General features: G+C 39.2%; 5 protein-coding genes across 6 annotated transcripts; 1 reads left to right on the top strand and 4 right to left on the bottom strand.

Moving 5' to 3' along the window:
- Positions 1-1,039: 1,039 nt before the first annotated feature.
- Positions 1,040-12,284, bottom strand: LOC146514356 (TBC1 domain family member 10A-like). Its single transcript, XM_085167291.1, has 9 exons — positions 11,674-12,284; positions 9,042-9,141; positions 8,838-8,945; positions 7,815-7,921; positions 7,599-7,713; positions 7,320-7,385; positions 6,054-6,243; positions 3,897-4,051; positions 1,040-3,718 (listed from the first exon to the last, which is right to left on the bottom strand). The coding sequence occupies exons 1-9, from the start codon at positions 11,853-11,855 to the stop codon at positions 3,314-3,316; spliced, it is 1,428 nt and encodes a 475-aa protein (XP_085023417.1). The 5' UTR covers positions 11,856-12,284; the 3' UTR covers positions 1,040-3,313.
- A 2,220-nt stretch (positions 12,285-14,504) lies between these two features.
- LOC146514355 (protein phosphatase PTC7 homolog) lies at positions 14,505-23,838 on the bottom strand. Its single transcript, XM_085167292.1, has 6 exons — positions 23,285-23,838; positions 20,950-21,129; positions 19,791-19,989; positions 18,549-18,672; positions 18,330-18,459; positions 14,505-17,141 (listed from the first exon to the last, which is right to left on the bottom strand). Exons 1-6 carry the CDS (start codon positions 23,484-23,486, stop codon positions 17,083-17,085), a joined length of 894 nt encoding a protein of 297 aa, XP_085023418.1. The 5' UTR covers positions 23,487-23,838; the 3' UTR covers positions 14,505-17,082.
- Positions 23,839-25,642: 1,804 nt separating this feature from the next.
- On the top strand, positions 25,643-27,903 carry LOC146514354 (uncharacterized). Its single transcript, XM_085167348.1, has 2 exons — positions 25,643-25,899; positions 26,407-27,903. The coding sequence occupies exon 2, from the start codon at positions 26,411-26,413 to the stop codon at positions 27,779-27,781; it is 1,371 nt and encodes a 456-aa protein (XP_085023474.1). The 5' UTR covers positions 25,643-25,899; positions 26,407-26,410; the 3' UTR covers positions 27,782-27,903.
- A 159-nt stretch (positions 27,904-28,062) lies between these two features.
- sprn2 (shadow of prion protein 2) lies at positions 28,063-32,128 on the bottom strand. Its single transcript, XM_085167351.1, has 2 exons — positions 31,976-32,128; positions 28,063-31,459 (listed from the first exon to the last, which is right to left on the bottom strand). The coding sequence occupies exon 2, from the start codon at positions 31,447-31,449 to the stop codon at positions 30,997-30,999; it is 453 nt and encodes a 150-aa protein (XP_085023477.1). The 5' UTR covers positions 31,450-31,459; positions 31,976-32,128; the 3' UTR covers positions 28,063-30,996.
- Positions 32,129-33,622: 1,494 nt separating this feature from the next.
- LOC146514352 (calsenilin-like) lies at positions 33,623-50,465 on the bottom strand. 2 transcript variants are annotated; one of them, XM_085167350.1, is made up of 9 exons: positions 50,074-50,465; positions 46,071-46,245; positions 38,343-38,467; positions 35,449-35,518; positions 35,124-35,194; positions 34,933-35,040; positions 34,724-34,828; positions 34,234-34,296; positions 33,623-34,140 (listed from the first exon to the last, which is right to left on the bottom strand). In XM_085167350.1, the coding sequence occupies exons 1-9, from the start codon at positions 50,077-50,079 to the stop codon at positions 34,093-34,095; spliced, it is 771 nt and encodes a 256-aa protein (XP_085023476.1). In that variant the 5' UTR covers positions 50,080-50,465; the 3' UTR covers positions 33,623-34,092. The 2 variants fall into 2 exon arrangements, with proteins under 2 accessions (XP_085023476.1, XP_085023475.1); XM_085167349.1 differs by having other exon boundaries at positions 46,071-46,269; positions 50,074-50,461.
- Between the last annotated feature and the right edge of the window lie 3,216 nt (positions 50,466-53,681).

Below are 53,681 nucleotides of genomic sequence, written 5' to 3'. Positions count from 1 at the left end.
TGAAACATTTTAAAAGCTAAACAAAGTACAGTGATGTTCTTGTATGCAACCGAGGCCCAGCAACAGGCGATTACACTGCTAAAGCTCAAAATTCTCCTGCGCTCCTTACAGAGCGTGGTTATGGGATCACGTCTGGGTCACATCTCCTCCTCCTCCTCTGCAGATTAGCCATAAACACAAAGTCTCCCATTACACCCTCTCTGGTCTACGATCAGGTCTAACCAGTGTCACTGAGCACTAGCAGAGGAGAAGGTCCACAGGTGGACGGCTGGGGGGCAGGGTGGGGTTAGATTGAGGTGAAGGCAGGGTGTCGCTGGACTGGAAATAGGCAGTTCAGCCTGCATTGTTACAGCTTGTGGAGACATACACAAAAATGCTCTAATGACAGGCATCCCCTTGACAAAAACACGCACAAAATCCTTCACATAAATAGAAGCCACTGTGAAGGCTTCCTGTGCAGAATGTGACATGAGGAAGCTGGGCGTGCCAAATTAAATCCTAGTATCTCCTCTAATTCAAGAAGTGTACTATCAAATGACAGAAAATAAGAAAAACTGAGACCATACAACCATCTTTTACTTTTTAATGCAGTTTTGGCTTCTCACCAGTTTAGTAAATTAAAATGTAGCAGGAGAGATTCTTGGCTGTCATGTTCTTGGACTGCAGCTGAATCTTACTGAGGGAACGAGAAGAAGAAAAAGAAGGCCTGTGTGCACGCAGAAGACTCCATTCAGAGACCAAAGGCAAATGGCTGTGTGAGGCACTTTGGATGGTGGTGTGGGAATTCGCCCTATTTGACATGCAAATTCCTCCAAGAGCTGAAAGAGCCGGAGAAACAGGTGTCCAAGGAAGTGTGCTGCTGCGTGGGTGAGGGCGGGAGGGCGGACGGGTGGGTGTGAGGGCGCTGAACGATAACACAGGAGGCATTCAAATACTGCTCGTAACTTTGGTCCCGTCTGTGTGGCACTTTATCCCCTTGTGTTTGACAGTAAATGCAGACGTAAGAGGAGCTTTATCATAAAACAAAAAACCCAGGAAATACATGTTCAGGTTTTATTGATTTAAATGGAATTTGGTGGAAAAAAAATACACATTTTAAATCAAATGAGGCAAAATATCAGAAATCTACATGCCCCTATCAAAATAAATGCTCTGTTGTTTCAAAATATAACTGTTGCAACGATTAATAATAAGCAGCATCTTATCAACTTAGTGGAGTGTGCATTTTCCAGTGGCTGGACAGCAAACTAAATGTTCTTATTCTTTAAAATGACCAGTTAACTTATTCAAATTCCTTCCCTGGACCAAAATCAGCTCTTCAGGACAGCTTTTTGCAGAAACTGTTGAAGTATCGGTTAAAAAACAAAACAAAAAACCTGCCAAATCAAAGTTTTAAAATCTCCAATGTGACTTTAAAAAGCTCCACAGGGCATCACAAGTAAACAGTGCTTCAGAACAAATTTTTTTAAATGAACCCGTAGCATATGTTTTACATTTGACAGTGTTTAAAAGTCAACACATACCCACAACCATTTTCCATTATAAAAATCATCGACTGAAAATAATCTCCAAAGGTATGGTGGTAACTCCAAATAAAGCCACATCTTTTGCTGGTAAAGTTAAACGTTGCCTGTTTTTCAGTTCATTTCGAATTTTTCTTCACTTGCAGCATCTCTGTTTTATACAAGTATTTACACGTCACCGTCAAAGGTTTACAGCTCCATCGGCTTTAGCCGCAGAGAACAACCCTCTAGTGCGCTCCTTTTCTTTTATTGTAATAATTATACAAATTTAAAGCAGATGAAACCTTTAAAGTGTAATTGTACAAAAACTGCTTATACTTCTACTGTTTCATTTATGACATAAATAAAAACTCCACGCACTCCCAAACTGACAATACTGTCAGACACAACTGAATTACTTCCACGAATACATCTTAAAAAATAAACTTTACAAATCTTTGGCTTAGTGGCACAAAATGTCCCTGAACTATCGTCCTTCATTTGAGTGTCAAACAGCTTGCGTCGGTTTTTTCCTCTCCTTTTTTCCCTGTAAGACAAAGGCTGCTGCTCACTGATGGAGGCTGACAGATAATCTTAGGACGCCCTCTAGTGTTCAGTGACAGCAGAGACCGACTCACTGAGGCAGCACCACAGACTCTGCAGAGTGCACGCGTAAAAACTGTGCGTCTGCAATTTAGTGTGAATAACTGAGACTAACGATACAAATCTATGCGATGGCAATGTAGTGACTGTAGGCAAAAAGGAAGTCTGGGGAAAAAAGCAAAGAGCTCCTGGCAAAAAACTCAATAATTAAGACTCAATGTTTTAAAAGATGGGAGATAATCAGAGTGCTTTTAAGAGGTAAGTAGCAGGAGGTGTTAACAGTTAGCTACAAGCTTTTTTTCTCCCAAAGGGAGAGATCAGCAGCCTTTGCCATCAAGAGATCTGCTCTGAAGCAATTCTGTATGCAAATGTATGGAGCAACAAAACCTATTTGAGCTTTATAATTTTCTACTTATGGAACTTCCCAACTCTATGATAAATAAGAGAACATATACTTTATATATATAGACTACGTTCTTCTCTTTTCAAGAAGGCGCACAGCGTAATAAGCATTAGTGACCCTGTCAACATTACCGACAGGTGTCATTAAAATCTTTTGCCACGTGTGACTATTCTCCAGTGGGCTATTTCTAATTATTTAGTACTTTAATGTTGCATTGTGATTACAATCACAGAACCCCAGTAGTGGCTCAAGCATACTGGTAAGACGGTGGCATTAGAGGTGAAAGCAGGCGAATTTGATCATGCACTCACTAATTCTTTTTTCTTCTTCATTGTTTATCTTTTAGAGTTTGAATTAAACTTGGGGGAATCAGGACTAGACATTTATGTGTTTACATGAGTGATTATGAGGTTCATCTTTTTTTGTTGTTAAAGCCCAATGGAGGATAGGCAAAATAGCCCCAAGTTCAAATGCCTGCCTGCAGGAATAAAACCTAATTTATCAGCGTCACACATTGTTGTCATCTGCTGCTGATCTCTGGAAATGACACCTCTGAGTTCCACTTTACAAATGTGGCTGTAGGATGTAGTTAAAAAGCATAGCAACCTGTGTGAGTGAAATGACTTCAGCAGCTGCTTAGCCTAGCTGCTTAGCTGGCGTTCAGTTTTACAAACTTACGTAAAAATTCACAAACATCTCAGTTTTATTTTTGCCCCAGACACACTGAAAGGTGTCGTCATGTCACTGCTTGGTTAGGCCTGTATGGACTTACTGCTGTTTGTAAACTGTGATAAATCTTCTTCTGCTACAGGTAGGTGTCTTGCTCTACACTGCTCAGACTCTCTTTGGACCCTTTTAGGGTTATATGTTCGAAGAGAGGTGAGGGGTCAGAGGAAGGAGCGTAAGGATTAATCAGCTCCTGTGAAGGGAATGCTGTCTTCATCTCATCTTCATCCTTAGTCTTTCTACTTCTTGTGGCTGCATTTTCTTCATTCACATCCGTCTTGGGTGCCAAGGGAGACTCCACGGTGATGGCAGGTCTTTGTTTCAGGTGTTGTTTGCTATGTGGCTCAGAGGTCATGATGGCTTTAGCCCCGTGCATCCTGGGAGGGGATTTACAGTGCAGATCTCCATGACTCTCCTTCCAGCGCCGGAGCTGAGCATTGTGCTCCTTCTCAATCTTTGTCTCGGATATCGTTAACTCGATAATCTGAAACACACATAAATACAGGAGTGTGAGCCACATGTGATTTAATGTCTGAGTTTTTAGTTAAAGCATTTCCATTATTGGTGTTTTCACAATCTCAGCAGGGAAAAGTCTCAGAAGGGTTTGCAGGGTCAAAATAAGAAAATGGATTGCAAAGACTTAATGGTCTGTGTAGGTGTACCTCATGCACCAGGAAAGTTTCTTGCATGTACTCTGGATTCATTGCTCGGAGCAGCTCCATTGTCTCATAGAGACCTTGGCAGTCCTTCAGTTTCTGCTGGGATCCCAACGTGCATTTGAGGAGGACCAGGCCCACTTTGAAGAGGATCTTCACTCCTGAGAACATACAAGTCACACAAGACAACATGAGGCCAGATCAACTAACTTTCACATTTTATATTAGTAATTCATTTCTCCATAATAACCATGAGAAGTACTTTGAGTTGGGTTGGGTGACACATTTTTATTATTTCAAAATAAAACAACAGGGAGGCTTCATGTTTTTAGTCTGTGGGTTGTTACTTGGATATTCTGATCACAGCTCATTGATCACTCTTTATCTCTGTTTTACCCCGATTAGTACCAGAGAAACCCTACATCAGCGCATATACACTTGCCAGCCACTTCATTAGACACATCTGTTAAACTGTTCGTTAACACAAACACATAAACAACCAATTACATAAATGGAATTAGGCCTGTAGACATGGCCAAGATGACATGCTTTAGGTTAAACTCAGAAGAAAAGGTGACTTCAGTGACTTTGAATGTGGCAGATGGGCTGATGTGAGTATTTCACAAATAGGTGCGATTTTTCTGAACAATCATCTCAAAGGTTGACAGAAAATGGTCAGGTATGCAAGGTATGCAGAAAAGCATCTCTGAATGCACAACACAATAAACCTTAAAGCAGAGTGGCAGAAAACCACAGCAGGAGCCGTTCCTGTCAGCTAAGAACAGGAAACTGAGGCTACAATTTATAAGGCCTCACAACAAGTAGACATCTAAAGATTTGAAAAATGTTGCTTAATCTGGTTAGTCTTGACTTCTGCTGCAGATTCTCACTCTCTCGCTCTCCCTCACACACAGCAAAATTTTATTTTTGTTTGTGTACCTCCCTTTCTTTTGTCTTTCAGGTGATAATAATATAAATAAGATAAACAACAAAATAAAAAGATTAACAAGAGGAGCCTACAGAGTCCATAGTGCTGCTCTTGGAAAACAAGTTGTGTTTGGCACAACAAAGCAGTGTGCCCCTTTGTGCCAACTGACCATCATTTAAATACCACTCTCTACCTGAGTATTATTACTGACCAACCCTTTATAACCACAACGTCACAAAGCTAGAATCATCTCAATCATGAGATGACATGACAATGAGTTCACTGTGCTCAAAACACAGTCACCAGATCTCAAGAGCACCTTTGGTATGTTGTGGAACGGGAGGTTGCCATCATGGATGTGCATGAGTCTGTGATGCTATCATGTTATCAGCACCCTGTTGACTTTGTGCAACCAAGATTTAAGACAGCCAGTCATTAAAAAAAGAGAGTTCCTAGCAAAGTGTCCTGTGCATGTAAATGTATTTATATAGTTATTTTCTAGTTTTATCAACCCACTTAGATTCACACACACAACAATAAAGGAAAGTCTGGGGGTTCAGCATCTTGCCCAAGAGCACTGATGTGCAGACTGGAAGAAGCCTGAATCGAACCACCAACCTTTCAATGGCTGAAAAACCGCCTCACCCTCTGGAACCATCAGACCCAGCTCTTCAGGTTTTGTACTTTCTACTTGGTTTTGTTACAGTTATCTACCTTAAACTGTTACTGATTCCTGACATTAAAGTAAAATCAAAGAGGAGGATGATGGTCATATGATGGGTATTGGCGGACCGTTAAATGCTACCATTTTGTATTCATTTAATTGTTGTCTAGAGACTGATAATTTAAGCGATGGAGGGATGCGTTTAAATGAAAAACCAAAAAGCACACAACTTTCAGCCAGGCCACTAATACTTCATCTTGTCTATCTCAACACTTCTCTTATTTGTCTGCACCAACTAACTCAATGCAAAGACAGGAAGTTCTTAGGTGTGCCCCCAAACTCAAGTGTGGCATTTTCCACTACTGCACTGTGAACTCTCCACTCAGTCAAACAAAAATCAACCACAAGCCACATCAAACAAATCTTCCATCTGTGAGCTTAAAGTAAAACACTTCTGTTTAACAGCATTTGAATACACTATCGTATCTATCCCATCATCTCTGTAAGAGCAGCAATTCAATGCAATGCAATTATAAAAAAGAAGAAAATCTATCAGTGTGGGGCACTTCACCTTCACACAGGAACATGTCCCAGACGCGCAGCACCGAGGCCCACGGCAGAGTGCGAGAGAAGATGCACATGAACCACTCGGTCATGCACAGGGTGGGCTCCAGCTTCTGCTTCTTTAAGTGACGGTAGGCCACAGAGGAAACCTGCTGCAGCAGAGCGTACAGAATCTCCCCGTCAAGCTGGATCGCCTCCTGTGGACACAACACGCAAAAACAGTCAGCAGAGAAAGGACAGACTGCTTCGTCTTTGCTTAATCTGATTGTCTGATTATCTTATCCTTCTAGCCTGGTCACCACCTCAGGTAATTAGGCTGTCAGCATATCAGCATGAGTGACAGAGACAACGGCCTAAAGAGCTGTAACACTAGAGCAGCCACACGTACCATCGAGCTGAAAAAGCGAGGTTCTGACTTTAGAAAATTAGGCCAACAGACAAGCTGTAAATATCAAACTAAACTTTGAATGACTTCAAATCTTGAAGCTGAATTTGTTTTAGCTATGGGTAAAAGTCACCTTAATTCCTGGGAAAAATATCCATAAATATCAAAACTGTAAAACAAAATGATTTTTGCCCATTATGGGGTGTGTTTGGAGTCCTTAAATGACTCATTTATTTACTTGTTGGTACAAAACACATGTTCATTTTGTGTACATAGATATACACTCACCAACCACTTCATTTAGTATTAACTTGTTACAACTTTCACTTACACCTTGTTATTACCAGGTTGGTCCCCTTTTGTCTCAGCCCATATTAAATCTTTTCATCACAAAATCAAAAAGGTGGTGGAAACATTCCTCAGAGATTTTGGTGTATATTAAAATGACACCATTGCACAGTTTTTACAGGTTTGTCGGCTTCACATCCATGATGTGAACCTCCGGTACAGCCACATTCCAAGGGTGCTTATTAGATTGTGATCTGCTGAGTGTGGAAGCTATTTGAGTACAGTGAACTCAAATAACACAAAAACCCCAGTGTAAGATGACATGGGCTTTATGACATGGCACTTTCTTCTGCTGGAAGCAGCCACCAAACATGGGTACACAGACATAGACAGCAACAATGTTCTGACATGCTGTGGCATTTAAACATGCCCAGTTTGTCTAAGGGACAAATTATGCCAAGAAAATATACACCTAAGAAATTTCCTGTTCTTAGGTGACAGGAACAGCGTGTGATTAGATATTTAACAAAGTGGCTGGTGAGTGTACAGATTACAGGTAGATAAGTAACAGGCGGAACAGTGACACTGACAGCAACATACCAGCCCTGCACTGTAGTATCCAGGAAGGTATTTTTCACAAATCTGAACAAGAACCCAGAAAGCATCCTAGCACCAAAGAAAGAGGGAGAGAGAATTAGAGGAAGCACAAATTAAAGTAATAAAAAAAGTATTACATAAAGTAAAACGATGATGCCGTTGATAGAAAAATATACATTTGAAAAACAAACTTAGAAATTAACATTTTCGATTAGAACAGATGGCATCCAGTATTTTAGATTAGAAAAAGTACAGGGATGGGTTAAATGATTAAATATTCACCTCAGCTGGCATATGCATCAGAAGTACAGCAGCGACGGGAGCCTGAGCCTGGCAGTAACCCTCATCAGGCCGATACAGAGTGTAAGCCTTCAGCACACGAAACAGGTCCTGCTGCCTAAACATCAAAACAGCTGGTTTAGAAACAACGTTTGGCCTCATTAGGCGAAAAGTGGGACACATAAAAGGATTCTGGAAGCGAGGAATGAAAACGCATACCCGTGACCTCCTCTCGCTGCAAACATTTCATGGAAAGGGAACTGTCGATGAAGGTCCCGCTCAATGATATCAACCCATTTGGGATCTCCTTGCTCCTCATCCAGTTTCTAAATAACACAATTTGGTTGGCATTTTTAACATTATGTTACTTTGTAAAACATTCTAAGTATAGCTACAAGCCTTCTACTTCAAATAGCAACATCTGTTTGCAATTTAGTCTTTGCTAAACTATAGCAGCGTAGTTTTGGTTTCTGATCTTAATATTGCTTTTCAATGCAAAGTGCAACAGCACAGATAGAAATATTGTAACTAAAACTTTAAGTGTGTACCGTGTTTGGATGTTTACTGGCGTGCTATTGTTAAAACTGAGACAATAGACAATATCCTGGCATGCTGTCAGTAATGTGTACGTATCAGGACTCTTCCTGCACAGTTCCACCCAAAGATATTTTAGCCAGAGCTAAAACTAAAACTGTTCCTTTAACTACATTCTTGCTTTAAGGATTTATTTAGTCGATCATTAACGACAGTTTCACATCTAAAATTGTCACAAATATGGTAAAAAATGTACAGCGGAAAACTTTTCTGTCAAATACAGGAAGACAGACTCCCTGATTTATTTTACAAATGATTTTGCATCATATATTTTGTCCCAGGCCTGAAAAGAGTGCACTTTTTTTTCCAAATAGATAACTATATAATTACTCTAGGAAAACAATTCAGGGTGAATTTAAAGAAAAATTGATCCAAAGTGGAAAAACCCATCTCCATTCTTATGTTACAGAGCTTATGTTCTTCTCATCATACCCAGCATATACTCTGAACACATGCTAAGACTGCCTACCATGATTGGTACGTGCAACACATCTCATCACCTTCTTTTTGTAATATTTCTGTTTGTCTCTTCCTATGTTTATGTGTAATTGTCTTATAGTAATACGTCGTCTAATATTGTCATATTATGTTTTATTTATTTGAGAATTTTAAAAAAGTCCACTTTTTAAACAACTTTCTATGACTGACCTGGAACTTGCCCTGGTTTAGCTCCCTTTTCACTTTGCCTCCAGAAAGGTAGAGCCAAGCTCGGCCTCTCAGGGATGGAGGGATCCCCTTCTGACAGCGCTCTTTCACCTGTTATACAACACATGGACAGTTCAAGAAGAAGCTGTATATAACATCTGGACATAATTAATACATCTGATGTCATTTACAGCTTATAAAGCGGACCTTCTTGTGTCTTTTGGCCATCCACTTGTCCCAGCTGTTGAGCATCTCCAACCATTTTGCCTCGCGCTGTCTCAACACCTCAGTTGGGACCTCTTCAGCACTGTGGAGGAGGAAACAATTAAACTGATAGAGGCAAACAAATTATTCTCAGCCCTGACTGACAATGGTTGCACTCTTCTGTGCCATGTCCAGTAATCCTGTCATCATAGAGGGCAGGAATCTCTTCCTTGTACGTGTAGGAAACCTAACCTCAGGCTAAGCAGTTAAACACTGGCAATCAGCAAAGAAGTGGATGGAAAACAGGAAGCTGTGGGAGAACTTTCCCTTTGTTCAGCTTACTACAGCCTCCTACTCAAAACATTTACTAATCTCTCACCTCACTGCAGAGCTGCTGAAGACCTGAGCTCTCACATTTGACACACACAAAAACAACCAAAGAAACCTGGTCTACGGTGTGCAGACCCAGAAGTGAAAGATAGCTTTTGAGGAGGGCTTTATTAAAGGGGACTTACTGCATTATACACAAACATGTACAGTAACAAAGGTAGATATTTGTATGTCAGCTAACAAGGTCAGCATATGTGCAAGCAATCCTTGTGATCCAAAATGTCAGGATTTATTTATTGCACCAAACACACTTTTTCAGACACTTTTTTTACTCTTAGGTCTGTATGATGACCACACATAGGTGAGTGTGCCAAAGGAAAAAAACAAAAAAGCTACCTCCTATTCCTACCTTCTGTTTGCAAGGGTCAACCAATCAGAAGAAACTTGTCTTAAAAGAAGTGTGTCCTTAAAAAGAGAGGAGCTACCATGACTTCTTTTGAGTTTGAATTGAGGGGCTGCACCAAGTCCCAGTATAAGAGAAATATTACGATTTTGAACTGTGGATGATGGAAATGTGGCTCCTTTGGCTCCACAGGGATGGATGGTGAAGGTATAGAAAGCAAATTTAGCAGTGGAAGAAACTTTTCTCCCACTCCCACTTGTTATTACCAAACAATTCACAATTGAAATTCCTGTCTGATGTAATTTCTTTTGGAATATCTCAAATATTGTTCACTAGAATACATTTGTTTCCCCATTTTCAAGCCTTAATATTTTTAATACCATTCGTGTCATTTGGGTAAATTGATGGTATAGAGCACACCTCATATATGGGAATCTGTGTAACAAATTTCAACCCCCTCTTTCTCGTTCTGTCTCGTTCCCCTCGTTCTGTCTACAGGGTTTCTAAAACACTAGTGCAGGCTGTACTATCAGATTTTCAAGCAAATGCAAGAATTTGATGTTGAACTTTTTTTTTTTGAATTTTTGAAATTCCACATTCATTAAATAATAGTAGCAGATATTTGGCCTAAAAATGTGATTGATATAATTTAAGCAGCTCCCTAGGTATACCTGTTTAAAAATGGCTCCACAGAAAACTATCTTCATCACAATATGTTAGTTTACTTATTGAAAAACAACAGTGATCTGGCAGTTCTTCTACTAAGAAGTATAGATATCATCACCCAAGATCCCGCTGCTCCCCCATGGAAAGGTGGTTAGGCTGAAGGAACTTGGTCCGTTCATATGAAATGACCCTTATCTAATTCAATGTCCCAGAGCCATAATGGGATGAAATGTGGGGTACACCTATGGCCAATTAACCTAACAGGCATGTCTTTTGACTCTGGGAGGAAGCCAGAGTAGAGTGAACCCACCCAGCTGCAGACAGAACATGGAAACTTTGAACCAAGAAATTTCTTCCTGTGAAGTGACAGTGCCAAGTTATTGAATATTAATGCCAGTGAGAAAAATACAACAAAGAAGGAATCCGGTCTCTCTCATTTTGGTGCCAGAGAGCTGTTGAGCAAGAAAAGTAGGAACACAGAATACAGACTAACACAAATAGCTTGGGATGAATGGGGAGCCAGTTCCATCAGAAACAAACTGACCAATCCACTGAATCGTAACCCTCCAAGCAAATCCTTTTTAACAATGCGGCCATTTTTTTCCTGACAGTGATGCATTACAAAACAGTGACGTCAAACTCAGGGCAGTGTACACTATTGCACATACGGGCTTTATTTCAGTTGTTTCTACGCTGTGGTGTGAAATAGAGATGATACAGCAGCTGTGCTGATGCTGAAGAGCATGTAACGATGCACTGAAACCAAATCCAGTCTTATCACGGTGCATCTCAAAGATTACAATGGTATAATATCCTTTTGCAACAAATAATTTAATACACTTTTTTACTGAAAAACTTTCATCCTTATGCAAAACTCATAAGGTCAAGGGATCATCAGCGCACTCTGGTTCATTTTGAGGCAAACAACAGTAACAATAAAAAGCAGTGAACCATTAAACCAGGCGGGGTTGGGTTAAACTGTAATGTGTGTTTACCGTGTACAGTTTGAAGCCATCCAACCTTAACTTTTCTTCTTTTGACTATAAACAAACCCATTAATGATAAATATTACAGCGTCAGTGGGGGAAAGAAGCCATCTGAGCCGCAGAGAAGACTGAGTTTTATTCGCGTTTATCCATCTCAGTCAAAGAAGAAAAGGGACAAGGAAACCTTTATGAATTACTCCATTGATTTCGAGGGCTAAACAAAATATCAGCGATGTTAAACGACACTTACGAGTCTCCAGCGTATTGCTGGGCTCCTCCTGTGAATCCGTACTTGTCCACCTGGGTCTCTCCGGGGACGACATTGCCGTTTACCTCTGGGTCTAATCCGTGCGAGGAGCCCGTCCCATTTTCTGTCAGCTTCTCCGGGTTGTCTCGCAAATTAAGTCCATTGCTCAGCTCCGTTCTGGCCATTGAGCCAACATTTATCTTAGCGTAAGCCGCCTACAGGGTCTTCAGAAGAAAAGCTGACACTTTAACGCCGTCCATGGGAGCCGCCTGCTAGCTACGGTTGCTACTGAGATAGCTGCTAGCTCGCTAACGCTACAACAGCCACTTGAGTTTTTTTTTTTTTTATGTACATCCCCCTCTCCCCCACATAATTAACGCTCCACTCACACTCTAAATCGCACCTCGATGACCGCTTAATTAGCAGCTCAGCATCTGTTTGCTATTCCCCCAAAGTTACTATGCTAGCATCACACAACTGTCAGCTGACACACACCTAGTTTCTGTGTTGTCAGCAGGAACGTGAGTTAGCTGCTGGCTACAAGGAAGAGAAAAGCTGTCTTGCCCCGAAGAGCGTAGTAAACAAAACATCCATGGCATCTTGTGACTCCCTGTTGCCACCTAATGCTGGAAATCACACGTGCAGTTACGGTTAGCAATTTCCCCTCACTGACAATTACCACAGGAAGTTATTTTTCTGCAACCAGCATAAGAGTGCTCCATTAAATCGCTATATCTGATCTTAATTACAAGTGAGGTGACACTGTCTTTCAAATAGTTCAGACAGAACTTGTATTGTAATAACTGCATTGCACTGAAGCAGCAAAATCTTAGTTGATGCAGAATACGTAGTAAAATATCAGACATGCAAAAACGCCCTGCATTCACATCTTTAATTTCAAGAATAAAAGAGTTAGGTGTCTATTTTATGTTTGCACATAGAAGGGAATTTAACTCAAGGGATGAACAGGATAAGACAATATAAAAATAATTTAAAATTGTATACTTATCTACTTTGTTATCAGGAAAATGTAATTTGTTCCAATTTCTAGAGATGAATCTATGAAAAATGAAAGAAATAACACAGTGTGACAGGCATAAAACAGTATTTTGGGATCGACAAGGTGATTCCTGAAGCGATAGTTGAAAACATGGCATAAATCAGCATGGTGCTTAAAGTGTTCTTAAACAATAGGGGCAAAAACGAAGATGTGTCAGGCCTAAAAACTATCTACAGCAGATGAACAGTATCTGAAATTCATATCCTTAAAAAACAGGAAAGAAATCCAGCAAAGACCTGACATAGGACCTGAGAAATGCATCTGAGCCCTTAGTTGAGCCATCTGCTGTTCACTGAAGCCTCTTCGGAAATGGTCTCAGTGGAAGGATGACTGTCAAGAAGCCAATTCTTAAGAAGAGAAACAGGAAGAGAAGAGGGAGGTATGCCATATTACACAAGAACTGGATTGAATCTGTAGCAACAGGTCACTGTCAGTGTGTATGTGGGAGGTGACTGTCTATAGGTTTGGGACTGAATTTCAGTCAGTCAGAATCGATGGAATTAATAACCATCAGATTTTTATCCACCAGGCTGTACCATAGTGGATCAGTCACACCACCAATGCAGTAAAAATCTACCTGGCTAGAAAAACACACAGGAGACCTATAAGTCACAAACAGATAAGCTGTGGCATTCAAATGACGCTCAGTTGGTACTAAGGAGCCCAAAGTGTGTCACTAAAATACCCCTCTGCACAATGTGTTATACATTCATATGTGTTCTCATACATAATACACTTGTTGACATGCAGTATCTTTTTTTTTTTTTTTTGCAGAACTGTATTTTATGTGTATTTATGCTACATTTAAAGTAAATTAAACCTCCTTCCTTTCCCATTCTGGTGCTCAGTATGAACGTCTTGACCATGTCTACTTCCATTAACTTGCTGCCACGTGACTGGCCGATCAGGTATTTGGGTTTCAGGTTAAGTTATATTAGATTAGATGAAACTTTATTTATCCCTCAGGTGGGTTCCTCTGGGAAATTCGGTTTCCATTAACACAGCACCAACAGAAGTTGCAGAATGTGAGCAGAAATGTACCGTATACACACATATAAATACAGAGACACATAAATACAGAGTATACAACAGGGATAAATAAGAATAAATAGGAATAAGAATGCCAGGGAATTGCACATTTCAACTATTGCAAGTCTATTACACCGTTGGATATATATATATAAAAAAGGAAATATTGCACAGTGAAAAAGGCACTAATGATTAGTTGTTCCCGCCCTCCTTTGTCCCCATGTTTCCCCTCCCTCCCCCTCCAGCAAGGAGTTAGGGCGTGTGGGACAAAAGCATTTTTAAGTCTGTTGGTCCTTGACTTTAGAAGAAGCAACCTGTCACTGAATAGACTCCTCTGGCTGTTTATGGCCGTGTGCAGAAGATGCCCAGCATTGTCCATAATGTCCAACAGTTTCTTTAACGTCTCTGTGAAGGTTCTCAGTCATCCAGGTCATCCTAGTCTAAGGAGCTTGGAAAGAAAAGCGTCTGGACTTCTTTAAGTTGCTTGAAGACATTTCACCTCTCATCCAAGAAGCTTCTTCAGTTCTAGGATCAAAAGGTGGAGAGTCCCAGATTTAAACCCTGTGGGAGTATCCCCCCCTTTTGTCCCTCTTGGGGGGACACTCCCACAGAGGTTTAAACTCCCACAGGGTTTTTGTCCCTCTTGGGGACATAGGTGGGTTATTGTAATTGACTTATCCTGTTCATCCCTTGAATTAAGTTACTACTTCAAACATGATATGCATAAAGAAGACACCTAAACAAGTTTAGTATAAATACTAGGTTCTTTATTTAAATATTGTACATATTTTAAAACATATTTACATAAATTAGACCTGCATTGTTTCACTGTAGACACAAGTTTATCTTTCATACGCTTGCTGGGAACAGGACAATCATACCATACAGACTGCAGAAGCACCTTTGAGAACGACTTTATAAGAGAAAAAGACATGTCCACATTTCATTTACATCAAACACCGGGCAACACGGCAGGGACGACACAAGCTTGCAATGACAGAAAAGGCCTCTTTATTACAGGTCAAGCTATTGGTTAAGGCTGAAACTGTGCTCACCCTCATACTGCAAGTTCACACCCCCTCCTGCATAAGGGTTACGTCTCCCTGTCAAATATAGGTCTATATTTGAGAAACAGACATTTCCCCTTTTTTTTTTCTTACACAAACACCTCAAAGACAAGAAGAGCCTAAAACAGTGAGAAATTACATTTTGGTGGGGAAAAAAGTACCAGTAACTAAAATAGAAACTACACAAAAAACAAAAACAATGATGACAGCAGGACAGATATGCAGATCATTACCCCCATTATGTTTATGAGGAAGAAATACCTGCCCAATTTGATGTGAAATGCAATCATTGTAGCACAAACTGCTGCCAAATTGCACATATGAACTGCTCTCTAGTAATAAAATGCATGATGGATCAGTGGATTCAAGTATGGCAGCAACAGTACAACTTCTACCGTGATTGTTAGATAAGTCCCACAGTGACTGTTACCATTACAGTGGTGCTTCCAGAGCAGTGCCCTAATTGTGAACTATGGCTTCCCTTCTTTGGTTTTTCTTTTAAAAACCTGTCTTTATAGTTACTTACAGATAACCAGTCACATATAACTTAAAACCAGGAATATGATACAACTTTAGGAATAGAAAATACACTTTAATGTAATTCTGAACATTTCCACACAGACCTCTGGCCATCACACACACATAGAACAAGAAAATTTGAGTATTTAGAGTATTGCTGTATGATGTTTGTGTCAAAAAAAAAAAAAAAAAAAAGAGCATAATGAGATACACAAAAAAATGTGTCTTTGGTGCACATGCGTTTAAATTGTAAAGAGTTTATCCACAACACTTAGGTGAAGTGTTAGACCCTCATAAGCAGAACGGTATCATCAGTGTCTTTGATTCGTGTAGTTTGGTGAAATCCAGCGCGCACGTTTACGCACTCGTCGCAATCACGGTCACAGCGTTTATGCAAACCAAGTCATACGTGAATAACAAAAGCAGCAGCAAACAAATGAAACAGGAAAATGAGGGACAGAGAAACAAAACATTCGAAGCAGACTCACACAATGCACATTTCTTCTTCTTTTTTTTAAGATACCTGGATCTTTTAGTCATCCACGGGACCTTTGTCACATCTGCATATGCTTCAGTCTGTAGCTTTTAAAACAAAATAAGGTTTAAAAAAAAATACATCTTTCTCCTTTAAATTTGTTCCTGACCTATCACTGCAATTGTAAGCATTCCCAGATGCTAACTTGAGCTTTATAACAAATATAAACATTACGTACAACAGCTTCTCAAATATGCCACACAAACCAGTCATGTTTTAGCGGCCTTTCTGCAACACGACTGCTTCAGAGATTAATCTCAGGAAGCAACTTTCAACTTTCAAACGGAAGTGTGGTATTGATGAAAATCACCTGAAGATTAGTATCTGTACAAGTAAGTATACGAGAGCATGTGTAGATCTTCCATAAAGTAACGAAACAACTCTTCGCTTTAACAACCAATTCAAAGACAACAGAAAGGCCAGAACAAGTTTCTCAAAAAACAAAAATATTTACAACTCATCAGGAGGTGCGGTTCCCTCGGCCAAGCGACAAAACCTGATTAACCTTCATGTGAAAGCTTTAATAAGTGTTACAGTTTCTCATTACAGAGTTTTGATCTGAGCAAAGACACTTAATCCCAACTCGTACATTTCATACTCAAACAACATCCCAGCAGCAGCTTCCTCAGTCTAGTCTACATGCTTTGTTCAAACACATTTACCACATGGAACAGATTAACAACAGAGACCAATAGCCAGGTTTCACCTGCTAACTCACTACGCTCTAAAGAATCCAAACCCATGGCTTACTCCTTATCACATTTTTATTTCAGATTTTAAAGCCTACAGGCCGTCCATCTGTCCTGGGCTGTCACATCATTGAAAAAGATGTTGATGCTACAGGATGAGACGTGGAAGAATGAAAGGCATCTTCCCACCCGTCTCTCTCTCTCTCTGCTCCTCCTGCATCACGATCAACATGAAAGAAAAAAAAACAAAACAAAAAAAACGTTCTAGCTGCCTGCCTTCCCTCAGCCGCTCAAGCACCAAAACAAAACCAGCGGAAGAAAACTAAATGTTAACACGGGCCGTGCTGTAAGGAGTGTGTGCCGTGGTGTTGGCGGGCCTCCCCTGTCAGCCCCACAGGACGCAGTGCATTTCGGGAGGGCCGCAGGTGGAAGACTCAGGCAGGCAGCGAAGAAGGAACAACCCCAGAGAAGCGCACTCAAACACACACGCACACACACACACACACACACATTTTAGTCTGTGTATTCAGCCACGATAGAGAGCAGCACCGTGATGTCATCTGGCTTCCCTCCTGCAGGACAAGAAAACAAAGATAAAGTGAGGAAATGTAAGAACTAGTTCATGCAAAGTACTCTTTTTAATTATAAGACCTCCTGAATATATAGGAGAAGACTTTTCTATTTCATAATAGTGTTAAAGCCGCATATAACAATAATTGTAGTGATTTGTTTTGCTGTAAAGCGGTGGTCAGCCATCATCCCCCCCCCCCCCAAAACAAACAAAAAAATCCAGAAGGAAAAAAAAATCAAGGTTAAACTTGCAAAAACTAAATGCTTGGGATTCCTACATAGAAGAAAAACTGGTTGTGCCAGCAGGAGTTTCATCTCATGTGTGTTATCATGACCATGCCAAGGACACAGCGGAGGAACTGCAGACGTCAGAGCCTCAATAGGTCTAGATAAACTGACTGAAAAAATGCTTTAACCAAGCTTATTGCTTATTACAACCGTGTCATGTAATGTGGCTTCAAATATAAAGTATAACTGCTGAAATCTTATTGTGTAAAGCAACTTTTAGTCAACGCAAGGAGAATCACACTTAAAAGTCTGAGTGGTTTAAGGCCTGATTTGGACTTCTGTGAGCAATCTTTGTAGAGCCTATACATATACATACACCCCTTATGATAGTTTCAGCAATCACCCTCCAAAGATTTGTTATTTCTTAGATTAGGGGGATGAGTGTTAAAAACGCAGCTGGAAATGCACAGGAGGTATCGACTGTAGTGAACCGGCAACAGTTGTGCCGTGTGTAGTTAGACCAGATGTGTAGTTATGTTTCTATGGAGATTCACATCAGGTTGCGACGTAGAGTTTCAGAGGGGTTTGCGGTTACGACATAGTTACAGTGTAGATTTACCGCTGAAGTATGAAGCCCCAGCGAGACATCCTCAACTTGTGTCTTTTGTGGCCAACTACTAATATTAACAGTGTACAGTTTTATTAAGGACGTCAAAAGTACTTTGGAGTATGTATGCTTGTATGCTCCTTATTATGCATCTAATAACACGCAAATTATGTTTATTTCAATGTTAATTAATTAATTATTCAAAACATGATAAATAATAGTGCCATCTCCAAAATTTGTAAAACCAAAACTTATTATTATTATTAATATTAATCAGGAAAAGGGGCGTGCTGTAAAAACATTATACTGCAGTTATGCGTGTGGTGCTTTTAAAGGGAGCTAACAGTAACCTTACCTCTTACATTCAGGCCATTGTCACAGGCAAACTGTGCAAAAGGGGACATATAATTAGGGTCGTAGGCAAGATCATGAGCTTGCTTTGCAATGCTCTGTGCAGTCTGCAGGATGCTGTCATAGTTGGTAGTCTGAAACGAGATGCAATAATAAAAAAAGCATTAAAATTTGAATTTGTTTCCAACACATATAAGCATAAGCTGACATGTTGAAGTGATACCTTGAGTTTTTTGAGCTCCTGAAGAATCATGTAGTCTGGCATGTTGTCAAAGAGACCGTCTGTTGCGGTTAAGATGATGTCACCAAGCTGCACGTCGAAAGAGGAGCTGTCAGCCGCTTCAGGACTACAGGAAACAAGGAGGCACGGGAAGATCATGAAGTGAAACTAGAGCGCGAAGCACCTGAGCTGCTGGCAACAGTTTTAAGTGTGGAATTAAGCAGGTCAGAAGCCACTCTGCTAAATTTTGAAGATGGAGTGTGAGCGTTTAATGTGACAGCTGACGTAAAACCTGACTTCTCCGTTTACTTCTCCGTCCGTGCCGAATGCCAGCATAGCCTGTCACTTCCTACCACCATACACAAGTCTCAGACTGGGGTTTTATTACCTGGGAGCCTTATATTTCTGCCTGGTCTTAATTTATGATGACATTTAAACAGGTCTATAAATGTACTTTAATGGGAACGTTAACCCACTAAACCTGCCAAACCAGTGAGAAAAGTCAAACAAAACATCTAGACTGCTCCAAATGGATTACAGAGTTTCCCTCTTGTTTATCAGTTGCCATTGCTTGCTAGTACTGAAAGCCTGTATCCATGGAGGAACGGGCAATTTGAAAGTAACATTCCTGATGTCTGCAGAGAGCTAAAAACACTAAGGAAAACTTCTAAAGAAGGACACTTTTTGTTGTTGCTACCAACTCTAGCCAAATCCAGGTAATCGCTGACATCATCTGGCAATTCAGACATAAAAACAGATCATGTTACAAAAGCTTTATTAGAGTTGATGCCAGTCATAACAGATGTAAACTGGTTTGGCCAGCAAACCTGTGCACACCTGCACACACTTTAGTGTGTGAGGTGAAAAGCAGGTTCTGTTTACATGGCAAACAACAACATAAAGGCCTTTATGCTATGATATTTGCTTCCCACATGAGAGATGAGTCATGTTTTTGATAAGTTGGGCTAATTAAGTTGTTCACAAATTAGCTTGGCAGTGAAAATTACAGAGATCATGACCTGCACTTCTATTTTAAATCCTGCTTTGCATTACAAAGTGGCACGCAAACCCAATGACTGCAAGTAGGGATGCTCAGAATGAAATGATATGCCTTTACCATTTTATCCGAGCCTGCTGTAAGCAGGACATGTACAGTGCTGTACAACTACCAGCCCAGCCTGTGGTATCTATCTAATATAGAGTTTTATTTATTTACAAAGATATATCTAACACTGAGCAACTGACCTGTCACTGAGCACGACTCCCTCGGCTCCCGGAGGAGCGATGGACAGCTGGAAAGGTGTATTAAAATAGTGCTGTTGCTCGTCCGAGCGATGAACCACCTCTCCACCACGTACCACTAAAAAGCCAGAGTCGCCAAGGTTACATGTATGTAGCCTGTGACTCCGCCGATCCAGAACTACGATGCAGGCCGTGCTGCTTCCTGAAAATAAAGCGGAGTAAAACAACACTAAGGTTAATTATACAAACAGATAATTTGATCAGGGCAAAAGAAAAGAGTTATGTTGCCCAACCAGTACAAAGTAGTCTTTGTGAGTGCCCTCACTGTGAATCTAATATATCCATGGAGAGTTGAAGAAATATAATACAGACGAAAGAATAAAAAAAAAACAACCAAAAAGATTGCATTCCCAGTGACAGCTACTAGCAACAATTCAGGTAACCTTGAGCAGAGAAGGTCAAGAGCTGACCTTGCCACGACTTTCCAAAATAAAAGTATGCCAACTGATAAATTTAACGACAGCTAACCTGCGTCTGCACTAACTCTTGGCCAGGGACACTGAGCCAAGATATGAGACCTTGGTCACGTGCTTGGTATTAACCTACTTTTAAAATCTCACTGACCCTCCTGAAGTATCAGTTACAGACAGACTCATGACCTTTTGAAGCTCTGGCAGGGGGGAAAGTGTTTGGCCTGCATAATAGGGTAAATTGTGGGGAGTCACAAGATCACTGAATTTCAACTACCAAGTGTTAGCATAAGAAATCACTGCCCAATCAAAGATAGTTACCTCCCTGGTTTTAAATCACTTGGTGGGACAAAGGTTTGTGTCAAACAAAATTCACATAATATATATACCTTGCCAACTAACACAATCATAACACAACACAAGCATAATTTGGTTCCCTCTTGATGAACTGATCACGCACTTAAAGGCTGTATATTAGTAATTGCCAAGGTAGAAGAAGAGATTCCATATTAAACAGATAGTATAACTCAGGACAGAGCTTGTGTTCTGTGCTCGGTGAGCAGGGCCAATACTTACAGTGTGACTCATACTGCAGCTATGTTATTTATTTCTCTCAGCACGGCTGTTGAGTACAAAGCTCGCTCCACCACTTGCTGTGTTTGTAACCAGGTGGATCATCTCTATGTACTCACCTAGCAAGGGAACTTTGTTCTGCAAGAGCTCGTAGTAGCCAGACGTCAGGATGCCCACTGGATTACTGGGTGTGAAGCGACCCTCCTTCACCAGTCGCTCACAGGTCTTCATTAAGGTTGCAGAGAACTGAGATGGGTCGACACCATAGTCCCGCCAACCACCTACGCCATCTGCTACGCCTGATGGGAAAAAAAAAAGGAATTAAAAACATTTGTTTTACTACTGAACCACTACCATACAATACCTTATTAACACCAGATTCGTGACAGAGGATTGATCAGGCATTTCAAAAGTGCAAATACCAAACATCTGCTGGTAGCAGTTTGGCTGATTTTAGTTGTTGAATTTTTATTAAGTTATCTTTATTTTTTACAGCAGACATGACTTTCTTTTCCTTCCAAGGTCAATGCATCATGTCTATATTTGCACAGCCACACTGCTCTTCTGATCTTTCTTTTCTAGGTGCTGATGCTTTATTGATTACTGAACTGCTTTTCTCTCTGGTGTCTGTATCCCTGCTAAACAGGAACACATTGGTTTATTAACTTTCCATTGTAACTTCTCATGTACTGCTTCATGTGTGCCTAATTTATCGAGTTTACCTGAAGTGTAAGAATTTTACCCCGGAGAATGTGTTACTTGCAGCTATGGAACAGAAATAATTGTATACTCTTTAACATCTTGTGTGTAATTCATATTTATACACTGATACCTCATAATCTACTAGCTTCCTGTTTTATTTTACTTTTGATTCATTCTAGTTGCACACCATGAGTCAGAACAGCAAAGATACAAATTGACTTTGAAACCTCATCATCAACCAAAGTCTCTTTAGCTCTAGACACCTTCAGCTTATACACACAAACAAACGTAATCTAATATCCTGTAATTTAGGTGCTACATGAATCATTCAAGTTTGTACTTGTAAGCACGCGGTTCCAAAATACATATAATTTTTGTGGTATACCGGTAAGGTTACTTGCGTCCAAATGACTTCTAAAGTCAGTTTAAATATATTTACACATTGTGGCTTCACATCAATCACCCCATAAATGCCTTCATTTGCACATTCATTTGAAAGCTGATGCAAAGCAATTGCAAGACCAGATGATTTTACTTAAGTTCTGTTTAGTTCAATGGCCAAAGAGAATGGCAAATGAATATCTGCACCAGTATTTTTTTTGTCAAAAGACAGTTGTAAAAGAAATATGTACATAACAATGAGAATAATGTAATAATGATGTATAACTTTTCTCCCCACCACATGCTCATAGTATTTGACTTTCAGAGAATCTATGTGTTTCCTCTTAACTCCCTGCTCAGTTGTTTTGAAAGTATTTCTTTCTACAGCACACAGACTACTGGGAATATTGCTTCCATAGTTTATAAGGCTGTGACTTTGGAATTATTTTCCCTTTCTCACAGAGGTGAAAGTAACCTTTAAAAAGAAAGTGAAAATATTATACATCCTGGAAAACCCCACGCATTTTCTTCTGCACTGCTTGATCATCACTGTCAGCTACGCCCTTCACTACGAGTTCCATCAGCCTGAATTTAAGCAAGGGACGTTTTCAACACTGACTTGAAGTCTCACAGACTTCACTTCCATTTCTCCTTGCCGTGTATACACGTGTTACCATGTGTTCCTCAGAGATGTCAATTTTATTTCTCTAACCAACCTAAACGTTTAACACTAAACACACCTTTTAAACTATGAAACACACCTTGTGTGTCTAACCAACCACGTGGTAGTTTAAGTCTTTGGCAGCAGCAAGGTGGCGAGGACAAAGCAAGCTTAGCCTGCTAGCTAAGCTAATAGGCTAATGATGCTATTAGCAACATGGCTGCCTCCATGCTCAACCATTCTGACCTTTGCAAGACATTGTAGTGTTAAGTCTGATACGTTTTAATGAGCTCTATTTTTTGCCACGTCCGAATTAAATAAGGCCGATTTACGTCTTCTAATGTTGTGATTGCAATAGCCTACGTCATCGCAGTGTATCCCACAGTGGGGACACATGTAGGTGAAAGGTCATTTAGCGTTCCACCTCAAAACTACCCCGTAACAGTAAAATGAATGTTATTTATTAAAGTAATGTCGTGAGTGCAGGTGCTATGTGCGTACATATATGCTTTAAGCGTCTATCCGGGTTAGAGTCTTGTTTTATCCGGGTTAAGGTGCTGTCTTTTTTTTTATGTGTGAGCAGGGAGGGGGGCTGGTGTGTTTTGATCCGACGGGTCGGCACACGTGCTGGCTAAACTCACTGAAGGTCACCCGAGCACAGAGGGCGTCTAACTTTCATGCAAGCCATTTGCAGAGCCCTGAATCCTTACCCAAGACATCAGCCGTCTTGTGCCGTGCAATGAAGCAAGCATCATCACCGTAGCACATCCCTTTCTTCAGGATCCCCTTGCGAAAGTCTTTACCGAAACCATAACTGGCGGTGATCAGACTGTAGTCCCGACCGTCCGTCTGAGAGAGTCCGCCCAGGACAGCCCTGGCTACCAGTCTGCCATAAGACAGTACGGATAACATCCCCTAGCAAGGAGAAACCCCGTTCTGATCCGAGACCGTACACGCTGTCCCCCCTCTCTCGCTCTTTCTCTCTAACCGGCTCGACCACCTGCCTGCGAGGCTAAGTCTTCAGATCAAGCCCCGGCTGTCTGTCTTTAGTCGTCCATCCGATCCCGACCGGCTCGCTTCTGTGACAGCGGAAGGCTGCCGTTGCTCCAAACTCGAACAAACACGCCGCCGTTTCCTTTCTGACTGTGTCGCTTTCGGTTTATGTCTCAGGTGAGCATTTGATAGACGAAGCAGTTCCTCCACCGGGCTCTCTCCTCCCCGACATGTTTCCACGGGACACAAAGATGCGAGTACATACGGGTGTTTACAACCGTGACGTCACGTGCCGTAACGTGGCGCCGCCCACCAGGTTCACCGTGGGGGTGTCCAAATTCATCTTTTGTTGTTTTTAGCTAACTTATGTAATAAATATGGGTTTAACGTAGGTTGCACCCAATAATGCAGCCCTAGAACATTTAACATGTTCTTATTTTCTTTAAAATTTGGGGTCTATACATGATAACCTAAAACTAAAAGGGGAAATTTGGAGGTTTTATAGGGATTTAGAAGTATTATAAAGTGTAGGATAAATATTTTTAAGAAATGAGTACCTTCAAGTATTTTAAAATGAAACGGCCAACAAATATACTGTAAATAATTTTTAAGTGATTGAATTTTTTTTTTTAGTATTTTAGATAAAGGAAATGCAAATTATACTTTTAATGCATGTGAAATTTCACTATAAGCTACTGCAGTGTTACAAAGTGCTAATGTAAAAACAAGAAAATTAAAAGAAGGGTTTGGTAAGCTCTCTAATATGTAGCCCTCTTGTTTATAACGTAATTGAGTACTTGGAATATTGGCTCTGAAGTTACTCCAACATGTGTGGGCTATTTCATTGATTTTGTTTTTGTTAGCTAATTAACCGAATAAATGCCTGGAGTTAATTCTAAATGTGGCATTTACATCCCCAGGCTGTAAAATTAAAAACAAAATTACCAGAAAGAATGCAGAAATATGACTGGTCAAAATAACCTTCTGGTATATTCTGCAGGAAGGGGGTGCACTGGAAACCTCAGCAGCATGAAAAGACTTGAGTTGTACAGGAAACAACAGTGGGGGGATGATTGCAGGATCCTTTCTATGGTGATGAAAATCCCCTTGACAATACTGAGCCAAGTGAAGAGTGCATTGTGTATGGTAGACTTGAAAGCATTTTTCAAGTCAACCATAATAAGGTCATGTTATAAGAGCGAATACAGAGGGTTTGCCACAAGGTGTTAACCATTTAAAATCTCAATAATTAAAAGGTTGCCTTAAATATGGCCAAAAATAAATAAACAAACAAAGAGCATTCTGCAGATGGATAAAAATAAGAAAAACATGGGTATAAGCATTTGATGCTTTTATGCATGGACGGACATGCAACATCATATATGTATGTGTATATATATATATATATATATATATATATATATATATATATATATGTCCTGTATGACCAAAGCATAATTTGGATATGGTAATTGAATCCCTTTGTCCTGTTTTCCTCATTATGTGAATTTTTCTTTGAATTTTATAGAGCCACCTGCCAGTTCTTTCTTCCTACCAGTTCTTCCTGTTCCCTTTCAGTCGATCCACTCGGTACAACACATAAGTATGGGATATCATGCCCTCAAAGTTATCTATTTCAGCTGTTACTCATCATGTCCACCTCTATCATCAAAACACCCAAAGCAAATGCATCCCTTTCATTCAGATTTTCCTAGAAATTAAGGATTTATGGTTCACTGAAGCTGTAAATATATCTTTACATTTGCAGTGTTCCTTTTTTGTCATTTCAGATCAATACACCTAAAAAATCCACTTAAATTGATAGTATCATTTATTTATTTTATTATTTAATTGCATTGAACTGTGGTTGGAGGAGGTCTTGTCATTTTTGTTCCTTTTCCCCAAAAAACCCTAGGCTCGCCACCGAAACTGTTATCAGGCTGTTGGTAAAGAGGCCTGACCGGAAATACATTCTATGTAGGGTACATATGTGCGCTTGTCATGAATAACGGGACGTAGCTGACAGTTGTAACGGAGGGTGCGGATATATAATTAATACTGTTTAGCCTCCCTTAAAGGACACTTTCTGATATGGTCGCCATTAGTTTTAAACTAAGTAAGAATACCAGTTTTGCAGTTAAAAATAGTTTTAGTATACATGCTGTTGTTTCGCGACGTTGGAACATTTAATCCGGTGCTTCGTATGATAAAAACGAGCGCACCGCATTTGGAAGAAACCACCCTGGTCCCTTTAGGGAGCGGAGAGAAGACGGAGAGAGAGCAACAAACGCACTCGAATTATCGACGCTTACACACAAAACACCAATTCCTGGTAAGCTATTAGCCTTCATCACATTTCATTTAATTGTGATGCTAAAACGCTTTGCTGATTGGTTCGGCGAGATAAAAAGACGACACACACATCCGTTATAATATGGCTCCGTTATGTTTTTCTAATGGAAGGGGGAGGATGATGCAGTGATAACAGCCTCACGTTTATGAACCCTAAATTTTTTCATTAATTATTATTATCATTATCATTATTATTGTTATCATCAAATGATACGATAATAATGCGATTGACACCATTTCTAAATTTTAAATAGGACAAGGATTCAATGAGGGTGTTCTAGCTATACGCGTTATATAAATATATAAATAGATATAGCCAGAATGATGCATTGTGTCTTATTGATCGTTATCGAAAAAAAGTGCAGCTGACTCTTTTTAATCTTATGCCTATACAACACACTTAAAATGAAGAGATGTTTGTTTATTATATATATATATATATATGTATATATATACGGGTGTTTACAACCATGACTTTTCCTTTTAGGGCCATGATGGGGAGGTTGTGTGAGATGGTTATTGTGTCTCTTCTTATCATGTCGCTTTTGAACACTGAGCTGGCATGGGCTAAAAGAGGTGGCAGCAGCAGCAGCAGGGGAAAATCTTCATCCAGCAGCAACAAGGGTTGGACAAATTCAAAGACATCCAACTCTCAACCAGGAAACTACCCTCGTCAGCCACAGAGTCCTAATCGAAACCCCAATCCTTATCCTCCTGGTGGAAGTTACCCTTATCCCAAACAGAACCAGCCAAGTTATCCAGGTGCCGGTAGCAATCCAAATCAGTACCCTGGCAGAGGCAATCCTGCAGGTTATCCGAACCAGAACCCTGCAGGTGGATACCCAGCAGGAGGGTATCCTAATCAAAACCCAGCTCGAGGAAATTATCCAAATCAAAATCCAGCTGCCGGAGGCTACCCCAACCAATATCCAGCCAGAGCTGGTACCAACCCCGGAGGTTATCCTAATCAGTACCCTGCTGGAGGTTATCCAAACCAGAATTATCCTAATCAGTATCCAGGTGGGGGGTTCCCAGCAGCGGGTGGTTATCCACAAAACCCAGGAAGGTATCCTTACCAGTATCCAGGTGGTTACCCAGTCCAAACTGGAAACACAAGACCAGGTTGGAATGTGCCTGGTTCAAATCCAGGAGGTTATCCAGGAGGTTACCCTGGTGGAGCAGTTGGTGGCTACTCCAACTGGAACCCAAATAATAAGATTCTGAGTCCCCGCTTTGGTGGAGGAGGCTATGGCTATGGGATGGCAGGGTCACCTTTTTCTCGTTCTGTGCAGAACATGGGGTACGCGCCCAAGTCACCAAGTTTTGCCAAAAAAGCCATGGTGGCTGCAGGCGTCGGTGCTTTGGCTGGAATGGCAGTTGGATATGGATTAGGACGCTTCCCCCGACCACATTTCACTTTCCGTAACCCTGAAGAAGAGTACTACTACAATAATTACATGCAGCGTCGTTATGGCACCCAGTCAACAGATCAAAAAGACTATGGCCGTGATTACGTCTACAGCCCTCCTCCACGTGCTGAGACCTACGAAAGCTTCATGAGTCGCTGCATGAATTCGACTGATACGTTTAAGGATCAAGGCTCTTCCACATCCAAGAGTGCAGCTGAGGACGCAGATGACGACACCGTCAGCATTGAGGAGATTGGATACCCAGCCCTGATTGAGCAAGTGAAGTCGCGGCGGTGTGTAGAGAAGTACATGAAGTACTCCGAGCAATTTCTGAAGGAACGTAAAACTGAACAACAATATCAGCTAAGTCGCTCTAGCCCTCTGAGCCAAGGGCTCATTCATCTTCTCACTTCCTCCGTGATGCTATTGTCCAGCATGCTCCTGCTCCAGTGAGAAAACACCTTCCACTTCACTTCAAATGGCTTTCTACTGCCTCCATCACATGCACACATTCATTTCCTGCTTATATTATAGTAGCTCCACATTGCAAACCACAGCTGCATACTTCCAGAGAGTACAGTCTTTTAATATCTATTATATAAAAAATACTGACATGTACATACTGACTAAAAATGTCTATTTCAAGTGCGGCACTCAGTTTCAAGTGTTACAGTTAGATCTGTCTTAGATGTTCACTATACTTTAGATCAATTTATTTTGGATCCATATTTTGCACTTTTTATCTCCAGATTGTTGGACACTGAATGCAGAGATTCATGATTAAAGAAAGAAAACAGGACAGGACAATTACTTTAGCAGTTTTTTTCTTAGGAAGACTATCAGGGCAGTTTCTTTCATAGTTTGGATAAGAATGAAAAATAATATAGTAATAATATATAATAATATATAATATAATATAATTATAGTCCACATTATGGCTTATATTTAGGGGTACAAGTGGGATTTGGCAAGTGGGGTAACTCTCAGAGATTTGTTTGTATTGGTGCAGCATGGGGACAAGAATTATGTAGAAATAAGTCACATGATGACTTGCAGGCCAGATTTGTGCATACAGGCTGTGATCAGCTGAGCTGTGCTGCATATTCACTGCATTTTGTGGATTTAACCACGCTGAATTCAACAAGTTATAAGCAGATCTATCTAGAGCTGCATGGCTGATGCGTTGTATAAAAGCTAGAATTAGCTGAGTGAATGTAATAATATTTGCTACTCTTGATCTAATCTAACATTGACCATGAACAGCCTGCTCCATACCCCTCCAGCAGAGTGAATCACTGTGAACTTCACCACAGTACTGCAAACATGACCAGTGCAGCCTGCACTAACTTGCCTGGTATTTTCATGCAACCTTTGAAGAATGCAAAATTAATATACTTCCATTTATTTTGGGATAATTTGGCAACACATCACGTGTAGATCCATTTAAGAGCTCTAAAACGAACGAGGATATTGGAAGTTTTACATTTTCAGCTTATCAAACCTTGCGTGTTGCCATCCTTACCCTTGAAAATAATCTTCTTCTTCGGTTTCCTGTCTTTCATACATCTTTTTCTACATCTCTGATAGTGTTGCACGTCAATGCACGTCTTTTCCCCTCTCCCTTTGGCTGGCAGACACATTTGTCAGATGTTTTCTGTTGATTGACAGACTGCACAGAAACAGTTTGTGTATTTGGTGATATTTTAATGTCCTCGAGAAGTTGCATTTGAAATTACCGCCACTTAAAAAAAACTTTACTGCCTTGATGCTCACTCCTCTGTGATGTTCTAGATGCTGAAGTACAGTAACCAGGATTATTTACCTTTACACCATGAACACATCACAGGGATGAGAATGAAAAAGTTCACTTCAGGTTATAAGTGGGCTGTGGGATGTCATTTTTTTTGGCTTATTACCGGGCAAATATTTGCATGTAATAATTGGCAGCAGGATTGTGGCACATGAAAAATAAAGGCATTCAGCGATAATACTGATCAGTAATAATAAATCCAGCTCACTTTAACCCCTGTTTATTATCTGGGGTAATGTTAGGAGAAATCTTTTTGAAGGATTTAAGTTTTATGTGTGTTTTTTGGATTCCACTCAGTCTCACTCCACAGAGCACATGCACAGACTGAAGCAAACCCTGGTCACTAATAGTTTTTACAGATTGCTTGATGGTGATAAAGGATTCCTTGTAAATAATTCAACCAAACTTCCCACATGAACTTTAAGCCATCGAGGTTTGCTGAACAGGAGAGACAGAAATAAAAATAAAGGTAGAAAGAATCACCCTGGTTCATATTTAATATGTGCTACTTATGTTATTGCATGTAATAGCTTTTCACAGAAAGTAGACAGTAATCATGATGGGTTCATAAATGAGCAGTGAAGTTGCACAAATAGCACTTGTTGCTTTGATCTGTGCAGTCTGTTGAACGGATGCGGTCTTTTCTCTGTATTTCCTTGTAGTATGTAAACTGTCCTTAGTTAAAATGGGTGTGGTAGCACTCAAACTGCATTCCTTTATCCCGTTGAACTCTGCCATTATGTGTGTGAGTCATTAGAATATTTATGCCCATAAAAGCCTTGGTTTTACATCCATATCCCCAGGCACATTTTAACTTTCCATAGCCACTTATTTTCCAGTCGTCAGCCCTGAAGTTGGTCATCGTTTCCGTGCGTCTTCCTCTAATCTCCTACATCTTATTGTAGCATGGGGAAACAGTCTCATAGGACAGTTTTTCTCAGATATGTAAATACTACTGTTTATTTTCTTGCGCCGGTTGTCATGGTACAGTCTCTGCGATTATGACTACTAAAATCTGTTCTCCTTTTTTTTCTTCAAGAGTAGGTGTTGTTATTATTTTTATTTTTGTGGGTGTTTCATGTGATCATTTCACTTTTCTTTTTACCGTACTTTTTATGATCCTGTTTTATTTTTCCTCCATGCCCGAGTTTTGTAAAGGATTCTGGAAAAATGCTGTGTAAGTTAGGTGTGAAAACTGTCATCGATGCCAGTTCATCTCGAAGTGATGGAATTCTCCTTCCCATGCTGATGTTGTTCTTCGTAACCAGGCTTTCAAATTTCTTTTATTCTCTCCTGTTAATAAGCTTTTATATCCGACTGTTCCTGTTTTGCTTTTTTGGTTGATTCTGGCAAAACAACTTAATTTGATGGGAAATTCCACCTTAAATCAAGGCTGTGGAATATCTGTAAAGTGCACTTATTTCTCCTTAGTTGTGGATATTCTGTAACTTTGTAATTGAGCTCATGTTACCATTAGAGAGATCGCTTGTTTTTGACTCAGAATTGCAAACATTTCGTGATACTCCTCAGATGTTATGACTAACACGGTGTAATATAGTTTGTCTTGGATGTTCATGTGTTAAATAAAATAAATCATGAAATCTTTTCTCTGGCCTGTGACATCTTCACGTCTAAAATGTTGCTGTATCTCTTCAAGGGATATCAAGAGAGGGGTTATTAGAAAAATGCATAAGTGGACTACTTGTGTATTTCTTTAACCAAACTCTCAGAAAAATCCTCCATGAGGATGACATGATGACATTTAATTCCAATAAAATGACACAGTAGAGATCATTTGTTCAAAAAAGCTTTAATTTACTTTGATAAATGACAGCTTTTTCATTAATTAGATGGTGGATCACACGTCTCTTATCCAAGCTGCTGTAAGAAAAGGCAACACATGTCCCAGCCTGAGAAAGAGGTGAGTCGCAGGAGCAGGGGCAGCGCCTTTAACGAAGGCTCTCCAGAGAGACTGGTTGCAGCATCTTTGCTGGTAGTAAAGCTGTCGATCTTGCTCAGAGGCGACTGCTTTGTGGCCATAGTTATTTCCGGACCCATGCTTTGGCTTTCCAAGGAACCCCAGCCCGTACCCGGTGCCTGTGCCTCCCAGCATCCCGGCTGCTGCTGCACCTGCCCACTTTACACCCTGCTTGGAGAGGCCTCGATTCTGAGAGGGAGGCGCTTTGTTACCAGTACCGCGACCTCTGAAGCTGCCTGCTCGCTTGCTGTATGCATACTGTGCACCTGGGCACAAAGCTGCAATAAGCAGCATCCAAACCCACAGTGAGGGGAGCTTTTGCTGGCCCGCCATCAGAGCAGAGCTGCAAAAACAGATTAGGTTGAGTAACCTGAACTTTAGAAAGAAAAAAATGTTATTAAAATGATACTGCGCTTCGTTAATTGTCATTTAGGACACGCACAGAGGAGTTTTTTGAAAGTCTGTCTGCAGCCTGTCAGCAGTCAGTTCAGCTGGCGATAAAGCTTTTGATTTCCTGCGGCTCAGTAACAAAAGCTACATGCTCCCTAACCCTGACACAACAGACATCTAGAATGACCGATATGCTCTGTAAACACGAGGATTAGCTGGGCATTATGTGGCATATTTGTTCTTCCATTCACTAGGCATTTGCTTCTTTTATCTCTCATAAACAGTGCATCAATTGTTAAAAAACATATCAGTGATGTATTTGGAAGAGTAACCACATGTACATTATTGCAAAATATTTGGTAAGGGGCCTTTTAAAAAAACGTTAGAAAGTTGTTAAATAAAACTGATTAAATGTGTACATTATCTATAGAATTTTTTTTTTTAAGGAAACAAAATGGAATTTATTTACCTTTCTTAGGAGTTACTTAAAGAGGCCGTGATCCTGGAGCGGTTGTTGTTTATCAAACCACAACACAGCAGGGCTGCGAGGTGGTTTTCATCTTCATTTACAGACTATCAACCCAACCAACACAGTCAGCACCAAGACCCCTCTCACCCCCACCCCAACACACATGCCCACCCACCCACCCACAAAAAGAAAAAAATCCTGCTTTGCTATTGGTTCTACATCAATAATACAGAACAGGTTCAATGTTTTTGCTGACAGTGGATTTTCACACATGCAGTGTGAGTTTCTCGCATTACTCAGCAAATGGACATGAGTGCAAACAAATCAAAACATTACTGTCTCAACTAACACTTCATTTAGTATTTATTTATGTTTATGTCTACATAAAGTGTCTGACCACTAAAAAAATATTCTGGGCTTATAACATTTATCAGAATCCTGAGAAAAAAATGTTCAGAAATCAAATTGTAGTCAAATTCTAGGAAAAAGTTTGTAATGAATTTTGTAATTAAAATCAGAAATCTGCAAAAAAACCCAAAACAAACAAACCCCAAAACCCAACCAAACAAACAAAAAACAACAACAACAACAAAAACAAAAAGTAAGAAAATAGTCAGATTTCAATTTAAGAAGTCATATCTTCTGAGTTGAAAAGTCAGAATTTGGAAATGAGAATTTTGAGAATATAATCTGAATCTTTTTTTTTTTTTTGGGAGTGGGATCAGAAATCTGAATTAAATTCAGGCTTCTGCCCCAAAAAAGTAAAATTGAAAAAGTCAGAATTCATTAAGTAATATAAGAACTGTGCAAAATACTTTTTTCAGTAACTCCAATCGTCTTTCGTGGCGATTCTAATGTTCAGCCAATGTTTGTGCGCAGACGTGGCGCATGCGCACAACACCAACGCCGAATTAACTTCTTCTTTAACTTCTTTTTCTCTCACAATGTTATGGTTAGGGGCAGGGTTAGGTTTAGTCGCAAGTCACCGTCAAATTATAATACGGGTAGGACGTTTTGTCAGAGTAGGATGGTTTCTCAGAACACCAGTTCTTTGGATGGAAGCATGGCCTGCAGAATAAGGGGGCAGTCGAGCCAGTGACTAATTGTGTGTGCATTTTTCTTTTTTAGTATTATTTTTTTAAGATTATAATTTAATGTCAGAACTCGAAAATGAAATTCCATTGTCAGACTTAGAGAATAAAACTATTTTTGCATGGAACAAAGAACAAACCTGTAATGGAGAGGATAAAGAGAACTCTGAGGATGTAGAGCATGAGAGATGACTGTCTGCCAAAGGCTAAAAGATCAGGAATAATCCCTCTTGGGACCATGACCATGAAGCACTGGTTTAGATCAGGAATTTAAAGAAGCCCCCTGAGGCTTCATCTTGCACAACTGAAGTATTGTTTGTCTGACCTTATACAGTGACTTAAGACTGTGAATGACTTGTTTTACAGCATTTTAAGAGCTTTACTATTACAAAATGCCAGATTCAGTGCAACAAATTTGATACAATCACTTACTCTATACTCTATTTTCTATAAGGACTGTTAAACATATGGAAACTGATAAAATGCACATGTGGATTTTTTTTGCCTGTTGCATTTTTTTTTTTTATAAAAAGAAGGGATTCAGCAGGAGTATCAGTATGTGAGATCAAATATTTATTTCAACTGGATTCTGGTAAGCGCAACAATGTCTGGGTTTCATTTCTGCACAGTTGAATATAGTAACAAAGAATTCTCATTTGCACGTTTGTGGCAAAAAATACAATAAAATGAATCATTTGTGTTTGAGGTGGTTTGCAGTACATGCTCTCTAATGTCAGGCGAACACTCATGCTCATCTGGTAATCACAGCACGTTGTTTCATGTGCAGAAATGAAAGTTGAAATATCATGCAAAGAAACATTGTTTTCTCAGGTGATTTTGGTGAATCCTGTACATTTCTCTGCATGAAACAGCTTGACTGGAAACTAAATAGTGTCCATCAGTTTGCAGTAGAAAGTGTCAAAACACCCAGTTTTTCCTTTTTAGGATAAATGAAATTGTTCAGGCCCAGACGTTTGTAGTGGGAAGCTCTATACAGCATTATTGGTCCACCGTTCTCTGCAGAAACTAGATGACGTTCTCAAACAGCTGCATAGAAGCCATTATATTTTCATCCTGTTATGGAAACAATAGTTATACAAGGAGTATAGTGCATAAATTTGGCCAATCATCATGTGGCAAAATCTTTAGATTTGCATAAGGATTTACCTTTTGGCAGGTTTCTATGAATTCATCTATTGTCACCACTCCATCTCTGTTACGGTCCATTTTCTGATCCATATTAAAGAAAGAAAGTGGAAACATGAGGTAAAATAACAGGTTCTTTCTTTCTTTCAGTTTATTTATCATTCATTTCTTTCATGAATGACTAACTGAAAAAAGTGTACACCCCTGTAGCCTGTAACAAATAAAATGTGGCACTGGGTAGTAATTGGTAAATGGACTGGTTCTTATAGTACTTTTCTACTCTACTTGAGCACTCAGTGCTTCAATTCAATATCTGGATGTACTAATGTACATTCACCGCATACGTTATTAGGTCCTCTGTTAAACTGCACACTAACACAAGGATCTAATCAGCCAGTTAAATGTCACAAACTCAATATAATTAAGTGACTTTGAGCATGGCAACTTTGTTGGTGCCAAATTTTAAAAACGGCTGATCAAACTGGGATTTTTGTTTCTGGATTAAGTATACCTGGAAGAACTTCTCCACATGTTCACCTGGGGAATCGTCTCGTACGCTGGGTAAAGTATACCTGCCCATCATGTCATAAATGGAGGTCATGATAGCCATCATTTCCTGCAGGAAAAAAGACAGACAAAGTGGACATTTATAGAAATCATAAAAGTGCAACAGATTTGGATTTTATTTATTTATTTTTTATCATTGTTCACTGACTGTACCTCTTTTGTAATGTACCCATCCTTGTTGATGTCATATAGATTAAATGCCCAGCGAAGTTTCTCCGTAACTGAGCCTCGAAGTAACACAGACAGACCTAGAACAAAGTCCTGTAAATGCAATCCATTGTTTAATTTCTTTTAAGCTTTTTATAAATGAAAACCTTTAAACTTGCAGCCCCTGCTGTACTCACCTCAAACCGGATGGAGCCATTTCTGTCCATGTCAAAAGCATTAAACAAGAAATGTGCATATGTAGTTGCATCTGAGAGAAAATAATGAAAAGCAAGAAATGACCATTGTTAATTGCAATGCATGTTTAGTACTGAATATTAACTGTAATCAACTGTGGTCTTTTTAAAAAAATGAATCTAGAGGGAGTGAGAAAAATGTACTTAATTACTTAATGTTGCTATGGCAACTTTACAAAGAAACAGCATCTAGCAACTATAAACTGCACCTTTAAAATATCAAGTATCATGCTTATTATAATTTTTATTATCAAGTTGCATAATGTACCTCCTTGAGGGAAGAACTGTGAGTAAATCGTCTTGAATGTTTCCTCATCCACTAGGCCACTGGGACACTCCTATTGAAAGGTAAACAATAGAAAAACAAGTCAGTGAAAGAAAAGAGTGTTTAACTCTGCTAATGAACAGTTAGGAGTCATTAACACATATGGACTTAGTGTATACCAGTTATGAAGTACAGAATATTAACAACATTAAAGGTGAGACACTAAAAGTGAATCAGGAAATTGCTGGGACATCCAATCCTGGAAAGATTGGGACTTGTCTTGAATACTTCCCACTTATAGAAAATAGTACTTACAGCTGAATAATCGCCTTCAAATTGATTGTAATTAGCGATACAAGCCTTCCCAGATTGATGGGAACACGGTCCTTGGTCTAAGGAGCTTGAAAGAACTGAAGAAACTTCTTCAGTTCTAGAACTGAAGAAGTTTCTCGGTGAAACGTCTTTAAGCAACTTAAAGAAGTCCAGACGCTTTTCTTTCCTAGCTCCTTAGATTATGATGACCTGGATAACAGAAAAACCTTCACAGACAACATGGCCCTTGCTTCTCTAAGATGATGATGTCATTCCTCGTCGGCTTTGTGTCCCCCAGACCAGCAAACCACCCCTACTTGTGCTTTTTATAAACTTTTATGCTTACAGTAAATATGCACAAATATTGCATATTTTTTTATGATATATAAACAAATCCTTTGGGAAATAGACAGGAATCAGATTGGAAGGCTACAGGTGGTTATCTATCTATCTATCTATCTATCTATCTATCTATCTATCTATCTATCTATCTATCTATCTATCTATATGGAGCGAGAGAGAGAGAGAGAGAGAGAGAGAGAGAGAGAGAGAGAGAGCGTATGTTGCATTGTCTTAAGGAAAAAACTTAAGGAAATCTTATTTGAGACCTTATAAGATCATCGTTTACTCAAAGAACTGATTTGTCATAAAACAACGCAACAATTGTAGTAACACTGATACATGCGTGGAGAATACCTTGCTTGTGCTGGGAAAAGAAAGTGCAATAAACTACACAGGAATGAAGCAAAAACTTCGATTTCATTTGGCAAAAAAAGTGTGGAAACCGGTTTTAGTGCGAAATGTAATAAGCTGCAAAAACAACTAAAAAACTCAGATCGAACAATAAACTTTGGTGATTGCTCTGCTCGTTTAGTGTTACCTGGAATTCCAAAGCAAAGTGGAATACAGCACCGGGTATCAACTAATACTCTTGTACTTAATACTACTGTACTTATCCTGCTATGACAAGTCAGAACGTCTGCTGTGAAAACAAATCTGTTTGGTTAGTTAAAATCATCTTCTTGATATCATCATTAAAGATTTGTTTATGCTGGACATTTCTCTGTGCAACTCTTTATGTATCATTAATGCCTCTGAAGACTCTTAAAACATTTTCAGGCTTCTTTTTTTTCTAAGTTTAAAGCTTCTTTGTTTACATCAGCTTGCGGTCTTCTCCTTCCCCTCTTTAATGGAGCTTTGCTTCCTATTACAACCACTTACTGTCGATATCTATTACCCCGCCCTGCAGTGGGCAAAAATATGTGTTAAGTCACTCCCAAGTTTATGCGTGCATGCCGTGGTTGACCAATACGATTTGAGCAATACATGCATCGGCTCATAAAAAGAAAGAAATGGGCAAAAGTGCTGAAGCTGCCATCAAAATAAAGATTTCTGCCCTTAGGCACTTGCATGCACACTTATTGTTTACACACACACACACACACACACACACACACACACACACACACACACACACACATACACACACACACTCATTTTCAATAATCTTCTTGTTCAATTGTACATTTGGAGAGAAACTATTTTACATGATTACATTTTTTTTTGTTTGTTTGAAAAAAGGGGAAAATGGTAGTATCTGACTAGGATGCTTCCTGCATTCCTCATAGGTGAGTTGCTTTATACCTGTCCAGCAGAGAGGAAACCCTACGCACACCCAGGAATCACTGGAGAGATTATGTTACTGGGCTGGCTATCCCCTGTGAAGAGCCTGGGCGAGGGAGGTCTGAGCTTCTCTGCTTAGACAACCCAATAAGATGCAACAAATAGATAGAATATAAAAGTAATTTCCTCTAAGCCTGGTATTTTTAAAGTTTTTATGACTAAGTGCCAAAATGTGCACATAAAACACTATAATTCCAATCATATGTTTACAGTAGGCTACCTGAAAAGTGGCATGAGCAATACAGGAGAACTTCTTAAATCACAACGTCTAAAACTGACACAATAGTCCCATAACGTATTAAAAATAGATTCAGTATTCAGTCAATCTGTGAAGCTTTATGGTTTTATTTGGTTTATTAGTGATTTTCATTTAAAAAAGATGCTGGTTTATATTGTAATGGTCATTTTTGTGCCAGTTTCGAGTGCTCTTGTGGTCCAATCCTTGAAGCCAGGATTCAAAACTTTCTGGAAGTCCATGTTATTGACATTTGATGATTAATAATTACACACAGTTTAGACATAAAAACCTGGTTGTCTATATATGTTTACATGAACTTCTCTTGTACTTTACATTGTATTGAATATTGTTTTGTAGCATTTATATTCATTTTAATAGAAGGAATGGTTAGAGAGTGCTCCACAGGAAATTAAGTTAAATGGTGTCACTGATGCTTCTTTTTATTCTTTTAAGTACATTGCGTTTATGTGTAATGAAGTGTGCTTATATTTTATAATTAAGTAACTACTCTATAATTAATCAATCAAACTGCAACTCACAATGTCACAAATACATAAAGGATAATAGCAAAACACGTGGTTAGGGAAAGATGCTCCTTTGTGCTAAAATACTGCCAAATGATAAAGAGTAAAACTGATGAATCGCTTCTAAGTTGTTTTCTCACATTCTTAAAGCCTCTGTAAAGCGACTGCAACTCCTTCCTGGTGAACTGCGTCTGGGCTTGGAGCTGTTCGAGGCCCTCAGGTTGGTGACGCACCATGGAGAGTTCAAGGTCACTGTCACTGCTGTCTGTCACACGAAAAGAGATAAAAAGGGGAAACGAGAGGGTGGAAGGAAAGGGGGAAGAAACAGCAGTAAGACTAGAAAGAAAGAAAAAGGAAATCATAGAGGCAAAACATTTACATTTACATCCTATAACTCAAAATGCTCACCATCTTCACAGAAACAACACAAACATGGAGAGGTTTAAGAGAGAGAGGGACGACAAACAAATGGGTGGAAGCAACGGCGTAAGAAGAATGTTCAACATCGTACAAGTAAAAAATAAGAAGATGAAACAGAAAGAAAGACGTGGGAGTTGTTTTGAGAGAAAGAGAGAAACTTGTAGCATTGAAGTATTATGCTAAAGTAACACAGCGAGCTCTTCCAGTTCTAGTTGAGCTATTTGGTGCAGTGCTACATTTTTATGAACATTGCATGAAGGAATATTTTTTGCTAAAGGTGTAACAGAAATAATCTTGATAGAAAAAGCTTTTTCTTCTTCATAATTTTGTTTATGAAGAAATAACCAGGCAGAAAGTACATGCTGCCATGCTTTTTTTTTTTTGTTGGCATTTTCAAGGTCGCTGTTGGCATCCTGACGCTTAAATGAAAAGATATTAGACAAGGGTGATTTAAAGCACATTTTTAGGGTTGCAAAAGCAAAAGGAGTTGCACACTTTTAGACAGCCACTGGCATTTAATGCAGTTACACCTGTGTTTGACAAGCTTAAATGCCAACTGTGAGAAAAAAAGCTTGCTTCATCAGCCTTAAGGACCAAAAAATGTACATACTGCGATTACCAAAAACCAAGAATTTCCAAGAACAGCTGGAATGCAATTACAGTCGCATGTAATAATGTGCAGAGGAATACCATTGTAGGTACTCACCATCTTCATGAGAATGCCACAGATATAGCAAGTTGAACAAGATATGGGAGAGGTTGAGAAACAGGGAAGGAGAAATTGATATGACTGTTAAAAAATATTTAGTTAGACCAAAATTTGTACCGATACAGAAAATTAAAAGGTAGGTTCAGGGTTGCTGTAAAAACAACACTGTAAGAATTTGTTCATGAAGAGGCCTCGTAGTGTCTTTCAAAGTTACTCTTTTTTTATTGATGGACTTCGAGTCCATGAATTTGTCCCAATAAACACAATACGTTTTGTCATGAAAAGAGTTACAAGGGGAACTGTCAGTACAGGAAAATTCAACTTACTGCATGTGCATGACTATTGTTAACTTTTCCATTTCTATTACGTATATAAAAAACCCTGTGAGATATTAAAGGCTATCCTACAAAGATCAATGTTTAATTTCTCTCTTTCTCTGTCTTACCTTCCTGTGACAAAGGGTCGCAAATCCCAAACTGTTTGAGGACAACAATACATAGTCCAATAACAACAATGATAGCAATTATTTCCATGCCCTCCAAAGCCATTGTTGCAATTCATTAGATATAGCTTCTGCAAAAGCCCTTAAAAAAAAAAACCCTTTAAAATAACAACTGACATATAACACTTGCTATAGTGCAAGCTCCGCTAGTTGTTAGTTTTCATATGCAAATGGCCAGTGAATGGGGGAAAAAAATAAAAGTGACCGCAGAGCCTTCTTCATTAAAGAAACAGGTTCAAAGTCCATTTTTGCTCCTGCAGGTAGATAAAAAATTCACTGAATCTGAGTTCCCCCAAATTATCCAAAGTTATCCCCAGTTGCAGATGATTCAGTTCTGCTCAGCAGTGTTTCGCATCCTGCTGGATCTTTCCCACAGTCCCATCAACTCAGGGCTCCACCTCCACTTACACTGTCTTGAGCTGTGTGTTTGAGGTTGAGGGCGGGTGGGTGGATCAGTGTTACTGAAGGGATTCCTCTGCTAATAGTTTCTGAATGGCAATCTGCAATGTCTAAATATGCCCGGTCATGATAAGGATGCAAAATGATATACCAAGCATTGATTCACATCTTCTGATGTTTGGGATATTAGCAGCACTCATAAAGAAAACTATTGTGTCCTGTGTGGTGCTGCCTGTGTCTACAGGACTGCTCAGCGATGCACACACTCAATAATACAGATGTGTTCACTCTGAGCTCAAAAGCAGTTAGACCATTGTGATTGTAAAAACGGTCTTTTATGACATTGCAAAAAAACAAAACAAAAACAAAAGCTGAAATGAGCTATTGCTATCCTGCAAAGCTAAACTGACAACACACACATATATATATATTATAAATAATGTATGTAACAGTATTTATATATACTTTTTGAGTTTTTTTTATGATTATGCTCTATTGTAAAGATCATTGGGATAGCTCACAACTGATGAGTCTGCACAACATAATGGACTCAATGTAAGTAGGAAAGAGGGGTGGAAAGCAAATCAATTGCGCAGAGGAACAATATTGGTCTGTGAGCAGGCAGAGGATGTATGCCTGATATGCATTTCGATGGTCAGGGAGGGTTTATGTAAGTTAGAGGGTTTAAATGGACCTAATGAACGGGGATAGTGCCCTGCCAAAAATACAAGAAATATCAATAGTAGAGCTGCTGGGCTCCTCAAATGTACATTTGGACGATGTAATTTAGACTGAGACCTGATGTCGTTGTACATTATGAAAATGTATGGGTTTTTTGTAAAAAGGTGTCTATCAGCTACTTATTGCTCATTTTCTGAAAAAAAAAAAAGGCTTCTGTTTATGTGATTAGGACATTATATATGGCATAATCAAATTCATCAATTATTCATTTATTTTAGTAAATTTAGACCTACTTCATAATATGTGTCTACACTGTAACAAATTGCTGTAAAAATACAATATATTTTGTACAGCAATACACCACTTTTTGTAAATACAGCCATATACTGCAAATGCTGATGTAGAAAATATTAACAGCAGTCATTTCTATTATTGTAGCAGCTCAAGAAGATGGTCTATGAAGGCAAACTTTTATGAGTTCAAACTCTGACTCCAAATTGAGTTCACACATGATGATTCCTATACTGGTCACCAGCATGACCTGTATTTTTTCCATAACTGTTTGGCTTTTTGCAGTGAAGAGTAAATAGGAAAGTGGGTAAACATGCCCATCAAAGGGCCTCAGGTCAGAGTCAAACCTGCGCTGTTGCATTTAGCTTTGAAGCATATGGTTGCCTGCTTAAACTATTAGCTAGGTTTTGCATCTTTTTTGTTTACATTATTATCATCAAAAATAATATCTATGTTTAGCACAACAGCTCATTAAAACTTTAATTCTGATTGCCAATTGGGGTCTGTGTGATCCTTGCTGTTATTATTTTTTATTTCATAATAAAAGTTTCATGGTTGTGACACCCTGACATTTGAGAAGATACAAATTTCTGGACATTGACAAAAAAAAATAGTACTTTAAAATACTCTGCAGTATACTACAAAGTGTATGTTTTATACATTATAGCACTGCTATAGTTACTGTTACTGTTTTTCACAGTAAGAAACTTTTATTGTAGAGTACAGATGTAAAATGACTGTTTAATCCTGTAAAATCTCAATGATTGTAGTTTCAATGACATTTACTACATTGTGAGCTCAACTTGGGCTTTTAGTCAGCACTGTAAACTGTAAAGTAGAGCAGATGTACTGCCCAGCTAACAAAATGCAGGAACTTGTTATTTCTTTTATATGGATTTTTTGCAACCTGTCTTTTTTGTGAGATGGACTCAGCCATTATATAAAACATGCAAGATGCATGAGCTCATAAGGGAACCTTTCATAAAAATAATGCATCATTACATTGTTTAATGCACCTTAAGTGCTGATGTATTCCTGTTCTTCTATTAAATACAGACAAGAGTGAGGTGGCTTAAGCTTGCAGAGATGCCGACAGTGCAGCCATCAGTCCCATCATCAGGCTTTAATGACTACACTGAAAGCAACATTACAGCCTGGAGTCTAAGCCATCAATCAAAACTTCTTGTCAAACAATTAAATTAGCTAGCTAGGACATTTTTTCTTGATGCAGGCATGGAGGTCTGGTTTAAGGAACAGGTCTTAATATCTACGCATTCAAATGGTACATTTGGGCTTTCCATTCAGGTTACAGTTGTGTTGCTTTTGAAACTTAAGAGGTCACTTCTATGAATCAGCGGTTCCCAACCCCCGGGCCATGGGCCGGTACCGGTCCGTGAGTCGTTTGGTACTGGGCCGCGAGAGTTGAGGCTTGGGTGTTAAATTGATGGTTTTCAGGGTTTTTATCGGTTATTAACGTCAATTTTTTAAAATCATTTTTATTGTTAACTCGGTTTCCCTGGGTCTTTTTCTGGTACCGGTACTAGTTTTATTTTGTTGTATTTATCCACAACACCTTAAAGGCCGGTCTGTGAAAATATTGTGGGACATAAACCGGTCTGTGGCGCAAAAAAGGTTGGGGACCGCTGCTATGAATCACCAAAGAAAACATGAACTATAAAGCTATCATTGTTAGTTCTGTATTTCCATAATAGGGTATTTAAAGATGTCCTTACCTCATCCTTTTAGAGATGATATGATTTGGAAAAAGAATAAATGCTTTCACTATTTATCAAGTTATAATGACATTTGCTAGTTGCAGAAACAGGGCCAGCAACAGCAACAACGTGAACTATTTTAACTGTATTTTAACAGTTTCTTCAGATCTTGTGTTTTCATTTTCTTTACTAACATCAAATACAGAAACAAGGAAAGAAAACTCTCTACAGATACAGAATATCTGTATTATAAAGTAATGATTTCCAAGATATAATTGAGGGCATTTTTTTTTATTTTAGACTAACAGATTTGTCCCCTCTGGATGGGTGTGATGTACAAGCTGGCCAAGAGCAGGAACAGTGAGCTTGCTGTAGAGTCTTTTCTAAAGGTACTTTCAGCTGCTCCCTTATTCTGCAAGTGGATCTACGTGTTTTATTTGGCACAGATCCCCTTCCTGACACAATCCTCCCATTTATCAGGGATTTACACCACTACTAGGTGTACAGTAGCTTGGCTGTCGTTTGTATTTCCTCCCAGAATTGAACTGAGGATCTTTCACATGTTGGGGCAGGTGTGTAAAGCTTTACACCATGGAGCCACTAAACTGAGCCTTGTCTAATGGTGACAAGTTGTGATTTCATATAGATTTTACACTGAGCATCATCAAAGTGGAAGACCTTCCAAGTCAGTGTTGCATTTGAAGTGCTCCCACTATAGCACAACAACAACAACAAGACAAACAAAGTCACAATCTCCAGGCTTTTAGTTGCTTTGGAGTTTTTTTGAATTCTTATTTTGAATTTTCTTTTCATTGCCAATTTTATCCTAACACATTGAACCCTTAAGTGTATCATTTTTGATTTATTTTGACACTTTTTTCTGGCTGTTATTTCATCGTTTAGGCTTTAAAGAGTTAAGTCTTTAATTATTGTTGAGATTTTGAGTCCTGTTTAGAGTTGTTTATCATATATAGTAATTACTGGTTTTTATATACCTTCAGTTTCTATTGTGAGTTTCTTTCTAATGTGTTTAGTTCCCAACGGTTTTCCTAGTTGTTCCTCTGTCTGTCTTGCCTTCTGTGTTTTCCCTTGAGTTAGTTCATTCGTGTTTCATTGTTTTCAGTACATTTCCTGTTTTATTCTTATAGTTAGTTTCGTGAGGTGGGTTTTACTTCCTGAATGTCTGCACTGATGTCTCATTCCAACTTTTGTCTAATCAGCCCTTTAATATGTGCAAAAACAGTCCAGTCTTCCCAGTGTCCTTTGTTAAGATGTCTGCTATCCTCTGTACTTGTCCTCTTTCCTTGTATCCATTTAGATTTTGTTTTTTTTCCCTTCTGTTGATGTTTCACTATTTTTGTTTTATCATCAACCTGAAGAAAGTGTCTCCTCTTTTGTAAGTCAGCTTGCCTCCCGTGTTTGTGTAACTCTACACAATATGACAAACAGACAAATTATAGATAATGCAAACATTAATTAAACATTAATTTAATGAAATACTTAATGACAGAATAATATCGATAAGTCTGTTAACTCACATAGTTTGCATTTTTGCCAGCTTTCTTGTCGGTCTTCAAATAGGCTCAGTTTCATTAATATAGCAGCTCTGTTCCAGTCTTACAGGAAAATGTTTAAAGTGGACACACTTTATACTAAAAGTGTTGTTGAAGTGTGTACACTGCTTTTCCTCTCACACATGCTGCTTTGTCAGCAGTAGCTGTATTGCTTTCAGTCTGTGTAATGTTTTTAACCTCTTCATATTTTCCCGGTGCTCAGTTCTATTATCTTTTGTGAAATCAACCACACTGCTGCCAGTTCACTTATCCATAACTGTGATTGATTGGATGCTGCCAGGGACACCCTGGAATAGGCTGATAACCAGCATCCTGTTACTGCTTATCCTGATCGTCAGTCTCAAGGTAAGTGAGTCCAGATAACAGAAAGATTCCCTGGGTATGTTGACGGTATGTTGAATTGGCTGTGTAGTGCAGACCTACATCGCATCTGTTTTTTAGTTCATTTTAATGCATTTCATTTGATGCAGATGAATGTCCTCTTTCATAGACTCTACCAGTCACTGTACAACCGCACAGTATGAATGTCAGTGCAGCCCATCAGCTACTATAGACAGAGAGTGGTGTGTGTGAAATTCAGGTGCTGTAATCTCCACACGCCAGTAGATGGTGATAGTGTTGTAATAAAGTGCAGAGACTGTGGAGGAGCTTTAACAAACCTTTAAATTTCCCTGAATAACCGTTCAAAAAACTAAAAATAATCTAATTCTAATTTTTGTTGTTCTCTGCCTTAAGTGCAAAATAGTGCTACCAGAAATATACTGGATGAGTTAAGCTTAGCATACACATATAGATAAAAACAATATTTACACGATAATGGTACTCTTATAAGTGCAAAATATTTTGTTTGCCAAAAAGCATTTGCCCTCTTGTCTTCCTGTCCAAGACATATTGCCACCTGTCTGCTGGCAGAGAGACAAGTCAGCAGAAAATGAGTCTGGATGACAGGAGCGGGTCGTTTCTAGAAACCGCAGAGGACAATTTCCATTAACCTCATTCTATATTTCTTCCGCTAAAACAAGTGAAATGTGAGAAATGGAAAGAAAATCAAGACAGAATGTGAAATTGTTAGGATGTATTGGGGAAAAAAAATGTCTGCACTGAAGGTATATGTCAATAACTTACATAAGCCAAGAAAAGAAGGGCAGATGCTGGAAGACTCTGTGGCATTCATTTTTAAAAATGTGCCACTTTTCATTTCTCAGGGAGTCAGACAAAGAATGGCAACAGTCTGTCTGTGTGTGTTTGAGAGAGAACGAATGACAAAGGAGGGCAAAAATATAAAAACTCAAGACTGAAAGCCTCCACAATGCACTCATTGACTGTTTAAAAGCTGAAAAATGATGTTTTTAGCTGAAAAAAGGTTTACATGGTAAAGAATGTGATACTTATAAAGTAAATCTATACTGCACATATGAATATGGTTAAAATCAATGTATTGTGTAGTACATGACAGCGGGCATGCACTCTTCCTATATTAATCCTGCATTTCTCTTCCTCCACCCTGCTGTCACACACAATCAACAATTTCCACTGAGGGTATTAGCGTGGTGCTGCAGCCTTCTTTGTGCTTCTACCTGGGCCCTGCTGTGTGGTGCTGGCAATTATCCACTTCACAAGGCAGCACTTCATCAGAGATTTACGCGAGAGCCGTGGTCTCTGCCACTTTGAGCCCTCCGTCTGACCACCCGGGTTTGGCTCTTTCCCATTGGCATCCGGCAGCAGTCCGCCATCGACCGCCTTCTCATCTGCCTGAAGACAGAAAGAAACTGTCCTCTGAGAGAGAAAAGAGAAGCAGACACACCTGATTTTAAAGAACTAGCCACGCTTTAAATCAGGGGAATAAAACAAAAGCCCCTCTCTGTAAGTGGATGTAAATATACCAGGTATAATTATTTCAGGCTGTAAAATAGAGTCACTGCTAACTGTGGCGTGTCTCTTTACACTGAATTAATTCTTTAATGTTTTGGTATTTTAGTCACAAATTAGATTTTAGATAAAGTATTTCTCATTTTCAATAAAAATTACAGTTATGCAGATCTTTTTTGTTGTTGTTGCATGATTTAGCTCAGTAAGCCTGATTTAGTTCTCTTCAATGCCATTAACAGCTGAAAATGACTAAATCCATACAAACACAGTCAGCAATTAGCCAGTGAGAAATAGCTGAACATTTACCAGATAACAAACCAGATTTTCCCTGTGGAGATGAACACCAAAGATTTTAAGCAAGAATCAATATCTGACCCACATTTATCAAGTGGACACAAATGAATGTTAATGTGTTGCTTAAAGCAGGTTTAATGATTTTATCCACTTCACCAGAGCCTAAAAAACCTCACCAATATACTCAGAGCTCTTCTCTTTTGGAGTGTATTGTCTCGATGTCTAGGATGTTGTCTACAATGGTTAATATGGAAGCTGTAACTTAGAGAAATAACAAGCTGGGACTGGGACGTGGCTGAACAGACTTTGGCACACATAAGCAAAGAACTGCGCTGCAGAGAGTGAACAGTGTTAACCAGGAGTAGAACTGATGTGGATGTTTAATAGTATAATGGTGTAGAAATCACAAGCTGCATCCATATTTATATTGTGAAATGAGTCAAAGCAACATTTAGACATTGATTTAATTAGTAATTGATGATCATTTAGTCATTTTAGTCATCAATTAAAAAGACTTTATTAAAAAGTGGTTTTTTATTTATCTGTCCTGTTGTGTGACCCATTTTCGGCCAAGCTTTAGCTATCAGACAGGTTACCTCATTTGACTCTACAATACTTTGGTATACAAAGGAGTTAATGGTCCACTCAATGTCTGCAAGGTGCCGAAATTCTAGTGGGTGCAAAGCAAGCCTGAATCATCATCCCTCCACCATCGTGCTTATAGCTGGTACGAGGTGTTTGTGCTGATGTGCATTATAGCCAAACATCGCCACTTGTTTCAGAAGTCTGGGGATTTGTTTTCAACTTCTCCTGGCAACCCTGTCAAACAAGCTAGACTTGTTCAGTCTTTTCCTAACTGTCAAGGTTAATATAGTAAGCAAAACTAAAACTAAATGTGAAAAAAAAACCTTTTGGTTAACTAAAATAAAAACTAGACTTTGAAAAAAAAACAAACTATTTTGTGAACTTGGAAAACCAACTAAAATAAAAATAGAGTGGAAATGCCCTCACTTTTAGTACCTGCTAATTTGACCAAAATGTTATCATAACTTGCCTGATGAGGCTTTAATGGATGTGGTTATTGAGATTTGGGTTATTGAGATGTCTTTAAAAGAAATAAAAAAGAACAATTATATAGAAATTATAACATTATAATAACTCTGTTATCTGCACTCTCCTGAACCTTTCACATGCTAAGGCCTGTAGAATCTGAGCGTCATGTCCAGATTTGATTCTTTTTTGCAGTTTCTTTGAGCATCGCACAGTCTGACCAATCATCTTGAATGTTTTTCACTTGTGAATAATCTTTTTCACTGTATAATGTTGGAATTCTGAGTTAATGGCCTCATAAGTCTTCCCAGATTGATGAGCAGTGACAGTTGCTTCTCCAAGGTCATAGCTGATGCACTGACATTAATACACCTGAATGCTTCAGACCAGCAAACTGCAGACAATTTCTATGTTTTTAGAAGTGACCTTAACTTTTTTTCACATGATGGATTTAGAAATGTGCTTTCTGAAAGAAATGAAAAAGGTCTCCGGTAACAGGAGCGCTTCTGGGAACAATGGCACAAAAGCTCTCATGTTACCACCACATTATATCATCACGACTCACATATTCAGTGTTTCTGTATCAGCAATGTAATTCACATTTCTGATTTTAAGCAGCACAAATGATGTACTGTGAAATAATATAAGAGTAGTGCTTTTTTTTTTTTTGGCTTTGTCTCTTTTGTTGCTTTTTATTCTGAATGAATTCTTTGGGCACGATCTCCCAACCTATCAGTGCTACTGTACCATGTGATGTTAAGATATGTAACTCTGCTTGCTTATCCTTTCCCACAGGTTTAGATTTAGAAGTTTCTTCTCCTTTCCTTTTAACTCTCTGCACACTGCATGAATAATGCAGCCATTAGATCTTATTGTTTAGAGGATATTTAGATGAAAGTATTAAGAGTGTTGTAGGAAAACAACTGTCTGGAGAGTTCCTCTGTCCCCTTTTTGAATATGGAAGGATGCTAAATCATCTTAGCATCAACGCTGTTGCTCAATAATTCAGACTGCTTAAAACTTCATCAATAAAAGATCAGAGTGGACAGCCATGGTGAGGTGAAGGATGACTAAGAATATAAGGAGTGATAGTAGAATACACACATAGCCTACATACACACAGGCATGTTGTATGCATCTGTGCCAGTCACACGCTCACATTTAAAAATGCATGACTACACATTTAGCAGTCTCATACATAAATGCAGCGTATAGCCTTCTGGCGCGTCTAAAACGGTCTCCTCTGACCTGAAATCTGATTTTACTTCACCCGAATCAAAATAAATTCAACAATCAAATAGGTGTCATTGGAATTTACACATTTATTTACCTTTAAAGGGTAAATAAAACTAAATTAGACAAAATGATGTGTAAAGAACTCACATTCTGCTCTGGCAGATCCAAAAGGAGGTTATTTTGGGTCTTCACATCCGGGGAGCTGCATTATTAAAAGAGAGATGCTCCGTGCGATCTACCTCGTCGTGAACTCTCTGGGCACCCGACCCCCACTGAGCGTCACATATGTTACCTTTTTGCATGCACACACACCTGCATGCAGGCATGACCTCACACATAGTGTTGTGTTGTGTTTTTGCTATCTTCAAGACTGCCTTGCATTTCTGCTGCATGCATATGTTTTTGCCCTGTGTTTGAGCTCAGTCATGAACAACAAAGGAGTATTCCTGTTAGTATTCTCCCTGAGGGCAGGATAGTAAGATTTTAAGTTTTAAATAGCCAGTTGGTGGAAGGAAACAAATCTCATTTAGAATGTACTTAAATAATGAAAGGTACTCTTTTCTAGTAAATTTACATTTCTAGGAGAAATACTTCGGGTTTTGCTCCACCACAGTAGTCCAAATCTCTAGATATAAAAATGATTAATAAATAAACAATAAGGAGCAAAAAATAACATATAATCAGCTGCAACATGTTTGAGGAAACATAAAACATCAATAACTGAATATAAAATTCATTACATCTGCATAGTCTTATAATGCAGATGTATTATAAGTTATGGTCGGTTACAGTTTCAAAGGGCTTATTTCACCTTTAATACTTCATGTGTGGTTTTCAGATAATACCAAGGTATTAGTTACTCCATAAGTTGGAATATTGATTTTGGAGTACTGTAAAAGGAGCATTGATGGATCTCTGTATCGTTAAAATATCATAAAATCATATCTTTCTTTCAAATGTTCAGTTGTGAGACTTTTTAGCGCTGATAAATAACCAGAAGGTCAGACCATGTGAGCTAGGGCAGGTAAGACACTGCAGGAGCATTATTGTGATTAATCGGTCTGTATTCTGGGTAAATCGTATTCAGCAATGACAGAAAGTAACAGTCAAAGTGATAAATGCTCATCCTACCTCCATTGCGTCTGGATTTCACTTGCTGTTTTGAGGAAAAAAATCGCTGCAACCTTCGTCTGCGCTCCTCAGATGAGACCCCGGGCGAGCTGCAGCCGCTTGCAGACACAGAGAGACATCAGCTATTTAGAGGAGGAGGAGCAGAGCTGCTCAGAGTCCTGCGCTCACAAGCTGAGCCGAATATAAACACTATACAGTTGTGATCATCACATCCAGGACAACACCTCTGAAGAAAAATGACTGAGTCATTGATCTAAGGGAAGAGTCGTGATCTTCAGCAGATACTGAAAAGTGCCAGTGCTCGTCTCAACAAGTGAACAATTTATAGAGCTGCAGAGGCAGGGAGGTGTGGATGAGCTGTTTACATTGTGACAAATGTTATTAGAAGTACCAGACACATTATAACCTGCAGCACTGGCGTGCAAGTCCCGGCCCAGTCTGCGTGCCTCTCTGAGGAAATTAAAAAAATATTGCTGTGTTGTCTGTAAGCTCCTGCTCAGATATCATAATGAAAAGATTATTATATACAGACATTCATCTATAAGAGCTTCTAAGGATTTCTCACTTGTAATTCGAGTTTGGTTTTGGGGCAAATGTCTGCTGTATGGGGAAAAATATTTCACATTCAGTTTCAGAGGATGAAAGGAATCATAATGCACTATGTAGAAAAGAGCATCTACACCTGACATTGAATAATTATAGTTCTACTTACTTGGAGGGATCATTTTGATCATTCTAGACCTGTAAATAGAAACATTATGATATTTGAGTGCTCATTGATTACATTTCTTCTTGTCAAATGATGTCAGGTCATAGAAAAAAAGGCTGCAGACATTAATGTTCAGTGTGCAGGTTTCTAGCTGAAAACACATTATGGTAAAACATTCCTTAATTTTGACATTGAAATGTAAAATGATAGCTCCGTTCCCTGCACGAGTTTCTATCTATGGCATGGTATCAACTTGAAAGGTAAATGAATACAAGTACAGGAAGCTTCCTAAAATATACTCTGATACCGCATCTGTTAAAGTACTTCATCTGAAATTGTCTGAAAGTCAGACTGACGAACACGCATGCACGCATGCACGCACGCATGCACGCACGCACGCACACACGCACGCACGCACGCACGCACGCACGCACACATCTGCTGTTGTTTTTGGGGATTGCCTTATGCACACCACCTTAAATTTTAAACTGAACAATTATTATGTGATTTACAGTTTTTTCTGAATGCTTAAACCCTAACTGTGATTCTTATAGTACAATTTCTAAAACTATTAATACTTATAGCAAAACCACTCACTGAGTTTGCAAAACTAAAAGCACAAACACTGCTTTGCACTCAGTTTGCCATTTTGTAACACACACTTTGCAAACCTGTAGCTATAATCCACTGCACAGCACTCTTTTTGCAGAACTGTAAACACAACTCACTGCTTTACACTCAATTTCCAAATGATCAACGCACTCCTAGCAAAACTATACACGTTTGTGGCTATTATTTACACTATTTTGCCAACTGTCTGGCACACTGTCACATGTGAAAACTTTTTTAGATAATTAGTTCACTTTGCAATCAGCCTAAGCACTATAATACAGGTAAGCTCTGTGTGTGGAGTACAATGGAGGGAGCAGGAAGAGTGAGAAGTAGAGGAGGCCGAGGAAGAGGACGTGGAGGTGAAGTAGTAGGATGAAGAGGATGACAAGGACAAGGAGGAACAAGAGGAGGACGAGGAGGGGGGAGAGGAAGGGTAAGAAGAGTAAGAAATAGAATTGCTGATGACATCAGAGCTACAATAGTGGACCATGTAATCAACCATGGAATGACCCTGAGGGAAGCTGGCCGATGGGTTCAGCCTAACTCGAGCCGCTACACTGTAGCAAGCATAATAAGGACATTTCGAAATGAGAATCATTTCAGGATGTCCAAAAAACTCACTGAAAAGCCTTCAGTTAATCCAAAATGCTGCAGCAAGAGTACTGACAGGGACTAGAAAGAGAGAGCATATTTCTCCTGTTTTGGCTTCCCTTCATTGGCTTCCTGTTAAATCCAGAATTGAATTCAAAATCCTGCTCCTCACATACAAGGTCTTAAATAATCAGGCCCCATCTTATCTTAATGACCTTGTAGTACCATATTACCCTATTAGAGCACTTCGCTCCCGCTCTGCAGGCCTACTTGTTGTTCCTAGAGTATTTAAAAGTAGAATGGGAGGGAGAGCCTTCAGTTTTCAGGCCCCTCTTCTGTGGAACCAGCTTCCAGTTTGGATTCGGGAGACAGACACTATCTCTACTTTTAAGATTAGGCTTAAAACTTTCCTTTTTGCTAAAGCATATAGTTAGGGCTGGACCAGGTGACCCTGAATCCTCCCTTAGTTATGCTGCAATAGATGTAGGCTGCCGGGGGATTCCCATGATGCATTGAGTTTTTCCTTTCCAGTCACCTTTCTCGCTCTCTATGTATTAACAGACCTCTCTGTATTGAATCATATCTGTTATTAACCTCTGTCTCTCTTCCACAGCATGTCTTTTATCCTGTCTTCCTTCTCTCACCCCAACCGGTCGCAGCAGATGGCCGCCCCTCCCTGAGCCTGGTTCTGCCGGAGGTTTCTTCCTGTTAAAAGGGAGTTTTTCCTTCCCACTGTCGCCAAAGTGCTTGCTCATAGGGGGTCATATGATTGTTGGGTTTTTCTCTGTATCTATGAAGCACCTTGAGGCGACTTTTGTTGTGATTTGGCGCTACATAAATAAAATTGAATTGAATTGAATTGAATTGAACTGCCATATGCCAATGAGAAACACAACAATACCATAGATGTAAAAATACTGAAATTGTTACTTTACAGAATGCTGGGGGCAGAGGAAGCATGTTCACTGCAGACCAAGAAACCCATATAGTCAATATGGCGATTGCAAATAATCCTATACTTGGAAATAAACACTTGTGTTTGTTTTGATGTGTGTAAATAAACACCAGTACTTGAAGTTTGGATCCCTCTATGCTTACGGATCTATGACAAAAGTATGAGCTCAAACTGACATAGCCTACCTTGTGCACAGAGAACGCAAAAGCCAGATGTGTTTTTTATTCATACCATCAGTTTTTAGTTGGTGCATTGTGTGCTTATTAATATGATGGCTTGTGTTAACTGTTGGATACAAAAATACCATTTTTACAAAGGTGTGGAGAGTTACAGTTTTTTACAGCCGCTAGGACACATTTCTCAATACTTAGGTCACTTTTGCAAAACTCTTCACACAATTCTCCTAACTGACCTTCAGCTTGGCAAAGCAGTTCATTTCACATTCAAAATGCACTACAACTACCAAAACACTTTATTCAGGTCTCAAATAAACTCATTCTTCCAGAACACTAGCAAAGGTTGACAGCCGACAAACACACTTTGTCACCCACAAAACAATGACCTAAAAAACACTAACAACATGTAGCATTACACAGTGTTTTCTTGTGTAAAACAAGGACACATCTCTGTTTATAATTTCAATATATGTTACTGGAATGAATCAGACATCATGCAGAATTCGTTAATATTTGTTTATGTATTTTAATTTTTTTGCACTAAGTAATCCCAAAATACAAGAAT

Source organism: Neolamprologus multifasciatus, chromosome 7, assembly GCF_963576455.1.
Source record: "Neolamprologus multifasciatus chromosome 7, fNeoMul1.2, whole genome shotgun sequence".
Taxonomy (NCBI): domain Eukaryota; kingdom Metazoa; phylum Chordata; class Actinopteri; order Cichliformes; family Cichlidae; genus Neolamprologus; species Neolamprologus multifasciatus.
Note: the sequence above shows the minus strand (reverse complement) of the source record. Positions and strands in the feature narration are given on the sequence as shown.

What these genes read in the sequence shown, in the direction of transcription:
- LOC146514356 (XM_085167291.1), bottom strand. Translation starts at nt 11,855, where the DNA reads ATGGCCAGAACGGAGCTGAGCAATGGACTTAATTTGCGAGACAACCCG. An exon ending in TGGCCAAAAGACACAAGAAG is followed by an intron (nt 8,946 to 9,041) that starts GTCCGCTTTATA and finishes GTTGTATAACAG; the next exon opens with GTGAAAGAGCGCTGTCAGAA. An exon ending in TGATGCATATGCCAGCTGAG is followed by an intron (nt 7,386 to 7,598) that starts GTGAATATTTAA and finishes CTTTGGTGCTAG; the next exon opens with GATGCTTTCTGGGTTCTTGT.
- LOC146514352 (XM_085167349.1), bottom strand. An exon ending in TTTACAGAGGCTTTAAGAAT is followed by an intron (nt 35,519 to 38,342) that starts GTGAGAAAACAA and finishes ACCTTTCAATAG; the next exon opens with GAGTGTCCCAGTGGCCTAGT. An exon ending in ACAGTTCTTCCCTCAAGGAG is followed by an intron (nt 35,195 to 35,448) that starts GTACATTATGCA and finishes ATTTTCTCTCAG; the next exon opens with ATGCAACTACATATGCACAT.
- LOC146514354 (XM_085167348.1), top strand. Translation starts at nt 26,411, where the DNA reads ATGATGGGGAGGTTGTGTGAGATGGTTATTGTGTCTCTTCTTATCATG.
- sprn2 (XM_085167351.1), bottom strand. Translation starts at nt 31,449, where the DNA reads ATGGCGGGCCAGCAAAAGCTCCCCTCACTGTGGGTTTGGATGCTGCTT.
- LOC146514355 (XM_085167292.1), bottom strand. Translation starts at nt 23,486, where the DNA reads ATGTTATCCGTACTGTCTTATGGCAGACTGGTAGCCAGGGCTGTCCTG. An exon ending in CAAGACGGCTGATGTCTTGG is followed by an intron (nt 21,130 to 23,284) that starts GTAAGGATTCAG and finishes TTTTCCCATCAG; the next exon opens with GCGTAGCAGATGGCGTAGGT. An exon ending in CAATGGCCTGAATGTAAGAG is followed by an intron (nt 17,142 to 18,329) that starts GTAAGGTTACTG and finishes CTTGTCCTGCAG; the next exon opens with GAGGGAAGCCAGATGACATC.